Genomic DNA, 56,684 nt, shown 5'->3' with positions numbered 1-56,684 from the left:
AACATATAGTGGAGGGGAACTTTTCCTCGATTCAATAAACACGTAAAAAACAGTCTGATACTGTTACGGTAAATCAAACGTTAGTGCAATCACAATATATATCCACTTCCGCACCTTTGATTCGTTCGTGTTAAATTCTCTCGCTGCTGCTCTATTCCCGTGTTTCTACTGCGTCACTGATCACCTTGAGCTTAAACTCTGCGTCGTAAGCGTGTCTCTTAATAGGAGCCATTTTGGGGTCTTTACACAAAACCCAGCGTGCACCGCGCGCTTCTTCTTCTACGGGGGAAAATGAAGTCGGCGGCTGCTTACCGTAGTTGCGAGACCTGTTGCGGCTCAATATTGGTCCATATATAAGGCGCACTGGATTATAAGGCGCACTCTCGGCTTTTGAGAAAATTGAAGGTTTTTAGGTGCGCCTTATAGTGCGGAAAATACGGTAAAACGACAAGAATTACGACCACCCTATATGCAACTTTATCAGGAAGCTTTTATACGCGCACAAATAACATCACTAATGTTAAACAACCATAATATCCGATCTGGGCGAACGTGGAAGTTGAATAAATGCTCCATTTAAAGCTTTTGATTATCTATCCCAAAATCCAAATGATGGAGTAAAATCCAATCCAATCACACTAAAAACGTTTGGCAGCATTTACTGTATGTATCGTGCAGATTTAGTTGTTTGTAAAGAAGTTTTTTGTGAAATGCCAGTTTTCCATACGATCTACAATGTTCTTGTGAAAGATGACAGGTTATTGTTTGTTACATTTGCTCTGCAAACAGTGTGTCTGAATGAGCATTTCAGTGCTTTACAAGTTTTGTGTAGAAGAGACGGACCTCCTGTTATTTATGTAGAAGAGCTTTACTGTTACAGAGCTTTTGATTTACAGGTGTCATACAGTCATGAAGATGCAAATGTTTATATTGTTCCATACTGTTTCTTGTGAGCAATAAAAATGGCAGTTCAATTACTGATTTCTGGTCTAATCATTTACTCTTACAAACTCAGCTGTGTATTATAGCTGTAAAACAATTGCTTAGTGAGTGAAATAAAGTTAAATTTGGTACTATTTTAGAATTTAATTAAATGTTAATTAAATTTCAAATCTTCCATGAGAGTAAATTTTACTCTATTTAGACTGGGACCAAATGTCTTTTTTAGAGTAAAATCTTTTTTCAAATTGACTAAATTTTACTCTGGAAATTTTCCTGTGTAAGAACATGCAAAAAAAAAAATACACCTGTTCTTTTTCCTATTCTTTTATTTGGATTACTGTGTAACTTTGCCATTAAAATGATCAATACACCAGTCCCTTGTCTGTTCTGATTAGATCTGTTGCTGGCAGAGGGACCGATGGTCATCCCTCTAGTGTCCGTGTTGATCCAAAAGCTCCAGAGTGGAGAATCGACATGTTTACCACTTCAACTAAACACACAGACCGAACTAGACCCCACATCCTGTTTGAAGGTTGTGATTATGATCTTTATTTGAATTTCCAACGAGAAGCTGCACTTAAAGACACAGACTCAGTAAGGAGGAACGAGCACCAACAAAAATCACCAGTAATTTCTCAACAATTATTTGACCAATGCTGCCCTCTGCTGGCAGACACTTGCCATCATATTTTTTAAAAACAGGCTTTATTGCTACGATTAGAACAAAATGCGTTCGTGTTCTCAAACAACGCAATAAACCCAGAAGCAATAAAAATCTAAGTGATTGCACAAGTATCCAGCCCTTCAAGTCTGTATTTAGATGCACTTTTAGCTTCAATCACAGCATGTAGTTATCCAGAATGAATATGTCTCAGTCACATCTGGAGACTGCAATGTAATCCCATTCTGCTGAAGTCCTGCTAAAAGTTTTCTATGGGATTGAGGGCTTTGACAAACCCTTACCCTAACCCCAGAACATCTTTGTTTCGACAAAACTGTTTCAATTTCTATGTAGTTTCACCTGGGTTATTGTCTTGCTGGAAAATAAGAGTTGTACTTGTCTCTATCTTTTCTCCATGTAAATTTTTTTTTGGTCATTTTGTAGAACTCAGACTATATAGCGGTACTCAGGAAACCTCTACTCTACACGCTGAAGTATGTTTGAAACAGATTGGCTTTAATGTTAGGCTAGTTAGCCCACAGAGGAAAAAAAGGCGAGTGTATTGACCTTGTGAAGAAACACTCACAAAGTGAACCATAAAACAAGTAAAAAACTTAGCCATCAGGCTAATTGCTGTTAGCAAATCAAGCTTAAATGAATTCACTCAGAACATTTATGTGCTTTTAATGTTTGCGGTGATTCATTGTGACTCTAAGCTGCAAATGAACAGTTTGTTTCTCGTCACCGAAGCCATATTGAATTTTTCCGTAAGTAGGAAAGAAATAAAAATACATCGTAATTTGGACTTGGAAGACCCCAATGACGGATAAAAACATTGGACTTGGCGTTCCCTTGCCCGGACGCGGGTCACCGGGCCCCCACTCTGGAGCCAGGCCTGGAGGGGGGGCACGATGGCGAGCGTCTGGTGGCCGGGCTTTAACCCATGGAGCCCGGCCGGGCTCAGCCCGAAGAGGAAACATGGGTCCCCCCTCCCATGGGCCCACCACCTGTGAGAGGGGCCAAAGGGGTCGGGTGCAGTGTGGGATGGGTGGCAGCAGAGGGAGGGGACCCTGGCGATCCAATCCTCGGTTGCAGAAGCTGGCTCTTGGGACGTGGAATGTCACCTCTTTGGTGGGGAAGGAGCCGGAGCTAGTGTGTGAGGTCGAGAGTTTCCGGCTAGAAATAGTCGGTCTCACCTCGACGCACGGCTCTGGTTCTGGAACCAGCCTCCTTGAGAGGGGCTGGACATACTTCCACTCTGGAGTTGCCCAAGGTGAGAGGCGTCGGGCAGGAGTGGGCATACTTGTTGCTCCCCATCTCGGCGCCTGTACGTTGGGGTTTACTCCGGTGAACGAGAGGGTAGCCTCCCTCCGCCTACGGGTGGGGGGACGGGTCCTGACTGTAGTTTGTGCTTACGGGCCGAACGACAGTTCAGGTTACCCACCCTTTTTGGAGTCCTTAGAGGGGGTACTGGAGAGTGCTCCTCCTGGGGACTCCCTTGTTCTACTGGGGGACTTCAACGCTCACGTGGGCAATGACAGTGAGACCTGGAGGGGCGTGGTTGGGAGGAACGGCCCCCCGATCTGAACTCGAATGGTGTTCTGTTGTTGGACTTCTGTGCTCGTCATGGATTGTCCATATCGAACACCATGTTCAGGCATAAGGGTGTTCATATGTGCACTTGGCACCAGGACACCCTAGGCCGCAGTTTGATGATCGACTTTGTCGTCGTTTCATCGGATCTGCGGCCGTATGTCTTGGACACTCGGGTGAAGAGAGGTGCGGAGCTGTCCACTGACCACTACCTGGTGGTGAGTTGGCTCCGGTGGTGGGGGCGAAAGCCGGTCAGACCTGGCAGGCCCAAACGTGTTGTGAGGGTCTGCTGGGAACGTCTGGCGGAATCCCCTGTGAGACGGAGCTTTAACTCCCATCTCCGGCAAAACTTTGAACACGTCCCGGGGGAGGTGGGGGACATGGAGTCTGAGTGGACTGTGTTCCGTGCCTCCATTGTCGAGGCGGCCGGTCGGAGCTGTGGCCGCAAGGTTGTCGGTGCCTGTCGCGGCGGCAACCCTCGTACCCGTTGGTGGACGAGGGATGCCGTCAGGCTGAAGAAAGAGTCCTACCGGGCCTTTTTGGCCTGTGGGACTCCGGAAGCAGCTGATGGGTACCGGCAGGCGAAGCGGCATGCGGCTCGGGTGGTTGCTGAGGCAAAAACTCGGGCGTGGGAGGAGTTTGGAGAGGCCATGGAGAAAGACTTCCATATGGCTTCGAAGCGATTCTGGTCCACCATCCGGCGTCTCGGGGGGGGAAGCAGTGCGGCACCAACACTGTTTATAGTGGGGATGGTGTGCTGCTGACCTCTACTCGGGACGTTGTGGGCCGGTGGGCAGAGTACTTCGAAGACCTCCTCAATCCCACCAACATGCCTTCTATTGAAGAAGCTGAGCTGGGGGACTCTGGGTTGGGCTCTCCAATCTCTGGGGACGAGGTCGCCGAGGTGGTAGAGAAGCTCCTCGGTGGCAAGGCTCCGGGGCTGGATGAGATCCGCCCGGAGTTCCTTAAGGCTCTGGATATTGTAGGGTTGTGTTGGCTGACGCGACTCTGCAATATCGCATTGACATCGGGGGCAGTTCCCCTGGACTGGCAGACCGGGGTGGTGGTCCCCCTGTTCAAAAAGGGGGACCGGAGGGTGTGCTCCAATTATAGAGGGGTCACACTCTTAAGCCTCCCTGGCAAGGTCTATTCAGGGGTCCTGGAGAGGAGGGTCCGTCGGATAGTCGAACCTCGGATCCAGGAAGAGCAGTGTGGTTTTCGTCCTGGTCGTGGAACACTGGACCAGCTCTACACCCTCGGCAGGGTCCTGGAGGGTGCATGGGAGTTCGCCCAACCAGTCTACATGTGTTTTGTGGACTTGGAGAAGGCGTTCGACCGTGTCCCTCGGGGAGCCCTGTGGGGGGTTCTCCGGGAGTATGGGGTACCGGGCCCTTTGATACGGGCTGTCAGGTCCCTGTATGACCGGTGTCAGAGTCTGGTCCGCATTGCCGGCAGTAAGTTGGGCTCGTTTCAGGTGAGAGTTGGACTCCACCAGGGCTGCCCTTTGTCACCGATTCTGTTCATTACTTTCATGGACAGAATTTCTAGGCGCAGCCAAGGTGTTGAGGGGATCCGATTTGGTGGCCTTAGGATCTCGTCTCTGCTTTTTGCAGACGATGTGGTCCTACTGGCCTCATCAGGTCATGATCTGCAGCTCTCGCTGGAGCGGTTCGCAGCCGAGTGTGAAGCGGCCGGGATGGGGATCAGTGCCTCCAAATCCGAGGCCATGGTCTTGAGCCGGAAAAGGGTAGAGTGCCTTCTTCGGGTCAAAGGGGGTGTCCTGCCCCAGGTGGAGGAGTTCAAGTATCTCGGGATCTTGTTCACGAATGAGGGAAGAAGGGAGCGGGAGATCGACAGGCGGATTGGCGCAGCGTCTGCTGTCAAGCGGGCGCTGTACCGGTCCATCGTGGTGAAGAGAGAGCTGAGCCAAAAAGCGAAGCTCTCGATTTACCGGTCGATCTACGTTCCTACCCTCATCTATGGTCATGAGCTTTGGGTCATGACCGAAAGAACGAGATCGCGGATACAAGCGGCCGAAATGGGTTTTCTCCGTAGGGTGGCTGGGCTCTCCCTTAGAGATAGGGTGAGAAGCTCAGTCATCCGGGAGGGACTCAGAGTAGAGCCGCTGCTCCTTCACATCGAGAGGAGCCAGTTGAGGTGGCTTGGGCATCTGGTCAGGATGCCTCCTGGATGCCTCCCTGGTACTGTACTGTAACAATCATTTAAACGCTATTGTTGATGTGAAGTTTGTCAAAGTTTGCTCATTTATTCTTTCAGTATATTTTATTTAGTCAACAAGTTATTTTTCTCCTGGCATTTATTGCAGTTTAAGTTATTCTATGCAGCTCTTGACTTTGTAGTTACCATAGCCACCAGTGACCGTCAGCTCACCCCTCAGCCCCTTTGCTGCTGGTAGGTAGTGGGATCAGCTCTGTGTTTCTCTGTTTAATTGTTCTGTTTCTCTGTAGTTAGTATACGTTTATTGCAGAAGTAGCTGGACTGATATAAACCGCCAACTTGACTGTTCAGTATGCTCCCTTTTTTTTTTTTTAAATTAAAATGAACATTTCAGTTGCCAATTGTGTGATAGTCTTTGAATTTTTAATACATTAATCGGGGCATCATTTCTTCTTTTTATATTTTACAAAGAATCAAGAAAGTTATGGACAACCCTGAGCATCCTCTTCACGAGACTGTCACAGAAAAACAGTGTCTTCAGTCAGAGGCTCCTTCAATTTCGCTGTGGAACAGACGGCTACAAGAAATCCCGCCGTCGCCATCTACAATAGCTCCTTAAAGAATCTTGAAAGATTTAAATTAGAAAAGCATTTGTTTTCCATTTGGGATCAATGAAGCATGCTTGCGTATTAATATGTATTGTTGTAACGTCTCTAAGTGTCCACGCGGGGGCAGAATGGCTCCAATTAACCCAACGCAGTCAGGGAAGAGAAACTACGGCGTGTTTTAATGGTCAACCCGGAGAGGGCAAAAAAAAAAAAAAAAAAAAAGTCAATGAATCTTTCACTTAATTTAGCAGGAAGTTTTTTATGCGTGCATATGCATTTGCGCATTTTTGGTTGTATTTTGTGCACCTCGTTGCCCTCTCATGCATGCTGTGGCGTCTAAACATTTACTTAAAAGGTGGTGGTGGTGAGGGGGGTAACTCCCCACTTTGTGTCACATTCAGACTTCGCCTGACGCTCATTTACTCCAACCACCTCCAGCCTGCTGACAACACCGAAAACAAACCCAAAGAGCGCGTCCGCCTAATCGGCTGAAGGCTCGGGGAAGATCTGTCCGATGATTAGCCCTCTCCGACAGACGGGGATTAAAGCTGCTGGCCTCTAATTATTATAAAGCATTCGTCAGCACATTTCTCCACCCATTTCAGGGGCCCGGCAGTAAAGCGGAGGCGGGGAGTGTGGATGTCCTGTTAGGTGCCTGGAGCCGACCAACGTCGGGGGACGCAGGAACTGGGAAATCCTCCCGAGGCAAGTCCCACGACGCAGACACGCCACGCTCCGCTCCGCTCCCTCCCTCCCTCCTTCCCTCCCCACGCTGGCATCCTGTGCTTTTCGGTTCAAGATGGCGGTGCAGGCAGCAGAAAAGGACGGAATAGTGAGTATTCCCAAAGCCACATCAGCGAGAGAAACCGTAGGTGGAAGGAATGGGGGGTGTGGGAGGAGGGATTGCGTTCATTTGTGCTTTCGGTGGGGATTGCTTGGTAATGCGCGTCGTTATCTGGACGTGGAAGGGCTGTAAACGTGGACCAGAGCGCAAAAAAACTAGAGGAGGGTGGGTTTATGAGGGTTGTAGGGAGGGTGGGGGGAAGCCTCCTCTTTCATCCAACTATCATCCCATGCGTGGGGCTAGGGGGAGGAAATGAGGAGATCCAGCCCGGCGTGCCTTCACCCTACGCCGCACGGTGCTCAACACGCAATCAGCTCCCTAAACCTGCCAGATCGTCATTGTTGCGAACCGCGTAGAGCGAGGCCACAACAATTATCAATTATTGATCACACAGGCCCGCATCCTCACGGTGGGTCTCTGACCTCGGTCCTGCTTGCGTATCGGCTCCTGATTTGTGTCCTGTGTATCCTTTCAAGAACATGGACGGGGATCACACGCTGAACGACTCACTGGAGAACCCCGGTCTGATCTCACCCGACAAGGAGGACTTATCCCGTCTTTTGGTAAGAAATCTCTCCCCCCGCACGTCCACATGCCTCTCCCCCCCCGTACCATTGTTTGAGTCGGGCTTTGAAGAGTGTATCATCATACCCCAGTGTTTGATTTATGTATTTGTTTGGGTGGCGGTGGTGGTGGTGGTGGGTGTTGTGCGCAGACGGTGCCTTTCAGCGGGCGCATCCGCGGCGGAATGCGACCGGGGAAGAAGATCATAGTGATGGGCATCGTCGATCTGGAGCCACACAGGTGAGATAAGGGCCTCACGAAGCGGCAGGCTCAGTCCAACCTCTGCATATCTATAATACTCTGAATACAAGTCTGACTGATGTCTAAGATAAAATCCTTTTTTTTTTCTTTTTTTTTTTCTTCACTTTGTCAAACTTGTACATCCACTTCATGAGGGCAGTGGAGCTTTAGATGTGCAGAGACGGGGCGTTTCCTCACCAGGAGGAAGAACAGAAAAGAGGGGGTGTGGGGGAGCTGTAGGGGAAAATATGAGGAATAAGAATCCCCAGTGAGGCAGAATTTGTTTGGGTGTGTCTTTTACCCTTCATGGAGACTTGTGTTGAATTTGAAGGGGGGGGGGAGGAGGAAATCCTCCCCATGACCTCATCTTTCCTGCTGCTGGCAGAGAATTCAGAGTCCAAAGTTCATGTGAAAAATAAGAGCTGCTCCAACAGGCTGTCTTTGTTTCGCTTTTTTCTTCTTTTTATTTTTTGCTGTGTCTTGGAAAGTTTGCAGCAAGGATGAGGTGCTTGAGTATGTATGAGCTGCACAGCTGCAGGGGAGGGAGGACAAACAGAAACTGCAGCATGAGGGATTATGCATAATTAACACACACACTCATGATTTGCTCTTAGAGAGCAACAGCAGAATTATTCATATGTCTCATCCCAGATTAGCTACAGACGTGGACACGTTTGTTGCCCCCAATGGTGAAGATGAGTAAAAAGCCCAGAGACGAGTCCATCTTTTATTGAAGTGGTCTAATTGCATTCAGTGTGAGAAACATATGTTAAGTAATTGTTTAGCATGTTTTCACAGGGAATAAATATGACGTGACACCTAGAGCCATTTCCTTAAATGGGGAGCGTAAGGGAAGACGTTGGATAACCTGGAAAGATTAAAAACAAAATAAGTTGGCACCTTCTTTAGGAGAGGTGCCAATATAATAGTAAATTTTTGGCTCTACTTTCCGACTCCAACATGTTTTATTGTCTCCTCAGCTTCGACGTCAGCCTGACCTGCGGACGGGATTCGGAAAAGGATGACCCGCCGTTCGACGTGGCCCTGAAACTCACCGCTAGCTTCGGCAACCGGCAGTTTCTGCGGCACGCCCGCGTCTCAGGGAAATGGACGGATGAGGAAGCTTCCACCGCCTACTTCCCTTTCATCCCTGACCAGCCTTTTAGGGTAAGAGCTTCTTTGCTGTTAGTATCTCAACATAAGAAGAGGTGGTCCCTGAGATCTGCCAGGTCTTTCCCAAACTTGGAGGTCAGGGGATCGAACACCAGAACCAAAGACCAAGACAGAATTTAGGGAGCTGATGTGCTGACGACACAAAATGACAATTGTTCCTTTTTAGGCTCCTAAAGACTGAAATTGAACAATTTACATCTGACATGCCCTGACTTTTATAAAATAAAATCGGATCTTTTTTTTCAAATCATTGAACGAATCGCACAAAAACATTAGCAGGTAGTTCAAACAACACTCTTCAGTGTGGAAGTGGAAAGAAGACCCTTTCTGTACCAGTGAAGTGTTTAAAAACATGAGGAATCATGAAGGCTGTTGAACGCTTCCTGGAAGGAAGATGAATTTTACATTTAAAAACAACTGAACTGGTTGCTCAGCTGGAGGAGGGGAAGCGCCTGTTATTATGCAAATTATGTAGGAAAGGAATGGAGACGGGTCGACGTCACCCTCCTGGCAAGCCCTTTAGGCAACAGCAGGTAACAGGATGTAGAATCTACTAAAGTGAAGTTGCCAGGTTTCATCTACTTTTAAGGAATCCAGTTGTATTAGTCAGCAAACTGGATAAAGAAATGTTGGTGGTGTTTTGGAAATCTCACCGTTAATTCCACGGTCTCCTCCTGACTCTGCATTTGAGTAGACAGAGACTTATGTTGGCTAAAAACGGTAGAAACATTCAGTGGCATCGGACAAAATTGGTCATTTCTGTTGATTTCCTATCAAAATCAGTGATCAAAAATCGTCTGGAAGACCTTTGATCGGTGCAGCTTTAATACACAAGACCGTCCTCAGTCCTTGCAGCGTTAAAACCGAAACAAACGGCAGAAACCCCGCGCGCCGTCACGTGTGTCTAATGTTAACACAGCCTGCATGTGTGCAGTGGTGTGTTTACAAAAACAGCATCAGCTGCTCACATATAGGATGAAGTCAGTGCCGGGGGGGCGGAGAGAGAGAGAGAGAGAGGGACGCTTCGGGTTGAGCAGCTGTGACTCATCACTGCTAGACACGAGGGCCCGGATGCTCATTCACATTCCGCTCTAATAAATTATGAATCGCGATCAGCCAGAAATAGTTTGAGTTTAAAGTTATCCTGGACGTCCACGTTAATATGCGTTGTGTCTGGGCGCCCTTTCTGCCTCTCGCTGCCGTCTCTGTGATAAGGCGATCGTTGCTTGTGGTGGGTGCGCAGTCAGGAGCTGGGGCCTGGAGATTACAGCTGTTTGTTTGAAACAAAGTGGAGGCATGTGGACAGACACATGATGATCTGTGGTTTTTACAGTGAAAAGGCTTTTCCCCCCCCCTCCCCTGCTGATCTCTTTATGGAAACAGGCCTGTTATTGGCAGGGAAAGCTTCCTGCGGTCTAAGGAGTGGGCGGATGTCTTACCAGTGTGGTTTATGTGTTTATTACTGTATTTGGTCAAAAGTTGAACTTGCCGTGATCGTGAGCATCACTTTGTGTCATGCTTCGGGTCAAACTGAACAAGTGGGGCGAGGGGGAAGCACTAATGGGTCCAAAAACCTGGCCCTGTTTATAACATGAAATTAAAAATTTTACTGAATAAACCAACTGGGGGGAAAAAGTGCAAGAAACGAGGATTGCTTAATTACTTTTCTAATGACAAATGTGTAAAATCTGTTATAAAAATTCCTGTAAAACCATAGTCAAAAGCAGATGCAATATCTCTCTCTGGCTAACACATTAATTATTTTCCGGTGCAATAAGCAGCATATAATGAAGTCGGGTTTTTTTTCTCATTTGTCCCTTTGAAACCACAAACTCTTGAATGGATTTTAACTGAGATTTTATGCTGTAGACAAAGAGAAAGCAGCCCAGCTTTGTGAAATGAAGGGAAAATTGTACATGATTTTTTTTTTATTATTTAAATAGTAATAAATAATAATAAAATCTTAAAAAGGTTAGTGGGTTATATCTCTACCATCTCTGCACATTTAGAGACTAAAAATATTCTCCATTCTTCTGTGCAAAATCCCTGGAGCTCAGTTAGTTAGGGTGGAGTGTATGTGAATGACAAATTTCAAATCTAGCCACACACTCAAAGTCAAATGTGAGTCTGTGCTTTGACTAGACCATTCAGTAACCTTAATATACTTTAATCTAAACCATTCCGTCGTAGCTTTAGGTGCATGTTTAGGATCACTGCTATGCTAATTTCAGCTTTTGTTTCACAAGTTCCACTGGCAGATTTTTTTTCACTTGCAAGACATTTTTCCCCTGTTATAAATAAAATAATCTGCCAGTGAAACCTCACTTTAAAATATATATATATTATGAAATTATTTGCTTAAAACAAGCTTCTATATCTTGTGTACAATGATATTTTCACTAGGATAAAACAAAAATACTTGATGACATTTAATTAATACATTTTTTCTTTTGCTGTGAATTTTATGGTCGCTACATGACAAACTGGAAATGGTTAAGGGATAGATAGACTGGATAAGCTGTTGAAAATGGGGGGCTGGAGGACGGGAGAAAAGTTAATGAAACAAATAAATTTTGTCCCAAGTTACATTTTTATTGCAACCTGCTTTTTGAGTCTGAATCTTTTCAGTTATTTTTCTTCCGGCTGAAAATGTAACTTGCTAAATTAAAACGCGTGTCTTTTTTTTTTTTTTTTGAGGTCTTGTGCCCCTGCTTTCCTTTATTTTATCTGCCTCCTTTCTCTCCTTCCCTCCCTGCAGATCGAGATCCACTGCGAGCACCAGCGCTTCCGGATATTCGTGGACGGACACCAGCTCTTTGACTTTTATCACAAAGTAAAATCCCTGTCCTCAATCGACACAGTACGGATACAAGGAGACCTACAGATCACCAAGCTCGGTTAACGCTCCCTGCTCTTCCCACTCGCAGGAGATCTGTTTTTGCGTGTGTGTGTGTGTGAAGCAAAGACTTGATCACAAATGACCACACACACTAGCGCTTTACATCGTCCCCGGTAAGCCGTCGTGCAGCGCTGCAGCATTCCATGTTGGGGGTGAAATAGCTCTCTGTTTAGGATCTCTCAACTGTTTTTCTTCGGTTGTGAGGATACAACGTGTTTCTGCTAAGTTTTTTTCTGTTTTTGTTTTGAAGTTTATATCCAGTCACTAATTTAAGCACTAAAACCCTCGTAAGTAAAAGCAAACCTCTAAAATTAGAAGATTGTTTGCGAGGAAAATTTGAGTTCAAGATTGGAAAATGTACTGTTTGTTTGGATTATGGCCTCTGCTTTCAAGGATTCTTTAATAGAAATTATACTTCAGATGAAAACAAATAAATCTGCTCATACTGTTCAACAGTCAAAGCAAATTTACCAGTAACTGCTGCACAATGGGTTTTACTCCAGATAAAACTGATGTCAGGAATATCACAGTTTGTTTTTTTTTCCCCTGTATGTTTGGTTTCCATTTGTTTCAAAGCTCAGAGATGTCAATTCAGTTCAAATTTAAAGTCTTATTACTGCAGAACTAAAACTTTCCGGCCTATTTGCTACTTTCCGCCGTTGCACTTTCAACTCTTGTGCTCTCCGTGAGGTTTATCCTAGTTTACGTGATGATGTGCTGCAGCCTCCCCGACCTGAATACCTAAAAACCAGGATTATATCGAGACGGCCCATATTGCTGTGTGCTGCGTTGGCAGGCGGATTTCTAGCGACTCCTGCAGATGAAAAGCAGAAAATCATGTTGAAATGACTTATTTTGTGTAATTGGCTTAACTTCAAGAAAATCCTTCAAACCTGAAAGCAGGGCCACGTCATTGGCTCTACTTTGAATGTACGGTGTGCATGTTTCCATGGTCGTGCAGACGACACAGCGATGTACATAATTCATTTAAAATGTTTAATAGTTTGGTTGTTTTTGCAGTGTGGCTGTCGATGTCACAGTTCAGGAACGTGTGTGTGTGCTTTTTATTTGTGTTTTCTGAATCGTTCCACAGCAGCTCATAGCGAGGCAGAGCTTTATTGTCACCAGCGGCTCCTTCTAAAGTCTTACTAGTAACAATGCGATGCACCAGTCTGTCACTATGACTGTTCCGCTACGTGCAGAAGAACCCTTTTTTTTCCCTCGGTTATGACAATTCTGCACTAATTGTCGTAGTAAAACTGCTGAAAGTCGTACTTCCCGTTGGTGCTGCGATTGCTCCTCGTCCAGTGTTAACATTTTTACAGGGTTGTAAGTTCCTGCTGAAGCTCCATAAGATGAAATGTACTAAAATTTCACAGAGAAAGCAAAGGCTGTGGGTTGCCAAGTTGGGCTATGCTGATTAAAATATAGCATATTTTATCAACCGCCATGTTACTGGGTGGTCAATTAAGTTTGTCGAGTATTACTTTAAAAAAATATTCGGCATTGATGTTGCATCCAGTTTCTCTGAATTCAGAACATGCATCTGGAAATTACATCAAAATTTGTTGAATTGTTAACTGTTATTAGCAAATAATGCAATTATCTCACATCAGTGTGCTTTAACACTAAAGAGACGTGTTCACAAGCCGATATCGCAGACTGCTGTGTTTGTGGTTGGGTTTAATGTAAAGCAAAAACAGTTTCTTGCTGCAATGTTTACTGTATTTATTTGGTGGATACCTCCAGCTTTGTAAAGACATCAAGGGGCGTTCTTGTTATAATGAACCAGCTGAAATGTTTTTTTTGTTTTTTTTTTTTCATAATCTTGCTCTAATGTCATGAAATAGATAATGGTAGCTTTAAATAACCAGTCACAAAGCCCAATTTTTGCTGTGGATAGACTAAAACTGATCGTCTAGAAGAAAAATTGCCACTGATTGGTGACATTGATCTAGACTGAACCAGTCTCGGGCCTTGTACACACGTAGCCAGGTCTTTATAAAAACAAACGTCTCCGTCACATTGTTTAAAAAAAAAAATTGTACACATGAAATCTGTTTCTGAAAAGTTTTCATCCACATTAACTTGCATAAATACGCCTCTGAGTGTTGTTTTAAACATGCCAGACCCACAGAGGGCGGTGTAGTGCTAAGCTATAACCAATGTCAGCCAATCATTTTGATTGATTGGCTGATTGCTCGAGAACAACTTCCTGTTGGGGATTAAACATGGCGCCAGGAGGTATATTTTTGTGGAGAGGTTGAACTGCTCTTAAATCGTATTTTAATGTGACGTTAAAAAACACAAAACGATGTTGATTGGGAATCATTTCAAAGTGAGCATGTGGCTATGTTGGCTCATGAATACCCAGGACTCCAAGTCTCATGTACACACGGAAAGACAAATATGGAGGTTTTTTTAATCAGAGACTTTGGTCTGATTTTATATAAATGCGTGACTTTAGTGATATTAAACAGCTTTTGTGAGGGAGAAAGGCCAAAATGAATAAAAAATGTTGTTTTCCTTGATATCCGGCTACGTGTGGACTAGGCCTAAAATTCAAACAAAACTAGAGAACAATGGTTTGTTTGTTTGGTTTTTTTTCTTGTGAAGGATATTTTCAGGAAAATTTTGTAGAAAGAAATTTGACCTCGGACACCGTCCGGTGTACTCCACGTCGATCACAAAGAGTTCAAAGGTTTTTCTGTCGTCGCTGCTGTGAACCTGGAGTAAGCCATGACATCTGTGCCCTCGGCGGCGCGCTGACTTCATCCGCCATATCGCTTTTTTACACGTTTTCTTTTTCTCCTCATGCCGCATCCATCAAAATCTCTCTGTGTGCACCAACTGTTCGTTCCCTCCCTACTGTAGCAATAAATAACGTTGCTGCTGTGTGAGCGAAGGCTGGTCTGAGGCAGAGCGCCGCTTTGAACCGGGTCTTCCTGAGTTCAGTCCTCGTTCTTCGCTGGCAGGCGTTTCGTTTATTTCGGACACAAACGGAAGACGCGCGCGGTGTGGTATGCGAGTGTGCCGAGAGGTCAGATCAGATCTGTACATGATGTGTAAATGTGCATTGATGGTGTTTGGTATACTTCCTTGTGTTTTTTTTTTTTTTTTTTAAAGTTTCCGAACAGTGACTATTGCTACTGCTGCAACATGTTGATATGGTCTTACGTGACGAGTGAGAGTGACTCGGTGGTAGATGTGTGTTCAGTTCAGTGTCATGTTTTTGGTTCTCGGCTGTTTGCAGAGTTGACTGCTGCAGGAATTATGGGGGAGGGAGATAAACAATTGTGAAATTATAGCTCTGTGTTTATGTCAAGCTTTCTCAGCTGGGACTCTCTGCGCCTGTCATAATTGGTCATTTGCAAGTTCGTTTTTTTGTTTTTTTTTTAGTGGGTTGTACTAGGCACGGGTCTAAATCAGATCCTCACGGTATGACGTTGCCAGAACCAAAGCCTTTTAAGATAAAAACAAATGCATAACATTCTATGGTTGCTTTTATTTAACACCATAAAAGTTCCTACTGCTGCTAAAATAGTGGAGCATATTACAAGTTTAATAACATCTATAATAATTTTTCGTTACACTGATTTCAAAACAAAGACCTGAGCAAAACTGCGACTCCTGAAATCAATGCTGATCTTGGTTGGATGGCTCTTTTTGGGTAGGATTGTCAGTCTTAAAGGAGGCTTATTGTGCAAAATGTGTATTCTGCACTTTTTGTACTTCCGTTCCGAGTTTCTACTGCTTCTAAAAACAGCACAAGTGCTTGGTGGGGGGAAAAAATCCACCCAGATGTTTTTTGGTGTCTGGAAAAATGACCCGTTTCAAAGTCCTCCACAAAGTAACGATGCAAATCAGCAGGAACTGCGCCTCACCTAGTAACCCAAGCCGAACTCCAGCATGTTGGTCAGCTGGTTTTACCGATGTGTGCACTGTACAATGGCTGCTGGAGAGTTTTGTTGTTGACTCACCATTCAGACACCAGTTGCTGCATTCTTGTTGGTTGCGCAGGAGGCTCTACTAATGCTTTTCAAAGATGTACGGTTGTATAATCACGCATTTGTTTTGTTATTTTCACGCTGGAGGGCGTGGCCAGCAGCAGCTCATTTGGATTTAAAGTGACAAGAGGCCCTAAAACGTCTCATTCTGAAAGGAAAATAGGTCAAACTGACCAGACTGAAAAACGTAAGCAAAAAATATAAACATGTTTTTTTGGGGGGGGGGTTTAATAGACCTATCCTAACCTGGTCACATAATAAGTCACCTTTAAGTGTTAATCAACGCTTCTTTGTTTGCTACACCGTCACTGTATAAATGTATTTCTACGCAGTAGAAACAAGAAAACAAATGACTGTGTGCAACAACAGGTGTGAGAGGGGCAGCAGCTCCGTCACAGCCAAACCCAACTGTTGCACCGTCTCGACCATCTCGTTGAAAAGAAAGACGTGAAACTGTTACGAATGGTATTCAGGAAACTTTAGCGGGTTTTTTTTGTATTTGTTTCTTTGTAAAACCTTGACCCCGGTATCCATGCCATGCCTAGGTTGTAACCATGTCTGCAGTACATGGTGCACAGCACATAGCAACCTTGTAGGGTACTCGTATGTTCCTTCTTTGTTCTGTTGCACTTTAACCCCACCTTTGAGAGTCCCGGTTTGGTCCGTGCGCTCAGAAAGCTTCTGTTCTGCACTTGTTGATCTCCTTATGATCCCATGAATCCTCCACAAAGTCATTTAAAGTAAACTCCATTTCCCAGATGACTCTAGGAAATGTTATCTTTTTTTTTTACTCCAGACTGTTCCATTATTTGCTCTACAAACCCATTTAAAATGGAAAAATGTAACCGAAGAACTGAATGTCTCTCTCTTTCTGATTGTAACCGGTTTAAACACAACCCGGCTCCTACTGCCGCCAGAATTTATTCCCAGCTGTGTTCAAGTAAGAAAATCCACATCTTATTTTGAAAGCTTCCAGTTGACACGTGTGCTACCCTATTTTTATTTATTTATTTTTTAAGATGTAGGTACTGGTGGGTGTGGCCTCAGGGCATTCATTTTGTACATTTTATGAATGAGTTATGAGGCATAAATATGTGCGTGGAAGCTCGTAAACGTAACTGTTGCCCCTCCCAACCCCCCAGTTTTTGGTTTGGTCTAGCATGCTGTTCATTTTCTCTTCATCATTCAGTGTTTATTGAGGCTGTTTACAGAAAAGTATGAATAGAAATGTTCTGTTCCAGTCCACGCCTTGATTGCAAGCTAAAGGATTAGGAAGAAGAAATGCCAACTATTTCAATATCTAATTGCTAATATTTATTTATTTTTTTTTTTTTCCCTTCCAGTTGGAACAACTTCCTAAAAGTGCGAGAAACTAAAACGGCTGTTGTGTGAAATACTCCATCCCATTTATTTACAAAGTGTCCTAGTAGAAGTAGGCCGATCTCTTTCTAATGTGTTGTGTGGTTGTACAGGTCATTTTCTAATAATTTATTGTAACCTGCAGGATCAGTGAGCCTGCTCTATGACGCTGTCTAAATAAAGGCATATTGAGAAGTTACAGTTTCCAATTTTGTGCAAACTTTACATTTCTTCCCCGGGGGCGGGGCAACGGGCGGGGCTTACACTTTGCCGTTAACCAACAGCTCTACAGAGTTGGATCGTCTCCGGTTGGTTTAGCTGTCGGATTATTTGTCATGGTGGTTCTTGGAGCCGCTGTCCGAGTGTGTAGTTATAGAAATCGCAACATGGAGCAATCCTGAAAATACGTGAGGGAAAAAAAAAAAAGATTCATCTTATTAGTCGGTCAGCTTTGCTGATGAATAAACTTTAAATATGACTGAAAAATAGACGGGAATCAAAAGGGCAATAGACTGCGTAGGTCCGGTGGTTTTAGCTTTGAGTCTCTTCGCTTACGTACCCAATATCAGAACCAGAAGTAAAGTTCAGCTGTCTTCCTCACATCTGCTTATTTATAAGTTCCATAATGGATTAAAAGATGTCGATGTGATTGACGGTACCTCTGAAAGAGGTGTGCTGGTTTCTGCCAAGTGCTGGATCTGTTCTGTTCTGTAAAACGGAAGTCATTTATTATTCTCTGAAAACCTGACACGGGGGCAAATTTTGGGGGCAAATTTGAAATTTGCCCCCCTCTCCCCCCACCTTTCCACAAGGCATGTTTGACACAAAACAACAACAACAAAAAACACTGAACAGCATCATGATTTACTTTTCATGTGGAAGTATTTGTCAAGGTGGCTGAGAACGTGAAAATGTTGGGAGAGTTTGAACTCAAAAATGCCTGTTGGAAACCTGAAGTAAAAGGCATTTTATTTTATTTTTGTGAAGTTAAGTACACATCCTAAACAACTGAATAATGCGTCTAATCTTTATAAACTATTTGGAGGTGAGTTTTTTGGGGAGGGGTGGGGGGGGGTTAGAGGAAAATTAAAGTTTGGGAATGTTTAAGCCAGAGAGAAGAAACGAGTTCCTCAAACAAAATCCGAGGTCACCTGAAAACACCTGTGGGCTAAAGATGTGCTCACAATCTGATCAATCTGAACTTTTGCTTGGTAGAGAAGTCCAATACTGCCACATCAAGATGTGCGATGCCAAAAAAAATTCTCCATAACATTATGCTGTAGCTCTGCCTTAAACGTGAATGAAATGACTGAACTCGTGTAAAGCGTCTTGCGTGTCCTAATGAAGCGTCATACAAGTCTGTCATTTCTTTTCATTTTAACACTGGTGTCCAAACGTTTTGCCCCGGGTGCCAAAACTGGCAAATTTGACCTCCTGGCCAGCCACAAAGTTTGTTTTGGGGAAGAAGAAAAAAAAAAAAAAGAAGCAAAACTGAGTTTACTTTTGCATTTAAACTCAAATGCAAAAATTAGAAAAAAGCAGCCCACTGTCAGGACTTGTCGTTTACGTCCTCACAGCTGCTGAGTGGCCTACACCAAGCCCTAATCATTTGCATCCCGGTTGCACTGGATAAGCATCTCAAAACAGGGAACATTTCAACCCTGTACGCAAAGGTAAATGTCTTCACCGGCCGGCCACAAGAGCAAGCAAATGAAACGGCTGGCGAGGAGTACGGCAAAGTCCTGGTGACAATTGGAGAACAGCAAAAAAAAAACAAAAAAAAAACAGAGGAAGCATTTTAGTTGTTTTAAGTATTTGAAGGAAATGATAAATGTTGAAGAGGAAAAAAAAAGTCTATGAATAATAAAATCAAAATGGCACCAACTCAAGACTTATCCGCTTGAAACATTATATTTTAGAATAACAAATAAAGTATTTTTCTTTATATAAACGCCCTGACATGCACGCGATGTTTGTGACATTTATCAAACCTGTGGAGGAAGAAAACGCGGCAGTTTCTTCAATGTGTTGTTTTTTTTTTGTTTTTTTGCCAATTTCTTCTGTAAATACTCAACAGAATTTCGAAGTTCTTCATCTTTAGTTTCGTTTATTTATTTGCCTGTGCCTCAGCTTTAATTCTGTAATGGAAGAGAGAGAGAGAGAAAGAAAAGAAGAAGAAAAAAAACCATCATCACAAAAAGCATCCACCATTTTATTTTCTTCCAAGTGACCCTAATAGCTTTCTCCTTTGTACAAGCTCAAAAAATGACAAAAAGAAAGAAAGAAGAAACCAGGTCGACCTATTCCAGTCTAGTCTATTTCTTAAGTAACTCAAAAGACTATTTCTGATTTGTATAAAAACCAAACGGCATCACAGAAAGCCGTCATAGTCCTCCTGAGCAACAAGGGGCGCTACAGAACTACATTTTTTAATATATATATATTTATTTATTTTATAAGCCAGTATGAAAAGACAAAAGATTAATTAAATTACTTTGATTCGGTTAGACGGGGAACTCATTTTCGGTTCAAAGGGACTAGTTTCTTGTTCATTTCCCCTCCCTGCGGCATCCTTCTTGTTTGCTGGCTGTGTGTTTTTTCCCCCCCGGGTGGTTCCGTCATGTCGGGGATGCAGCAGCTCAGGCTGCTGGTCAGCGAGCGGCTAACGGCGGCTGCAGAGGAAATCTTCGGGCTCGTTGAGAGGACAATCACGGAGTACCAGGAGGAGGTGGTCCGCTCCAAGAGAGAAATCATCCAGCTGAGGCAGCAGATCGAGCAGCTGACCGTCTTACAGCCCCGAGTGTCTTTGTTCAAAGGAGGTTGGTAGCGACGCCGTCGAAGCAGCCTTCCAGCTGTTGCTAAGTAACCGAGAGGGGAAAAATAAGTAGAAGAAGAAGAAACGACCACTTTGCGGCCATATGAGCAACATCCGCAGTAATTAAGTTTAAGAAAATGGGCTGTAAAACATAGCTAAACAGTTAAACTGTATCAAGAAGCACATAGAAATTTTACTGAACTTTTACACTTGTAGGTCAGTATCTATCATCTATCTATCTATCTATCTATCTATCTATCTATCTATCTATCTATCTATCTATCTATCTATCTATCTATCTATCTATCTATCTATCTATCTATCTATCTATCTATCTATCTATCTATCTATCTATCTCTTGCAAATAAGCTTTAGAGGGGGCCTATTCTGTAAAATTCACATTTTGCTGGTTTCGTTTTTATACTTCCATCTGGGTCTCTACTGCATCTACAAATAGCCCAAGCGCTTAAAAAAAACATCCAGCTGTATATATACAGCTATATATATATATATATATATATATATATATATATATATATATATATATATATATATATATATATATATATATATATATATATATATATATATAGCTGTATATATACAGCTATATATATATATATATATAAATTGCAATAAATATTTTCGGTGGTCTGGAAAGCTAACTGTTTCAGAATCCTCCTGATTGTTGAGTTTCACTGCTAGTAACCTAGCAGTTACCTAGCAACCCAAGCGGAGCTCCAGCACACTTGGTCAGCTAGTTTTATGTTTTTTACAATGGCTGCTGGAAATCAAGTGTTTTGCTGTTGACGTATCATCCGGAAACCACTTGGTGCATTCTTGTTGGACGTGCAAGAGGCTCCACTTCTGCTTTTCAAAAATGTATAGTTGTATATTTGCGCATCTGCCAGTGTAAATGTTAAAATGCGAGGTTTGGCCAGCAGCAGCAGCTGATTATTTGGATTTAAAGTGACAATAGTCCCTAAAAGAGCTCATTCTGAAAGGAGCTCAAAAAAGGCAGTACTGTGCAGATTCAAATCTTGTCATCTAAGAATGACTTTGTGCAAAAAAAAAAATTAATAAACAAGTTTTGTACAGCCTGTAGACCTCTTCTAACATGTCCAAGGAAGCATTATAGATCACCATTAAGTTGGTGCTAAACATATTTTCCATTAGGCTCATATTTCTATATTAAAATATATTTTTTTATTAGTCCAATATAACATTCAAATCTAAAATGTCATCTTGTCATTAGCTGCTAGCAGGGCTGGGTGACATGGACTTAGAATGTTGGCACAATATTTTACGGTACTATTGTGATAGCAATTAAAATAACAATAAAAACTATTTATCACGACTTTCTAAGATAACTGTATGTCTGTGACTGCAAGGAGCAGCATTCATAGCGCCATGGACACTGTTCTTGAAAAACATACCTATCAGAAATAAGCCTCTTCAAATTTATGAATGTACAGATATTTATTATTGTTCTTGTGAACAAAGCAGTGGAGACAATAGTTAAAGTAACAGTTTAGTAAATGCGTTTTAACATGAACTGAAACTGATTGAGACAATGAAACAAGCTTTGCATCATGATAGGATTTTGTTTTTTATTACGATAGCCGATTTAAACGATGCAGTAAAAGCCAACTCCTAGCTGTAAGTGGAAAATCATCACAATTAACACAAACAAAGGCTTTAAAGCTTACGTCTGTGTGTAGTTAATATGCATAATGTGTTTTACTTTGCGAATTGGTACATATAGTCCCTCATCTGCATGTTTTCTGTCTCCTAGATGTCGAGTCAGTGTCAGAGAACCAAAGCCAGCCCCCAGCAGAGGAACAAAAGGAAGGTGGAGACCATCAGCAGGTTAAAGAGGAGCAGCTGGACGTCTGCATCATCCCAGACGTGGACACCGATTCTTCTGACGACATAAAAGTTTCTCCTTTCGCATCAGAGACGACCCCTCACGTCGACCCCCAGCTGTTACCAAGCGTCAGCTCCATAACCGTGACTCTGAACAGCGGCGACGAGGGAAAATGGATTCGGAATTTTGGCGGGGGCTCGTCGCATTCCGGTCCAAGTCGCGGCCTCGTTTCCCTCGTGCAGCCGGAGCACGTCCTGGACAGCAAGTCCTGCCGTCTCTGCGGCGCGTCCTTCATCAGGGACTGCGACCTGATCAGGCACGTGGACGAGTCCCACGCGGGGCAGAAGGCCTTCAAGTGCTTCGAGTGTCACAAGGAGTTTGCCCGGAAAGACAGCTTGACTTTGCATCTGAGGGTCCACACGGGCGAGAAGCCGCACAGGTGTCCCTTCTGCGGGAAGTTCTTCACCCAGACCTCAAACCTCAGGGTTCACATGAGGAAGCACACGGGCGAGAAGCCATACTTCTGCAGCTCGTGTGGCAAAATGGTGGCGCACTCGTATCACCTGAAAACATGCTCCAGGCGGTCCTCAGTCACGATGGACGTTAGTGGACATTAGAGGTCTTCTAACTGAATCCTGGGTGGTAAAGAAAAACTTACACTGCAAACTTGAGTTTGCACAGAAAAGCCTTGGAATCACGTTGTATTATGGAAGCTCTCTTCTGATCAGATACAGATGCTATAGATGCAGACTATTTATTATTTTTATATATTATTATTTGTGTTATTATTATTGTCATAGACGTCTTTTGGAATCACATGAAACTTTTTTAACCCATGAAGCTTAATGTTTAACTCTTCAAGTTTGATTTGAGTAGTTCTACCCCTGCTTATTGGGATGTACCTGTCAATAAAGAACAACTGTGAGATTTAGTACATATTGAGTCTTTTTTTTTGGGATAGTTTATTATTTGGCCCCTGAACTGTGTTTATTTTATGTCCGATTGTACTGAGCTCTTAAATGCAATCACCTTTTTTCAGGTATAGTAGTTACCTTTAGCACTTTGGAAAATGATGAGTTTAGAGAACAAAAACATGCAGTACTGCAAAAGGACATTAGCATCCTTTTGCTAATGTCTTGGATATTCAGGCTAAGGGCTACAGCTAACTTTAGCAGCAACTTTTCACTAACATTTGGGGTTGCTGGCCAAATGCTACAGCTTTTCCAGGAATTCTTTTTGGTAAAGTTTCATGAATTTAGGCTAAAAGTCACAACTAACTTTTGCAGTAATCCTTCGCTAGCGTTTCGAGGGTGCTGGCTAAACGTTACAGCTAACTTTTGCAGTAACTTTACACTGACATTTAGTTGTCTCAAGGTAACAACTAACTTTTGCGGTAGTATATTGCTAACATTCGGGGGATGTTTAAAAGCTATGGGTTACTTTTGCAGTGTCAGTCTTCAGATTTATATAATATGCTAACTTAAATTATGCTACTGTGATTCAAGGACAGTAGCATAAATTGGAAGAATAAATTGGAAATTAACAAATGTTTGTCAGAAATTTAATTCAATAATGAAAACTCTTATTGTATACAGATTCATTATACACCCCCTGATATACTTCAACCATAATTCCTGCTCATTCTGATTGCTATGGCTTCATGCTTCCATCTGCTGTAAGCTTTACACAAAAGGTGATTTCAGTTTTCAGAAGGGCGTGGCGTGTGATCAGATTGCCAAAAGTACCAATTTCTGCGTCAAAAGTCGTATCACTCATATGACCAGTTCCTTTTAAATTAACCTAAGAAAATAAAATTGGGGCGCCTATAAGATGTAAGCAAGACCGAAATTCACACAAGTAAGATATCACGGACATCTTGAAGTGTCCAAACTTTGAAAGCTCTTGGGATCACAAAAATAAAAAAAGGAAACTTTTGGTGCATTTTTTTTATTTTATCTGATCAACAATGAACTAAACCATTTAAATGTTTTTTTTTAAATAGAACAAAACAGTATGATTTTTGCTGAAAACCGATCTGTAAATCACAGTTTCTGCATTTCTGGGTGGACTGTTTTCTTATTGGAGGAGAAAGATTTACTTATGAGAAACACATAGGTCAATGTTTGCAGTTCTAGTTACTCCAAAAATAAGATGAATGTAAAAACTGTGTTAATAAATGGAAATATATTTTTGCACCTAATATCTTACTTTTTAAAAACACGTTATATTCTTGTAAAAAAAAAAAAAGTTTCCCTAATAGACCATATACAAGTTTTACATTTTGAAATGAATTAAGCTCGTTTCAAACTATTTAAGTACTCCTAAACTACAGGGGGCGCTGTGGATGGATGTATTTTACTTTTACAGGCGAGCAGGGGGAGGAGGGAACAAGTCACGGTGCTGTCATTTAATTAGATTATGGCTGTGCTTTTTGGACTGCAGTGATTGTATCTTTGTTTGACAGTCCGGGCGGCATCCTTCTTGTTTGCTGGCTGTGTGTTTTTTCCCCCCCGGGTGGTTCCGTCATGTCGGGGATGCAGCAGCTCAGGCTGCTGGTCAGCGAGCGGCTAACGGCGGCTGCAGAGGAAATCTTCGGGCTCGTTGAGAGGACAATCACGGAGTACCAGGAGGAGGTGGTCCGCTCCAAGAGAGAAATCATCCAGCTGAGGCAGCAGATCGAGCAGCTGACCGTCTTACAGCCCCGAGTGTCTTTGTTCAAAGGAGGTTGGTAGCGACGCCGTCGTTACTTAGCTGTTGCTAAGTAACTGTGATGTATGTGATGCAGCTAGTGGTAAATGTATCTGTCGATTTATGTTCTTGCTTCACAAGAACTTTGTGGGCATTTGCTAACCATAATTGCCAATAAATACACAAAACTCTTTCTGCAGCATTTCTGCTCTGACGTTTGACATTTATTGTGTGTATTTTGTCTCCAATCAGTGCCAGAGAGTCAAATTCAGCTTCCAGTTGAGCAACAGAAGGTTAAAGAGGAGCAGCTGGATGTCTGCATCAGCCCTGACCCGGATCCTGATTCCTCAGAGGGCGTGAAAGTTTTTCCGTACGAGTCGCAGACTACCCCTCGCGGCGACCCCGAGCTGCTACCAACCGTCAGCTCCATAACCGTGACTCTGAACAGCGACGACGTGCACAACGAGTGGAATGAGAATCCCGGCTCAGATTTGGCTTACTTCGGCCAAAGTCACAGGGACGCTTCCTTTCTGCAGCAGGAACAAATCCTGGATAAGAAGTCCTGCCGTCTCTGCGGCGTGTACTTCATCAGAGACTGCAACCTGATGAGGCACATGGAGGAGGCCCACGCCGGACACAAGGCCTTCAAATGCCTCGAGTGCCACAAGGAGTTCGCCCGGAGGGACAGCCTGGCTTTGCACATGAGGGTCCACACGGGCGAGAAGCCGCACAGATGCCCCTTCTGCGAGAAGACCTTCACCCAGACCTCCAACCTCAGGGTTCACATGAGGAAGCACACGGGCGAGAAGCCGTACTACTGCGACACCTGCGGCAAAATGGTGGCGCACTCGTATCACCTGAAGATATGCTCCAGACAGACCTCATACACGGCAGACATCACCGGGGAGAGGGCGTTTCGCTGCTTCCGGTGTGGCAAAAAGTTCCACACGATTTCAGACCTGAACGTGCACATGAAGATCCACGAGGCGCGAAAATCGCACGCGCTCGTGCAGGTTTTCTCCTAATCTGCCGTTTCGCTCTTTATTATGTCAAGACGTTGTTTAGAATTGTGAATGCAAATGATTTTTTTTTTTTTTCACACATTAAAACAATAAAAATTGGTGTACAGGATCACATACAGAAGCTTGGTGTGTTTTAGGTCCTTTTACTTCCTGCTGTTATGTCTCTGTAATTAAATTGAGAACGATGAACGAAAAACCTCTGCGATGAACGATGAACGAAAAACCTCTGCCGTATCATTGGTTATATTGGCAATTGTTTTAGTTACCCTTTAGATTTAAGTTGAGATTCTGGAAATGAACGTTTTTTTCCAGCTTGTGATGTTGAAAACGTTATATATAAATAAATTGAAGAAAACAAAATTAAATGTATTTTGAAATTACAGGTACAAAATGTCTTGCACAAGTAATGCAGTGTCTTTTTCGACATAGCATAGCTAAAAAAACGGTTTAACCTCTTTATTTCACTTTGATTATGACACTTTCTAATAAAGAAAATATCTTTTTTTCCCTTTCTAAATATTGTTAATATTAGGATATTTTAATCCAACAGAGTGAACAGGATCACGCTGATTAGACATGAGGTTATTCAGTTTTTATGGAATTTTGTTCCATATAGGTGGAAACCGCAAAAATGATGAAACACTGAGTTCCTTTATTTCAATGCTAAAAACCTGTATTTGTTTAACGAATAGCAAATGAAACATCATAAACTATAGTCTGTCTTTCAACATGTCATTACTCATTACTTTACCACTGTAATGTTGCATTATTTTTTTTTTTTGCTTTATAATTGTTTTATTTTGATTCTAAACATGTAAAGCACTTTAAAACGCCTTGAATTACTGAAGATGTGCTATACAAATAAAACTGTCTTACCAAATTTGGCCAGCAGGAGGTAGTATTTCACCGAGGCAACCTGAACGTCACCATAGATTGTCTATTTTAAAGAGGTAGCACGATGCTAGGATCGGAAAATTTCAGTACACTACAAAATTGCCTCTATTTGTTTTGGAAAGTTTGAGTTACCTTTTGCCCCATGTACTGCGCATTTTTTAAATTGGGGATCTATAACCGACAGTCCCAATCCTAGATGTTTCTATTGCTCGTTTCCTGAGTCAGCGAGGATGCACTGACATATGGAGAGCAGTGAGACCTCTTTCTCTGTCCTGCATTCCAGTTTCCACCTCATTCCCGTGCAGAATAACGCTGAGAGATGATGGAGGAAGAGGGTTGCGATTCTGACAGGCAAGCAAAATTAATTGTTGCTGGTAAACTCAAAAGCTGCACCGACTAAAATGTACTAACTTTTAGTTGTAGAGAGATAAGGTTTTATAACATGGCGGCTGATAAGTTACAACAGAAACCGGGTACTGGTGGTAAAGCTAGCTAATCTGCTGCGATGGGAACAACAATAATGAGCTAATGGGGTCAGATTTCTGATTAAAACACAATTAATTGTCAGTGTAAGATTACACTGACTTGCCACTTCTCTCTCTGTTTTTACTTTGCAGTGTTAGTTTTCACTTCGTGTTTGCATGACTTCAACATTTGTCTGTTTTTGTCACCTGTCTGCTCTGTTCACCATGAAGACTGGGGGGGGGGGGGGAGGACAAGGTAGGAACCGCAGAGGTTGTTTTCTCTTTTCTGACAACAAACCCGGAGAGCTGCGCTAACCAGTGGCATTAAAACACCAACGAGGGATGTAGGATGATGTAGGATGCCATTCAAATGACGAAACAGTCGTTAAACGCGTGTTTAGATTAAAGGACGATATAATAAAGCCGTTAATCCGGTACCGCGGAGGAGCTGCTGCTGAACTCTGAGGCGGATTATCTTTCCTGTGTATCGGTTTACTGGCCTCTCTCTCTCTCTGTCTCTCTCTCTGTTTTTTTTTTTTTTTTGTTTGTTTTTTTTCCACGAACGCGACTGACCTAAAGTCATGGACGTTACACATAAATGTAAAACTGACTTTTAGGGAAACTCAGAAAGACAACTTCCGCAAAATATGAACTGTCAGCAGAGTCTCAACAACAAAAATCAGTCTGCGTGTTTACTCCATATGAATCTACACAGACTCATTCAAAAAAAAAAAAAAAAAAAAAATAGAATATTAAACATTTTAAATAGATTCATTATACTCGGACGATTTTTCACTTACAGATGACTTTTAAAATTAGTCATCTGTAAGTGACTTTTTAAAACTGGTTTGGTGTTTTATGTTACAGATTAAAAAAAAAAATCCTATTGTTAAAAACAGAAACGTGGACTTCATGAACAGTATGCTTAATACTTCCTTAAAGTACTTTTAACATGACTCACTGGGACATAAACTCTGTTTTGTTGTACATGACTGTAAATATTTCTCATAAAGAAACTGCTTTACAGATAATTATATTTTATGATAGTATTATCAAACCTCTTGATAACAGTATCGTATTATGAGAGTCTTTGCATATAGTCTGAGTATGTTGGAATGTGAATATGTATTTAGCCCCCTTCTCCCTAAATAAAATAAAATTCAATTCAATACATTTTATTTACATAGGGCTAGTTCACAACAAATGTCATCTCAAGGCAATCTGCAAAAAAAAGCATTAATTTAAATATTACATGCATTCCAATTTATCCTAGTTATCAAACTGTATTCTCAATTGATTAGTCAAAGTAGTTTGAAAAGTTTCTAAGTAAGGAAACCCAGGTTGCATTGAGACATTGACTTGCAGCATTGACTCCTCCTGCATGAGCAATCCCAATCAAGAAGTCCAGTCAATAGAAGGTAAACATACAGCCAGCAGTACAGTGGGATAATCAAAGCAAATTCTTGTGTCTAAACAGACTCAGAATCAGTGAGAAGACTTCAAATTTTCTATTTTCAGAGCCTTCCCACTCGATCTGACTGAGCTTGAGCTTCTTTGCAAAGCATATATCAACCATCAACAGTAAGCAAGATGATTAGTTTATGTCCGGTTGGCCCTGTTTTCTGTCCTGAGGTCACTGTTGAAATCACAAACACTCTGATTTGTCTGGTAGGAGCTGTTTTCTACCCTGTGCTGCACTAATCATGTCCTAAGTGGTTAAACACAACACAGACAATCCATAGATCCTTTGTTCACTAGAAGTACTAGGTTTTCGATTTCTCCCCAGACTTACTGAAACAGTGCCAAAAGAACCAACGACTCTTGATGGCTCTGATGGCTCAAATTAGCATCCATTCTTCAATTGTAAATGTGGTCGTTGACCTTCAGGCCAGAAGGTAGGAGTGTGAATAGTCCATGTTGGGGGTGGGTATCTATGATACCAGCAGGAGATCAGATCTCCTGCTGGTAATGCTGGTAATGCTGGTAGGTAATGCTCTTCAGTCTAGTTTTGAAGCATACATGAAGCGTTTTTGGAGAGATGTGACCTTTTGCAGCTGATGTTGTGCTGCATTATCCAGTCGAAGTCTAAGTCTAAGGAACAATTGTGCAACTGTGAGATGCGTTGAGGCCATTACCAGGGTACTTAAGGGTACTTACAATCCTTCAGGTTATTTGGACTATCTCTAGACTGCATAGGAGTGTTGTCTACGTGGACTAACTCCAGCACTTCTAAACCACTGACCGAGCATCGGTCTTCAAATAAAGTCCAAATCGGATCATTCCATCTTTGTGCTTAAGTTTTGTCACAAGGTGTATTTTTTTAATTTGAGGTTTATTAGTTCTGTGTTTTTTTGTTTCATATTTTATAGTGTTTCAACTTCTTTGAAAAGAGTCCTTTATCATATGTAAAAAAAAATATATTTTTTTAAAGCCATCAAATGAGTGCTAGAAATCCTCAAATGTTTGGATTTCAACTAGGTGTTTTCAAAGTTTTCAAAGGGCTTTGCATTCAAACTGCACAGTTTTGTAATAAAGTTGGGGGTGGGAGGATGTCATGGAGAAACGTTTGATTAAAAACCTAAATTTGGAAACCGTCATTTACTCTTGATACCAGATATTTTTTATACACATAATAAAAAGTCATCTGACCAATTTTACCGCAAGTTAAATCAGAGTAAATTTCTGGTGTTAGGGCTGTTAGAATTACCAAAGTAATTTTTTGTGAGGCATAAAATTTTGTTATATTTTAGTTGACCTTGTCCCTGCTGTAGAATGTCACAGGCAGCGGAGACATCACTAAATGACATATTATAAATGATATATACTAGTGAATAGAAACTGTGTAGTTTATTTGTATTGTTTTTATCTCCAAAGTGTGGTGCTGAAAATTTGTGAAAACTAATTTTTGAGTTTTAAACTGTATGAACTCGGTTTAAAACACTTGCTTACTATGGATTTTGTAGTGTTACAGCTTCTCAGTGTGGTTTTTGTTTGTTGTCGTTATTAAAGTGATAAAACCCAATTAAAAAGGGCTAGATTAACAATCTTGGGGGTCCTGCTTTCTGAAACCACAAGACAAACTTTCTTGTGATTTCAGAACGCTTCTGAAATCACAAAATTTCAGAAACAAGATTTCAGGATGCTTTGTTGAGCATCCTGAACAAAGCTTCAAGACACTTTGTTGTAAAGCAAGAGTTATTTCATCACCAGCACTAAATAGGTTTATAACTAAAGTTTTACCCCAAGCTTAATATAATTTTAAAAAATACTCTTAAAGGATTGTGACTCTACTTTTTTTTGTTTTCCTCACCTGCCTTGCCAGACGCATGAGGCCTTTGGGTCCTGCTAGACAAACGTATGGAGCCTGATGTAATGCCCCCGCCTTCTTACTCCCCCCCTCCGCTGGATGATGACGGTGATGATGGGGTGGGGTCAGAGGAGGATGAATTTGGGGATTTCTCTATAGGGGGCGTTTGCTCCCCGCTCGGTCATGCCGACTTCACAGAGTCAGCTACCCATCAGTCGGATGGTCACCTGGTTGAACAAACGCAACGCACTCCGTCTGAGGAAACTGGGAGCCGCGATCCTGAATCTTCTTTGCACTACTCGAATGGACGGGCAGGAGAAGACCTACAGCCCGGGGCACAGGCCACTTCTGTGGAGGACACGGGGTTTGCTGATTTCGCTATGTTCACAGAGCAGGCAGGACACCCCTGGTGTTGTGGCTTCACGGAGCAGTGGGACGGCAGAGTGGACAAACGCGAATGTGTTTCCGGGCAGGAGGTTGTCATGGAGTCGGAGCCTAGATCCCAGCACGCATGCAAGGCAAATGGAGGTATCTGCGTTGAGGGCGAGCACTGTGAGAAAAGAGATGCAGCACTTGTGCACCCGCCTCAGGACCACAGTCAGCCTCAGGGAGACAAAGGAAATGTTTGTTTAAGATCAGCTGAGGAAGGGCAAAACGTTGGGAAAACTCTGGATCTCTTTGTGGCAGAGCCTGCTTCCGACAGGGTGTCTTGTCATGACAATTGGTCATCAGAGGAACCAAATGTTTCATCCCTTACATCTCAGTGTGGCCAGTCTGATTGGGACCAGACTGATGATGAGGTGGAAGACTGTGGATATTCTGACGCTGTCGTCAGCGGCGCTGTGGAGAACCTCGGCCCGTCTGAGTTGAATGCGCCTCACTGTGATGCCACTCAGGAAACCTCAGCTACCTCCTGCCCAGAGAAACATACATACTTCGCCGACGCTAATGCCTTGCGTCACAGGGAACCTGTTGAGACAGCTGACACGGGAGCAGAGAGTCTGGGAAACCTTCCACCCAGTGACAGCTTTGCGGATTTCTGCTCAGCGCCCACCCAGGACGATGAAGAGAGACCAACGTGGGCGGACTTCACAGACCAAAGCGGACTGACGGAGGGAAGACCGTCGACACAGCGCAGTGAGCCGGTCGATGAACAGGATGGAGTAACAAGAATGACTAGCTGTCAGGTAGAAAACAGATCTCTGAAATAGAATCCCAACTTTGTTACCGTTCATCAGCACCTTTTTTTTTTTCTTTTTGCATCCTAATTGTTCAGGATTCCCTGTCCTGCCATGTCCAGCAGCTCCTCCAGTCCAGCTTCCCAAAGGTCTGTGTCCCAGCTGTTGAAGGTGAGGAGGACCTGCCCAACCTCGGTGCTTTACTTCACATCCAGCAGCCTCCAGAGACGGAGGAGGAGATCCCAGAACTCAGCCGTTCTCTGAGGTAACGACAAATGACTCAGCTGCTGTGTCCAGACTACAGAGTTAGAAAAGACATTTATAATTATAATGACATTTCTGAATGGGTTACAAATCTACAAAATCTGATAAGAGTCTACATTGCTTCTGGCACCTGAAATATAAAAGTTTGAGTTTCTCACGAGTGCTAGTAGCTAGGCCTGCTTGATTATCCAACTATTTTTTTTCCAATTATGACATCTGAGTTTGAAAAGCACTTTATTTCTTCAGGGTGACCTGAATACCTTAAAAGGTCTTAAATTTGTGTGTCTAAAATTAAAGCCTTAAAATGTCTTGAATTCATAAAAAAAAGTTACCTTTTAATACTAACTACGTTAATCAGGTTTGTTGTGACAGGACTGTTTGAAGTAGTTCTTTGGCTTCTGGTAAAAGCTGCTATTCTACTGTTGCAAGCTAGCTAGCTTTTTGCCTCTATTATGGACACAAACCCAGGTTCACGGTTTGTGCTTGATTGTTATGCCATTCCCCAAAGTAATAGTTGTTTTTTTGTCTTAAATTTTATTCAAAGGTGAAAGTAGAATGTGGCAAAAATTATTTAATCCGTAATTTTTGGGGGGCAACTATGATGTTTGTTGCCAGAACCGTCAAAATGCAAGTTTGGTTGCCCATAGAGATACCAATTAGTTAGTATAAAGCATTATACCTTATAGGCTTGTTTGAATCAGATTTGCTTCTCAAATCTGGTCTTCAGGATAGACTTTTGCATGTCATTTGCAAAGTTCTGATTCTCCAAACCGGTTTTGAAATGCTTTCCTAAGTAACATGATAGCCTTTGATGATGACACACCTTTAAAAAAATCTAATTATTTTACTTAAAGTGGCATGAAGCTTTCATTATACCTTTGTGTTGTTTAGATTTGCAGTCTCTGTGGTTTCACACTGCCGTTTTTGGTTAAGCACACATTGGATCTGGACTTGCCAGTCGTGAGCTGGGTGTGTATCCAGTCAGATTGTCTAAGTTACACAAGTAACCATTTTTGCTGGTTTTTTTTGTGTTTCTCTCCCAACTCCTCCCAGGATTCAGCGGCTGATGTTCAGCCTATCTGAGGACATGCACTGCTCACTTGGTCTCCAGTTTAAGTGGGGAGGTTCTCACAGTAACACCTCACTGCTCAGGTGCCTTGGTGTGGACACTAGGAACATTGTAAGTTCATTTCCAGAGGGATATTTTATTTAACTGTGTCCTAACAACCTGAGCCAGCATATGTGAGGGATTGTTTTGTGTTTTTGTCCCCTGAAAGGTTTTTATTGGCACAAAGAAGCAGGCGGTGACTGTGCCAGCGTACGCCTCTTCCCTGGTGAGTCCTCAGACTTTTTATGTGTGATGATGATGATAAACTTGGTTCGCACTAATTATTGTGTTGTTGCTAAATTTAACACGCTAATATTACCTAGTGCCGATTAATCGAATTACCCATTTATACCTAAAAGCCTCTCTCCCGCTGAGGGTTACCTGGTTCGCAGCAGCGTGTTACACGGTCTTGTACTGCGGTCAACCATGCAAACTCGCAAATGCAAGCGAAAAGTTGAGCGAGGAGAGTCAAACTGGTGTGCTCATCGGCGAATTTGGATAAAACCAAGGTAGTATGCATGTATTGCAGCGAGGAGTCGTCCTTCCACTGAAGCACAATTTATAGTTAACATGTTTAAATGACGGTTTTACACAAAATGACTTCCTTTAAACCTGCCTGAATATGAAAACCTATGAAACTGAGAATATTCAGACATGTTTCATTTTAGACAATGAAACTCTTTTTTTTGTTTTTTTTTGTTTGGAAAACGTGCATACAGTGGCGGTTTTTCACATGAGCAGCTGCTTTCTAATGTCCAGGACGGCATTAGAAACCCAAGAACTAAATAAAATATATCTTATCTGTCAGCTGTCCCCTGAAAGAGTTTTCTACTACTTGCATGCATGAGTGGAGTAAGTTTCCCTTAGTTGCTGTCGAGTACCATGACGATACCTTTCATTCTAATCGGCTGGAGTGCGGTAGAACCGGCTTTGCGTTGCGTATTTATATTTCAAGCTTACAAAGTTAAGCATAGTGATTAATCACAGCGCTACAGTGTGATTAACTTAATCTGTTGACCACACTATTTAAAATGTAACTAGGTCTCTTAATATTTCATCAGGGAATGCTGGACCCCACCAAAGACCCTTCGCCGGCTGTGTGCTCTCCAGGACGCACGGCCGTCGCGGCACCCTCAGGGCCCCCGGAAACACAGAAACCCTCGACTAGTTCGGCGCAGGTGGCGTTTGCGAGACCAGCACGACAATAAACGCGTTAAAGCCGAAACACTGATATCAGTTTGTCTGAGCAGGAGCTTCCTTCGAACCAGCCGGACTGGAGCTGTAGAGGCCTTAGCAGCTCCCAGGAGGGTACGTCCCCTTGCCTCACCCCTCACCCCTAGTAGGCTACCAGCCACGCCTGATGGCTGCTGCTATAAAGCCAAAAAGTGTCTCACTTCCTCTGCTTCTGTCGTTTTTTTATTAAAATCTTTTTCCTCTTTCTTCACTCAGCTGGTTAGCGCTGAAATCATGTTGATAAGAAGAAAATCTACTTCTTCTGTTGTCTACTTTACCTCCTGTGACCTTTTGGAGTGTTTATCTCAGTATTTATCAGTCCCATTGTGATGAGGAAAAGATGAATATATTACTATTTAGTGCATATAAACTGCAAAGACACAAAATCTTACCAAGTAAGTTTTGTGTCGTTTCTAGTGGAAATATTTTAGTACACTTGGAGAAGTACAACACAAACTTCCACGTAACCTTTCAGCAAGACATAGGAGCTTGTTTTAAGTCAGTAATTCCTTAATATTTATGAAAAAGTACTAGTTTCATTGGCAGATTATTTCATTTATAACAAGACATTTTCCCCATGTTGGAAGTGAAATAATCTGCCAATAGAACTATCACTTTTTCCAACAATATCAAGGAATTACTGACTCAACACAAGCTCCTATTTCTTGCTGAAAAGTTACTTGTAAGTTAGCTTAGTCTTGTTTCAAGTGTTCTAAAATATTTGCATTAGAAACTACACAAAAATTACTTGGTAATATTTTGTGTCTTTGCAGTGCACCTGCTAACTTAAAACTCAGTTGTTGTTGTTTTTCTGCAAAGGTGTCAATGTCATCTGGTTGTCACCTTTTATTTGACGTAAAAAGGTTTCTACTTCAAAAAAAACAACAAAAAAACATTTCCATATTATTTTTCTTTTTTGCCTCACACGGCCTTGATGGTTCCCTGAGCTTTGGAAAAGCTTTACAGATAAAATATAAACAACACACACATCAGCTCAGGTCATCAGCTCATCTTTGCTCAGGGATATTTTATTAAATCTGCTCAACTTTGATTTGTTCAACTTTTTAGGGGTAAAGAAAAATCTAAAATTGTCATGAAACTGGACATTATTGTAGCATATTTTTAAGCAAAGTTCATGAAAAGAAAATTAAAATCTCCATTGCAAAATACCTTTAGCTCCAGCAAATTTTAACGCATTTGTTTTTTTTTCTCATAGACAATTTTGAATATTATGTCTCCTTTTCCTTCTGCGCTTCTTTGTGTTGACTTTTCATACGACATCCATCACAAACATTAGTTTGTGGTTTCAGCGTTACTAAATGTAAAAATCTTCAGAGGGTATGCACTGTAAATGAAATGTGCCTGTGCTGCAGTACTTAAAATATTAACTACCAGCATAACTAGACTGAATGTTTCCCAACATGCACAGGGAAGCTAACTAATGTAAATACACCTATATTACCTTCAGAAACTCACCTGATCAGCATGTTTTTCCTCCTCAAATGAAAACGACAGCAACTCTGATTCAAATGAGCTCGTCTCACTGATCATTTTTGAAATGTTAACATCCGCATTTTCTGAAATGCTAGCATTCTTTATTAAAATGGAGAATTTTAAATGTTCCCCACACCAAAAAAAAAAGAAAAGAAAAAAGACAATTTCCTCTGACCTGTAGAGGGCGGTATGATCTCAAAAAACAACTTTAATTCGAAAATAAATCAAACCTCATTGCAACAAATGTAAATAAAGCTTTAAAACCTGCATCCTCAATCCAGCTGCAACGTTCTACTGGTTTTGGTCATTTTTCTTTTATTATTTAAGCACCTTAACATTTCTCACAAGCCGGACTCCTCGTTTTGTGGCTTGTAATACAATCATTTTAATAATTTCTGTTGTTTTTCATTGCCGATAAAAAATTGTTTCTGCTCCAAAGATACGGCAGAATTTTTTATTGATGAGTTGTAACTTGTGCCAGCAGTTTTTTTTTTCTACCTTAGACTTTTTTTTAATTATTCCGTTTTATTGCTCAAATTGAGACGTGCTCTGCATAAAAGACTGTTGGGAAAATCCTTGTAAATACTGAAATAAATCAGTTGATCCTCCCTGTTTGGTCTTCTCCTCATACCTTTGACAACTGTTAAAATTTTACAACTTTGCTCTCTGGTTTGAACGCAAAGTTGAGATTTGTTTTTGTATGTTTTTTTTAAAAAAAAAAAAGAAAAGTTTTTAATGGTTGTTTTATGAAGATGACATAGTTCTTTACAAACACAGCCAGAGAGAAACTGCATCTCCTTTAAGTTGCTCTTTCTTTTTGGATAAAAACTAAATAAATTGCATTTAGAGGACGTTTTAAAAACCAAATAGTGAGGTTAAATAGAGACTGAAACCCAGCATCAGTTCTCATTTCCATTCAATTTCTCCTATTGATATCAGTCCGCTCCTCATTCAACCTTGATTATTTTGGGTCTGAGGACGAGAGCAGATCCAGCAGCCGAGCCAGCAGCCCTCCTCCAGGTCAGCACACAGACGTTGGTGAAATTTTCTGTCAACATTGTTGATTTATGCTCCTGTAATTCTCTTGAAGCTTTTGTCCCCTTTTATGTGTTTGCTGCGCACATCTGCGCCTGAAGGTGTCGACCGTGAGCTGTATAAATTAATCATAAGCAAACTGGAAGATGACAATAAAACCAGTCAGATAGAAGATACTCTGAACCGCCTGATGTCGGCAGCAGAGAGCACGAGCATTTCCACCAGGTCTGTCAGCAAAAAATGTTCAGATGCTACACTTTTTTTGTGTGTTTTATTAAGCCTACAAAACCACTTACAGAAGCCAGCTATTAGTGTTTAAATTTGTTTATTTGTGTTTCTGTCGTTGACCAGGAAGCCTTCAGCCCAAGAAGAGCTGAGTGGAGAAGCTGGCAGAATGATTTCTGAACTTCCTGACTTGTCCTTCATGCAGGCCAAAGTTCTGATGTTCCCTGTCTTTCTCACACCCGAAGCTCACAGTTCCCCAAAACTACTTTAGCTACTCAGCAGCCACTGACAATTCACTTGTTTGAAAAGACAAATAACGAACAAAATATACATGTGTACAGTACATGAGCTGATGTAGATTTTAAGAAGTACAATCTGAGATGCCGCCTACTGGCCTAATTTGTTTGGTCACGGATCGTCATGTTTTGATCAAACTACGCCACCTACTGGCTATTTAATGTATCTTATTCAAAATGGAAGGCAATCAAAACTATTAACTGTCTTAAGGTTCAGTCTTTGGATTTTATTGCGGTATTAACCGACATGTATTTACTTTAGGTATTGTATAATGTTGTATTCTTTGAATATTTGGAGTATGCATATGTTTATTTTAAATACAAATGTGTCAGACTAAACATATGTAAACTTAGAAGTAGCAAATTATAGGTTGGCTTTTGCTCACATGTTATAGAGAATGTACTTTATGGATCAACTGAGAAGTCCTGAAGATGGGAAGTTGCATTTATGTACATTTTGGTGACAGTTAAAAAAATTGTAATGTTTTTGTTGTTGTTGTTGTACTTAAATGTTTTGAATTATCATAAAAACTTATATCTGATATCAATTTATTACATATTAATATTTGATATTGATTCAAAAAGGTCTCCAAGCCCTATGTGAAAACAAAATTTCTATCATTTAAATTCACTACCTAGGCCTAAGTACTGACAAAACCTGTAGAATCAAAAAATCGTTTAAGTAGTCTCACAGTGAGAAGTGGGATAAAATATCTCATAAAGCAACACACAAGGTCACAATCTAAAAATATTCAAGAACAGATGAGAAACAAAGTCACAGACTGAGGGACTTCAGTGAATCACAGAAGTTCATATCTTGGCAGAATGATGAGTCACAGGTGATGAGGCAAAGTAATATTGTAAGCTGTCTGAACCAACATCATTTTGCTTAGTAAGAGTCACTTCCATGGCAACATATGACAGTGTGACCTCAAAGAGAAGGAGAAAGCAACAAGTAGCAGTACTTAAAAAACAAAACACAAACTTCTTTTTTTTTGGTAAACGTGAACATAAGTGGCTTCTAAAGTGATACTAATGCAACTCATGTAAAAACATTTAAATATTAGATGGAACAAATGCACGGTTTTATTAATGATTTCTTGGCATTTGCTGGCCTCCATAGTTGCGACTGTGAATCAGAGAATCATCTTGGTAGGACAGCTCAAGCATAAAATATGTCTCGAACTCAAATAACGAAAAATAACACTTTGACATTAAAATAAAAAAACTTAAAAGACTTCTACGCGGTGATGTAATAAGGTTATGAACGCATTTTATGTCGAAAACCTAACAATCTCAGAGGGAGTAACCATTGATTTTAGCGCCTCCGTCACATACCGGATGAGCACCCTTCCCTTCCTCTTCTTGGCCGGGCTGCTGTGTCTTCCTTCCGGCTTGCCGAAGAAAGTTGAGGAGGGTTCAGCGGCAACTGGGCTTTGACACAATGGACAGCCAGGGAAGGAAAGTAGTGGTCTGTGACAATGGAACCGGGGTAGGTTTGTGTTTTCGGCTCGCTGCTTCACCGAGCTGCACCTCGCTTTAGACGGAGCCGAAATGTCGAACAATTTGCTGAAACAGGAAGTGGGGCTGTCAGCGTCTGAAGCTAGCTAGCCTGAACTGGGCGTGTAGCTTCGTTTTCAGCAAAATTTCATTCATCCGAAATCGCCTCGGAAACACCTCTCTGGGTTTCTACAGTGGTCAGGTTTAGAGCTGAAGTCGTCGCTGTGGCTGAAGCTCCCGTGTTGTTTAAAATCGCGACAAACGGGAACTGTTCATCGTAACGAGCGGTAGCTGAGCTAAAGCTGCTAGCTAAGTAGCCTGTCAGGTTAAACAGCTGGCTGTCTGCTAGCAGCGTCGGGGATTTATAGAGATTTACTCGACAAAAGCTCGTGATTTGCAGTTTCATCATTTTTGCTATTCATTTGGTTTGCTTAAAAATTTAAACGAATGATTTTTTTTTGGTATAAATTGCCATCAACAGCTAGGTGGAAGGCTAGCTAGGCCGTGTCAGGTGAATAGAGGAACCTCCTGTATGGTCTTTGCAGCGACTTCGCCCCCAAAACTTATTACCTGGCGGCGGCTAGACTGGGTGAAAAACACACAAATGCAGTCATGTATTAACCGCGTTTCACACTTTTTAAAAACATTGTTAGGTCCATTGCTGTTGACAAGCATTTTAGGAAGTCGCAGGATACAGGAAATGCTAACATACGAGCCTTCGCTTTTGTGGAAAACTACCATCAAACATTAAAACCATAAAATTGTCACAGCGGTCGACCAATGTTGGGTTTTCATTAGCCAATAAATATGTCAATCTTAAGGCGCATTTTTGCCATTTCCTCCTAATTGCTTTATATTTACACACACTAAAATCTTTGTTGTTTTAAAGGCAGAAAATTGTGACAATCCATTTATTACCCTTAGACCTTGATCAGTTTTGTTTTTGATGCATTTAAATTTATTGCTGTACACACCGACACAATCACAATTATATCCACCATTTATCAACAAAGTATGGCGATCATCCCAACTAACTGATAAAGACATTCTTTTTATTACATTCCAGCTGGCATCTTTGGTTGCTTAATTACATGATAGTTATGATTGTGCATTTGTAAACCACTGATGAATTGAAGATGCACCAGTCAGAAGGCCAGAGGTCGAAATCAGCCAATATTTCAACAATACTCTGATCGGTAATTTACAGGTCAAATAAAATCTTTAAAAATCAAGTAGTCTGACTATAAATGCTTTGATACCCAGTAGTAGTTCCTTCATTTTCGTTGCGTTCAAAGCAAAAAAAAATTTAAATCATAGAACCTGCAACAAATTTTCCAACTTTACTTTTAATTTAAAGAGAGAAAAAAAGATAAGGTAGAAGATCAGATAGTGGCATTTGCCAAAAAAAAAAAAAGATGTTCAACTGGTTCAAAAACTAAATCTACATTCTCCATCCCAGCTTGGAAAATGACACAAATGCTTGAATAAAAGTATCATAATCTTTCAAGCATATTGCAATGTATCAAATTTATATAAAAGTTTTACTTTTTGTGTCACCACAGCTGAGCTGATTTTGGTGTATTTTCTACCTCTTCACATGCACAACGCACTCGGCTTTGCCGAAACTCAGGAACGTGCTCACTGCACACACAGGTACCTCTGCCTCATCTGGAGTTGCAGGGACTTCCTTATCTAAACACCGTCAGCAGTCGAGGAGGATGTTGGCTCAGCGCGTTACTGACTAATAAGGCTTTTTTCGGATGTGAACTTTTCAATAGCTTTGTGTGAAGCCAGCAAAGAGGGAGAGAGGAAGAAAAAACCAGCCATATGTCAGAGTTGAATAGAGAAGTCAAGAGGAAGCGAGAAGAGACTAAACCACAGGCGCTTATGTCACAGGCTCATATTCAGAGACACAGAATGTGTCAGATCTGAGTTCAGTGTGAGATGACTGAATTGTTTTTTTTGTTGTTTTTTTTTAAAGCTGCCGATGCAGAGAGTTGTAAATCAACACAAGAAATGACCTTATTTTAAAATCTTAGCTTTTCCCTGAAGCTGGTAAAGGAGGGTTGAACTAATTACTCTACTTAAATATTGTGTTCTTATTTGAGAAGATTAAAGCGTGAACAGTTCTTTTTTTTTTTGTCCATTATTGACTCTATTACACAACTGAAACGAGTGCTTTGTGCACAGAAGCTAAATGTTGCAACAAGAGACCATGAAGATAGTTGTTACTAAATTGTTTTAAATATTTGATCATGGTACTGATGGGGTAAAGTTGCAAATTTAATTTTGAAGGGCAAGATTATGGTTTCAACAATTTTATTTTGTGTCACTGGGTCTTGTTTGGCAGATGAGTTTCATCGTATGAAGAGTTCATGTAAAAAAAATGCCACATTTTTCACTGCCTTTACTAAAGCTGCTTAATGCTAGGAATATATGAAATTGCAGTATTTATCATGAACATTGTGATATAAATTATTTTTCTTATTTTTGATTGAAACAATGACCAACTAGGAACTTGATCTTTAGCATCTTGGTCATGAAGATCACGAAGTGGGGCCATAAAGTACATTGAAAGCTTATCCAACTTACTAAATATAGTGATAGCTCACATGATTTGAGTGGTTGGAACCTAAAATTTTGTGGAATACCAAATATTATACCCAAAAGGTCCTTTGTGATTGTAATAATCCACATATTTATATTGTGATGACTTTGTTTTTAATGATTAAAAAAAACATCTCCCCAAACCAATAATTTTACCGTCGTTTGAAAAGTGTAGGCAGCTTTTAGTTCTTTGAAACGTCCGTCCCTTCCCATTCAATTAACTTTAATTTGCATGAAAATCGCAATTTCAAAACCTTATAGCCTTGGAGGTGCAGTCCACAAATTTCTCTTGGATATTTAATGCAAGAAATCAAAACATTTTAAAGGTTTTGGCTTCATGCGCAAGATGTGTATGTATATGTCTGAAGCGCTTGAATGTGTCTGCTGATCACTTCCTCTTTCCTCTGGTCACTTTCTGCCTCTTGCAGTTTGTCAAGTGCGGCTATGCAGGCTCCAACTTCCCAGAGCACATCTTCCCTGCGCTTGTTGGGAGGCCCATCATCCGCTCCACAGCCAAAGTGGGAAACATTGAGATCAAGGTACGAAGTGGTTTATCTGATCAAAATCTTTTTTTTTCCTTCTTCCTTAATATATCCCTTAAAATTCTAAGTAAAAGAACACAGTTTGTGTGAAAACCCCCACCTGTAAATCAGTTTTAGATATCAGGTGTTGTAAGTTCAGAGGTAATCAGTTTGAAGACAGCAGAGGGTTCGTATTGGCACATGTCTCGACTTTTCTTCCTGTTTGTTTTCCTTCATTCGTCTTTTGTGTTTTTTTTCTACCTGTTTTGCTTTTTCTCCACATTCGTTCTCCCTCGGTGAAGTAGAATTCCCAGAAGATGGTAAGTTCAGGTTGTTGTGGGAGTCCTGTTCTTGCCTGCTGCCGATGGTTTTTAAATGTCATGCTCAAACTAAAAATGAGGAACCTGGTTTCTTTTCTTAAAAAAAAAAAGAAAAAAAAAGTAACGCCTAATTTGTTTGCTGATTTCTTCTTTTGTGTGTGTGTGTGTGTGTTTGGGCCAAGTTAGTGGCAGGGAATAAGGAAGACATCCATCATTTTGTTAATGTACTCCCTTCTGCAGGCTGAGCGCGTTGGCAGAAATGCTTGCGATGAATCAGAGGCCAGCTGTTATTGATGGAGCGCTAAAAGAGATTTTGGACCGTTTCCATTTTTAGAGCCTCTGATTTTGTCGTGCGCCCTGACAGCCAAAACGCCCACCTCAACCCTGCCGCCGCTTTAAGCGGGAGAGAAATTGAAATGTCAGCTTAAGCTCTCGGTTCTCGCCGGCTATGTGTTTGTTGGAACTGTAGGCATTTTAACGCGACGTCCAGTCAGGAGCAGAAGTGTCCTCACTCGAGGACACATGGCAGACAGCTGGGAGTCTGAGATGAGAGGACATCTGGTTTTCTTTTAAGACCACATCGAGGCGATGCCTGCGACTGGTACTTTGCTGATGCCAAAGCACACAGGATGAACCCATAAAATGGCTGCTTTCAGTCGGCTTTTGATGTCTCCAAGCGGAACGTGAGATGCTTGACTGTGTGGCTAACGCCGCGTTCTAACCCGGCAGCTGTGTACATTGCCAAATGACTTTGCATGTGGATGGTTGGATGTGGGGGTCGAGGGGTGGTTTGCTATTGCCGAGGGGAAGTGGTTCCAGGTGTAAATGCATGGAAAAATGATGCCTTGTAGTGCATGCTGGGTAACAGAGTCCCAAGCTGAAAGGCTACAGGAATACATATGTTTGCCAGTAGACAGACGGCACAAGATGTATAAGCTTTAGTCAACAAGGAGGAGACGAATGTAATAAAGTTACTGTATAGGGCTGCAACAGAGATTTATTTTAGTAATCGATTATTCTATTGATTAATCGAATTTTCAGAATTTTCACTTAGTCACTTAAGCTTTTTTAAAACCCTATTAGAAATGCATTAAACAGGTACAAATCAACAATTCAATTCCGTTTTTTTAAATAAGAAAATTCACATTTTACTTCCTAAAATGCAATAACAAAGCATTCCTTTAGTGAACACTTGATCATTTCTAGCAAAGGATGCATCTGCAGTTAAAAAAAAGAAAGTACCGTCAACTAATCTGTTTGTGCTTTTGGATAAATGTGCTTAATATATTTTCTCTCTAGAATTTGAACCAGGTGAAGCTAAAAATGCCACTTGATCAGTTCTGGGTAGAACATATTTACAATGAAGGCGTCATCTTAAATGCAACAATGTTTACCTTTTTGTACAGTTTTGGCTTAATTGTCTCTCTGACTGTGGTGTTTTTTTTAAGCAAATTTTAGTCATTTTTAGAGTCCGTATATGCCGCTGAGCGATTAGTTGATTACTAAATTAGTTGGCGATTATTTCAATAATCTATTAATTGCGATTAATACACTTAATCGCGCTCAGTTTGATTAATCGTTTCAGCCCTATTACTGCATTGGTTTTCAACTTGCTTGAGTGACACCAGGCGATCCAAATAAGGAGCTTCATGAGCTGAATTCCAACAGTATTCGTCTCTGCTGACCTCTTCCTCCAGGACTTGATGGTGGGAGACGAGGCCAGCGAGCTGCGCTCCATGCTGGAGGTGAACTACCCCATGGAGAACGGCATCGTCCGGAACTGGGATGACATGAAGCACCTTTGGGACTACACCTTCGGCCCGGAGAAGCTCAACATCGAGTCTCGCAACTGCAAGATCCTGCTGACCGAACCCCCCATGAACCCCACCAAAAACCGGGAGAAAATCATCGAGGTACAGTGTCTTGTTTTGGAGCGGCTTACTTTGCCCGATTGATTGAGTTAAACAAGCTGTCACGGAGGACGCAATGTATTAAAAGCTTTGCAGAAGTGACGCCGATATAAGTCTTGTAAATCATGTCTTAAAAGCTAATGTTTGCACGTGCCGCTAGCTTTTTCTTATCAAACCGATACATTTGTTCATCCTCCACACAGGTGATGTTTGAGACCTACCAGTTTGCTGGAGTCTACATCGCTATCCAGGCTGTCCTGACTCTGTATGCCCAGGGTAAGAGTTTTCATGCAAGGTTTATACCATCAATCTGTAACTTTTACGACCCAAAGAGCCATTTTTTACTTTCAGTCCAGCTGAATAAAACTGGTTTAGAGCCACAGTTGTTACATGACCTTTTTTAAGAAAAGACAACTCTCATAACTTTTGGTCAATATTTAGCCTGTTTTGAGGTAGTTTGTCGTTTTTATTAAAGATTCACTATTTCAATTCTGTCTTTAGGTTTTGAAATAATAAAAACACATCTACATGTTGCTAATAGATGATGGAAACATTTCCTTATTTGAAATCAATATTTGTGGAAATGTGTTTATTTTTTTAAACCCTAATGATAAGAAATCCATCTTTACAGGTGCCAATATTATTTTTTGAGTCACTTTGTTCTAGAAATTCATTGCAATTATTCACTAAGAAACGCCCTGCTATTTGTTTTGTCCAAAGTTATTAAGAGCTGTTGTAGAAGGCTCCGGAGCCGCAGGTTGGAGTCCCCTGGTTTAATCAAACGGTTACTGTCTGACATGATGCCTTTTCTTCCTTGTTCAACAATATTTCACTCCCATATTTCTGCTGAACTAAATAAATAATGTTTTTTAGAGATACACCCAGAAGTTGACAGGTAGCTGAAATTTGAGGGCTCTTTTAGGGGGAAACTGTTTTCTACGCCACGTCAGACATGTTTGTAGTTCATTCAGGCTGAGAGAGAATGACACGTTCAGCAAATGACTAGAAAACTGACTAAAGTAGAGAAGCAAGCCTGTTTTATCTTTCTAATCTCAGCCTGTAACGGCCGAGTTTTCCTAAAGGCTGACTTTTAGAAACAGCGTTAAGATAAGAATTCATATTTTATTGGAGACTTTAGTTTTAGTAAACCCAGCTGTGCTAATTGCTGTTATAAGACAACTTTAAGAAGATTTTGTCTATTTAACAAAAATCTTCATTCTTGCTTAAAAATTGGATCTTAAACAATGAGTCTTTTAAATGACAAACTGTTAGAAAAGCCTATAGTTGATTTGATTTGTTCCCGTTTTAGACTTCCCCTATGTTCTCTCCTTTCATTTAAGGCATACATGACCAGTGTTGGCTATAAAAGCATCACCTATTATCATTACACAAATGTGATGAACAGTTTTAGAGTTTGATGAGGTCTCCTGCACTCTAATGGGTGGAGTTTCATACAGTGAAAGAGATATTTTCCCACACTCATTCCAATACGTGGTCCTCCTTCAACTTTTTTAATTTTTGAGTCAACTGGCAACAGTTGAGCTGTTTATAATAAATAATTATCTTCCACTCATCAGATTTTCCAGGTTTGCCCGAGGACTAGATGTGTACATTTTAATCGTTGCTTTTCAACCAGTGTAATTGCCGGTCTGGTTATAAATCTTATATTTTTCCAGAGGAGCATATATAAACCAGGTTAGCTTTTAGAGTTGATCAGGCTTTTCCTGGTCAATATATATAAAAGTGTTGGGTTCAATGGAAAATGGAAAGAATGTCAAGATTATTCTAATTTTATCATCAGAGTATACGTCTCCATCCCGCATCTGAATTGAACCAAGTTCAATAGTTAATCCAAGTACATAACACTACAGAAAAATTCTACTAAATTGTAGTACATTAATACATAGTCCTATATATCGGTAGGTATGAATTGATACATTGTAGGTTTAATATGTCCCCTGTCCAAATAGTTCCATATTGTTTCCAAAAAATCTATGATAACGTCATAACTTTCAAATACTTCAATATTGTTGATATTCAGAAAAAAATCTCCAAAATAATAGTAAAACTCACCTGCTAATGAATTTTATTATAAAGTACATTTGAAAAACACACATATGTGAGGAAAAAATAAATAAATCATTGGGTCTCCCAGAAATTTGCCGCCCTGGGCTACTGCCCACATAAGCCCTGTTTGTCCTATTTTTGTCTCCAACCAGTGGATTGGTGCAGCTCTTGGCTTGTAACACGCCACATGTATGCACAATTCATATATGAGAATGTTGTAGAGCAATTTAACTTGTATGTAATGTTTTTGCTGTAAGATTTCAACCTTTTCCTGCATAATCTTAAAATGCTTTTGGAGATTTAGTTCATTTGCATGAATCCTGATAAATAAGATGCTGCTATGATTTAGTACTTTTGTTCCTCCACTCAGGAAGTCTGTTCCCCTTCGTCATAATGCCCTTGTCTGATCAACATTTACTCGGGGAATAAATAATAACCTGCCCTGCTTGCTTGTGTCAGGCCTTCTGACTGGTGTGGTGGTGGACTCGGGCGACGGTGTGACACACATCTGTCCAGTGTACGAGGGTTTCAGTCTGCCCCACCTGACACGACGTCTGGATATCGCAGGCAGGGACATCACCCGCTACCTCATAAAGGTATACGGTCTCTAAGGAAGACGAAAAAAATGGCTCAGCTGCCCAGATTTGATCTAATCCAGCTTCCATCTCCCGATTTTCTTTTCCTGTTTCTTTCTCTGGATTTAGCTGCTGTTGTTGAGAGGCTACGCCTTCAACCATTCCGCAGACTTTGAGACGGTTCGCATGATGAAGGAGAAGCTGTGCTACGTGGGCTACAACATTGAGCAGGAGCAGAAGCTGGCTCTGGAGACCACGGTTTTGGTGGAGTCGTATACGGTACATCTACACTTATTTATGATTTTTGTACAATTGGTATAACTTCCTTTGTGATGTCACTTGATAAGCTCCTGAAATGGAGTTGAAGGTGTGTTTCACAGACCTTATTGCGTAACCAATGGCCTGCATTGGTTATAAAGGGCTAACTTCTGGTTCAGCTGGTTCACTTCTATATATGGAGAAAAGGAAGTGCTGTGTTGAGAAATTGCACCACTTATTTTCTTTATTCAATACAAGAGTTGCATTCCTCATATTCAACCGCTACAAACGTTCTTAAGCAAATTGCTTTAAAATATTTGTGCTTGTACTGCCTGCTCACAATTCTACGTTATTTAATTCTGCTGGAATTTCAGCTCCACTGAATAGATTTGGTTTGAAAGGTTTTTTTTGTTGTTGTTTTGCTTGTGTGAAAGTTATTGCCCAACTCAGTTTTCTATATTCAGTGTCTCTCTATGAATAAGATTTTCCCTATAGGGAACTTTTCTTATACTCAGATTAATTCAGAGAAGTTAAAACTAAGAACAAACATAGTCTGCAGTCACACCATCATAAGTTAATGAAATAATAGTAATCATTGGACGGCTAAAATAAAATGTCTGAAAATGTGGAACTGGGGTCATAAAAAAGGGAACAACAAAGATATGAGAACACACACACAAAAATCTACATAAAACTTAAAATTGGATTTCATTTGATATCTAAAATGGTTAAAAAAAAAGAAAGAGTAAACTGTAGAAAAACTTGTCACTTTAATAGTGGACAACATCTAACTGTCTGTGTGGATCTGCATTTTTAAGACAGATGGGTCGTCCACCTCCAGGTGTCTAGAATAGAACTTGCATACAGATTTTCAGTCACTTGTAAAACAAAAATGACAAACTGGAACATCTGCATTCTCCAGGCCTGAGGTATCTCTGCCAGCGAAAACGCACCCCTTGGGGAGGGGAACATCAACGTCCAGTTTACTTTATTTAATCTAAAATTACTTCTTTACATACCCTACACACGAGCTGAAGCTTCACGTTGCCACATAGCACATCATAATCAAAGAAATCTTCTCAAAGGGTTCCTTATGAAGTACCAAAACTGGTGGGTTATTAAAATATCAGCACTGCCACATGGCCGTAGTTGGCTGCCTAATGGCCGGGTAGTGCTATTTTCTCTGGGTCTCAAACATCTGGGCGTGCAGCTCTCCGCCATCAGCCTTGCTTTTCTTTCCGAAGTTCTTTTTCCCCCTCTGGAAGGGGAACCGCAGAATCTAAACGTCTGTGTTCCTGCACGCCTTTTTGAGCACATGTTGTGTCTCGGCGCTCACTGTGACCGTGTGTGTGTTATGGTTGGTGTAGGCGAGTCGGCGTGCAAGGCACACCGAAACAAGGAGGGCAATGTGACTGTGGCCGAAGGGCTGCTGAACTGTGCGTGACATCATTTCCTGTGCAGCCACTTTGTGGCAGCGGCTGGGCTCCACTTCCTCCCACTGCTCTCTACTCAATGAAGCCTTTTTTTTTTTTTTTTTTTTTTCTAACACTTGAACACGTTGGCTCAACATGGCTTAGAGTCCACAGTTTCTGTGGCTGCTCATTATCTGCACTCATTAGAGAATGTTGATGTCCATATTAGGGAAAACGGTATTTACAAGTTGTGTGGGGAAGGTTCTACTTTGTTCAGAACCATTTTGGTAGTATTGTACCTTTCTTAACCTGGAATAGCACCCCAAGGCGCTCTACCAAACTCTCCTCTTTTCATCTCATTCCCTCCCACACGTTTCCAGCTGCCAGATGGCCGTGTGATCAAGGTGGGAGGAGAGCGCTTTGAGGCCCCTGAGGCTCTGTTCCAGCCCCACCTCATCAACGTGGAGGGCGTCGGAGTAGCCGAACTCCTCTTCAACACCATCCAGGCCGCTGACATAGACACCAGGTGAGACCCAAGAGTCCAATACGCCATAGTAACCTAGATCTCTTGATCTATATTTGAAATATAAAAAAAACAAAAACCTGTCAGGTAAAGTCAGTATCTTCCTTTTTTTTTTAAAACCAATGATGTGGTCACTGAGAGGATATAAATTTGTGTTTGAAGTGAATCTTGAATGTTTTAAGACTTTAAGGCTAAACGCGCCCGAGGACGATGGGTTCTCAAGTCTCATTCACTGTCCTCCATCTTCCCTCTGGTCAGGCCCGAGTTCTACAAACACATCGTGTTGTCGGGAGGATCCACCATGTACCCAGGGCTGCCGTCCCGACTGGAGAGGGAACTGAAACAGCTGTACTTGGAGCGCGTGCTCAAGGGAGACGTGGACAAACTTTCGGTGAGAGACCAACCCTCGCATCTTTCCCCTAAACTGACTGTGTGACCTAAAACTGTCTGGATGTGGCTAACAGCGTGGCAGAAAGAGAGCCCACTGCAATGATTTTATATCACAATCAGTTGAGTTGCAAACACTTAATTTTTTAAAGGAAATGGAACTTTTAGGTTTCAGCTTTTATTCTCTGAATTTAAACATCCAGAGATCAGATTAGTGTTACTCTAGCTTAAAACAAGTGGGAAAATGTTTAGGTGTTTCTTTTAACCACTTAAAAAAAAAAACTCAGACTATTTTATCTCCCTGAAGTTTGCAAAACCGATTAAGATTTTGTATTTTTGATGCAGTGTGCGTAACCAACCACCAGGTGGTGCCAAAAGTGAAAAAGACTTTCATCTTTGTGATTCCTGAGTTTCACTTTACTGTCCTAATCCAGTCCTATATTTTACATTGGACTTCAGCTGCAAATGGCAGCTGTTTGATTTATATCCTTTAATATGAGCAATGAAATGAAGAAAACCATATTGTCACAGTAAAAAAAAAAAACCCAATAACATCTGCCTTGAGTTTTGACAAATCAGAAAACAGAAAGTTTAGTTGGGTCATTAAATGATCTTGAAATGAGGTGAAAGTAACCTTGGATAATCAGTGTCCTGTATTCTTATTTATTTATTCACTTAGTGGTAAGAATTGTATTAGTGGTACCTCTTGTATGCCATACACTATTAAAATATATACTTTTTGTTTTATCGGAGATTTTCTGGAGAAAGTTAGAAATTGTGGTTTTTTTTAAAAAAAGTATTCATTATTTAACTATCAGAACAATAAAAATAAATGACAGCTTTTATCTTTAATTTTTTTACTTTTTATACAGCTTCTTATTGAGATCCAAAATCTCATTTACAAAGGAGACAAACAAAAATTACAAACACAACAAAAACCAATTAAGATATTTGACTGTTAAATAAGAATAAAATAGGAGCTCAAACAATAGCGAATTTTGTAATATTTGTCTTAAAATAAATATTAAAGTAATTTACCTTTTGAGCCAGTCTCAGGAAATAAAAAAATAAAGTTAAAGAAAAATAATTAAAATAAAAACCTTTTTTTTTAAATAGAACATTTTCAGTCTTGCACGTATGAAACGGTAATTAGAAAACTGGAACACAAACTTAACTAAGTCAAGATAAAAATGTTACATTAACAATTTGTGAAGAATAAAGACTGAAATAGCCTCACTGGTCTTTGTACTGAAATTTCCGTCATATTATAGGAGATACAGAAAGAATCTGGATGTTTCTCAGAAAATATAGAAAAATCTTGTTTCCCCCCCCAAAAAAAGCACAACTGTATTTTGAGTTGTTAACTATAGATTCCGTTAAGTTTTGCTCTGACCAAAAGACGACAGCTTTGCTTTTCACCCCATTGAGAGGAAACTGGGGTGTTTCTCCAGTGTTTTGGAGTCTTTTAATCTTTCATAATCTGACTGACATGATCTCAATCTGACCTTCAATGTCAGGAAGCTCCTGACACGTTTTACACACCAACTAGATTTGATGTGCAATAACTCTACAAAGCATCTGTGTTTCAGATCGTTTCGGTTCGCTCGTTCGCGTCGCATTAGGCTTTGAAGCATTTCCCAGGAAATGAACCAACGAGGAGGAAGGAAAACATTATGAACACTTTTCATTGTATAAAAACCGACTCCAGAAAGCGTCATTAGCACTGCAGTCTGCAGGATTTAATATTGAAACTGACGTGCCATGCACCAAATAAAATTTACAAGGTAATAACTTATATAAATATTATGCTTGGAGCTTATGTGTCTCCCCGTAGCCAAATAAAAAAAAATACTTTTGTGGTTTGCTGCTTTAACGTATTTTTTTATTTATTTATTGTTTTGAATATGAAGTGTCACTACTCTTGTGAAGTCAATGCATAAATGTTCAGGAAATGTTCAGGATGTTGCCACATTTTTTTGTAATATATAACTTTTGTGTTTTTTTTATTTTTGTCCTATTTTGTGTTTTAAAAGCTGCTTTAGTTTAGGTAATTTGTGAAATCTTAAATATGAAAATGGAGAAATTTCAAGATACAAAGGTTGCTCCAACCAAACCTGTTTTTTTTTTTTTATGTACAGTACAGACCAAAAGTTTGGACACACCTTTTAATTCAATGAGTTTCCTTTATTTTCATGACTATTGACATTGTAGATTCACACTGAAGGCATCAAAACTATGAATAACACATGTGGAAATATGCACTAAACAAAAAAGTGTAAAACAACTGAAAATAGCCCTTATATTCTAGTTTCTTCAAAGTAGCAACTTTTGCTGTGATTACTGCTTTGCTCACACTCTGCATTTTCTTGATGAGCTTCAAGAGGTCGTCACCTGAAATGGTTTTCACTTCATAGGTCAACCTGCCCTGTCAGGTTAATAAGTGGGATTTTTTGCCTTATAAATAGTCATGAAAATAAAGGAAACTTGTTGAATTAGAAGGTGTGTCCAAACTTTTGGACACACCTGTATATGAAAAGATATCAGTTTTCTGTCTCTTCATCTATCCATCTTTCGATTTATCCAGCTCTCTCTCAATCAGTCAGTTTATGTAGCAGTTTTTTTTCTGCTGTATATTCCCAGAAACCTGAAGATAATTCAGAAAATTTGAGTGTGAAAAAAATATGGAATTTAGGAATGGGAGGGAAAAAGATGTGTAGGAACTCTTGACTAGTGTTTTTACTGCTGGGTTTGTCTTTCAACAGCGCGGTTTAGGAACGGGATTGCGAGAAGATAAACTGAGAGGAACTTGAAGGTCGTACTATAAAAACGTTGTCTGGAAACGCAAACTAGCTTGATTTTAATCATGGTAGCTACTCATTTCGTGGCACAAATCCTGATCCCGGGAACAAAACCGTATCTTCATCCACGGCAGAGGCCGGTTGGGTTTTTCTGATCCCGATCTCCCTCGCCCCGCGGATCAGAGAAACCACGAAGGCCTTCGCTGGGGGAACACGCTGTTGTGTTGTAAACTTATTATAACTCCCCCTGCGTTCCCCCTTGTCGTGCAGAAATTTAAGATCCGGATTGAGGATCCTCCCAGGCGAAAGCACATGGTGTTCCTGGGTGGAGCGGTGCTGGCCGACATCATGAAGGACAAGGACAACTTCTGGCTGACCCGGGAGGAGTACCAGGAGAAAGGAGTCCGCGTGCTGGAAAAACTCGGAGTCACCGTCAGATAAAGCACCGGGACGGACAGAACAGCCGCACACCTGAAAACACAGATTCATAAACACATTTCCTCCATTCGCCCATATAGCAGAGTTTATATCTATTTATCCCTCTCTCTTTTTTATTTTTTTCCTTTTTCCTAGAAGCATTGGCTGCTCTTGAATTTTCCTCAAACACCTGAAAGTATCAAGAGTTCACCTCTCTCTCTCTTCCCTCTCCTCTCCTCCTCCCTCCTTTCCTTTCTTCTCTCCTGTTTGAGGATTTCGCTCCAAACCTGTCTGGGAATCCTCCCACAACCCCGCGAAGCAGCTGAAATGTTTTATATTTACAGTTTTTTCTGTTTTTGTTTTTTTTTTCTTTCACGGTGTAGATGCTCACCTGATAGACGGGTCATTCCACCAGCTTCAGGCCTTTTAGGAGGATTAAAACGATGCAAAGTCTCAAACTCATAACGTCGCATTCACAGCCCATCACAAACAGCCACGGCCGCTTTCAGCATCTGTTATAGGCGAGCGCGAACTGATCACATTTTTTTGGTGTTTTTTTTTTCTTCTTTTTTTTTATATATATATAAATGATATGACGTATGTTTTCTGGGTGAGGGGTTATGGCTCTGCTCTTCTGTGGCTGCATTCTTAAGTTCCACATTACTGGGGTTTTTTTGTTTGCTTTTTTTTCATTATTTTCCTCCTGGTGTTGTGCATTCAGCCATTGGAAATGGATTGCACAGAGTGGCACACATTTTTGCGCTTTTTTTCTTAGGTTTTTTTTTTTTTTTTTTTATGAAAGAAATTAATGGTTGATTCATAAAGGGACGGAAAAAGTAAAAGCCTCTAAGCTTGACGGAGAGTTTGTGACGGTACGTTTGGGGTTAGTTAGTTAGTTAGTTGTGGGAGGGGAATCACGGTTAATAAGAAGTGGGAAGGAGTGAGTATTTGTTAATTTCTACCTTCTCTTTAGATGTAAATTTCGAATGGATATGAGTGGTCACCGCCGCGTCGCAGCATTTTGTCTCTCAGATCCAAATGGTTGGAAAATATCCCACTATCCTAGAAAAAGAAAACGTATTTAAGTTCTCCAGGCTCCAGCGGTTTGACGTGTTACTGGAGGCACTTCTATTTCGGGTATGAAAAATGTGTACCTGTATTATTATTATTTTTTTTTTCTTCCCCTCTTTCCATGAACGTCTTATCCAGTGCCAAGTGCAGTTATTGTTGACTGGATCTCATGTTTTAACGTCTTTCTTTTTTGTCAGTCTTTTGTTTTTATTTTCCTGTCGTTCATAGCATAACTGCCTAACGCTGATTTAAATAAAAGTGATTTATAATGATGGCTGTGTGGGTCTCTTCACAATTTCTATGCCTGTTTGAAGGTGTGGAAGTTTCCCCCTAAAAGATTTTAATTTAAATTTCTTAAATTATCGGATGCCAGACGGGCTGCTTGGAGGGATTCGTTACACTCGCTCACAGACGGGGGAGAGAGAGACGGAGGCTCGTCCACGGAGGACAGGGATGTGTGTGCAGCGACCAGAAGGAGGAAGAGGAAATGGAACAGTGGCGGAGGCAGTGGCGCCATCAGAGGAAGAGACTCTTTCCGTGCCTGAAATAAAGATCTCACCCCAGACTCTTCCGGCCTGGTTCTGTTTTAATCCCCTGACGCGCAGCACTTCCCTCGTAACCTTGAACTGGTACCGACACGTCTGGGGGGGCCCAACCGCGACATCGCCTAAAAACGTTCAAAACTGGCTTCAAACGTTCAAAACAAGACCTGCTGTAGGGTCAAACTCGGCTTGATAAAACCGTTCAGTAGGAATAGGTCAAAGGTCATTTACAAATACCAAGTGATATAATCGCGTAGTTTTAAAAAAAAAAAGCGAATGTCAGCTGGCTAATCATAATCAGTTATAATTTTAAAATGGCGTTACGAATTGTGGTGGTTGTGACTCCTTTAGCATTCAGTGGCTATTTTCTGGTGACTTTGTTTTTAGCCTGGTTATAAACCAGTCCCTTGTTCTACGCTTTTCTTTTTATAGTGAGTCTGGACCCTCGGCTATTGTGAAACGATGGCTTACTGGAGTGAACTCTTAAGTTTTTTTTTTTTTTTTTTTTTTTAAATATTATCTTTTACCCAGTTGCTAACGTCTGGCCATGTAATGCGCCAGTTTGACATTATGAAGCTTGCCGGAAATCACTTGAGCTGTAAACTACCAGCCTCCACTGCTGGTAGTGGAGTTTTAAACTGGTGGATCCTCCACAGCTCCACTAGTTTAAAACGAGGGTGATGTTCCTGATTTTAGTGAGAACGTGAGCAGCAGTGTTCTGGATCTGGTGTAGCCGTTTGATTTATTTATTTCCTTTCTTTAAGCAGACTTGTGAAGACACTGTTGCAGTAAACAGCGCCACTAAAGGTAAACACGTGGACGAGTTTGACTAGATCTCCCTGCGACATTAGTCCTCTACTCTTGGAAATGTTCTTCAGGTGGTAGAAGGCCGACTTTGTAACTGTGTTTATGTGACTCTGAAGGTTTAGGTCTGAATCCATCACTACACCCAGATTTCTGGCCCGATCTCTAGTTTCCAGCTGTAATGAAGCTTGTGTTGATCCTAGATCGCTCCTCTTTAGATCCGAAGATAACTTCAGTTTTGTTTCTGTTCAGCTGGAGAAAGTTGTGGCACATCCACATATTTATCCGTTTAAAGCATTTGTTCAGTGCTTGTATGGGGTTTGCAGTCACCTGGTTGTAATGTAGAGTTGTTTAGCTCATTACATGTAACTGACGGGGTGTCTGGACAGGTACTCCATGTCACCAGCAGCTTGCTAGCTGTAGTTTTTAAATAGCGTTACCTCAACATGAGAGATTGGTGACGTTCCTTTAATTTCCACGCAACGACTTTGCTATTAATCTGAAAGTCCTCCAATCATCTTGTTTGTGTGAAGGGAAATGTTGCATCTGTCTTTCAGGCAGCTGACTTGCAGTGGACAGCAGCAAGTGCACTGCAGGTGAGCTAGACTCCAAGGGGGGAAAAAAAGCGTTCTCTGGAACCTAATTGGAAGGATTTTAAACGGGAGAAAAAAAAAAACTACGTGGAATATTAGTGTCTTTGAAGTAAAAAGTTTTACATGTATCATAAAAGGACTTGATTAAAATGTGAAGCTTACCGAGGAAAAAAAATGGGGAAAAAACCCACTTTTTTTCCATGACAAGGAAGTACTCTCAAATATCAACAGAATAAAAAGTGTATTTCCCTTTTATGCACTGGAATACTTACATGTCTGCAAGTCTGGATCTGACCTGTGCTAAATGCCGACGTTACTGAAAAGGCTTTGTTTCAAGACTCGTAAAAACTGTCTATGCCAAAGTATGTCTTCACCAGCCAAACATCCGCTTTTTGTTCATGTTTTCAAGGACAAATTGGAGTCGAGTACATTTACTCTTCGGTTTTAGAGTTGCGTTTGCTCGAACTCCAATGAGCCAGACTTGATGGAGTAACAATAGGCCAGAATGTTGCAGCTCTCTTCAAGCCGTGCTAAACCCAAATACTCAAGGCATACGAAAAGAAAGAAAGAAAAAGGGGGGAAAAAAACAAATCCAAATCCTTTCCTATCTTTGGAGTCGACTCCACGGTCGCCTCGTTTCTGTAAACTGTGGTGGGAAGTGAGCGCCGGTGCTCGGTGCACCCGGAGAGGGGCCATGTTGACCCCATTACACAGGCAGATATCTTAAATGTTTGCACATGTGGACTGTGATGCTGTTTGCAGCCGTTGAGCTGCTTAGCAGGCCCCCAAAAGCCCTGAGGGACCCTCTCTTTCTCTTCTCTTTGCTCTCCCTCCCCCTTCCTTCTTTCTCCCTCTCTCTCCTGGGCTCCATCATTATCGCCCACATGCTTTTCCAGAGACATCCTGAGTGAAACAGCTCGACGGCTTCGATGGCTATCACATGTTCCTGCTGAGGAGGGAGGCAGCTGTGAGAAGTACATCTTGAGACCTACGTTTGCACCAAGTTTTTCTTTAACGTTGTTTTAGTTAGTTGGGTTTTTTTTTTTTTCGAATCCGGCCAAACTTTGACTACTTTTAATGTGAATCTCTGATCAGTACTGTTAGATCTGCGTTTACCACGTGCACTGGCATTCACATCTCAAAGGGACAACGTGGATTTTAGTCCCATGCTGGGTTCTGAAATCAACTGCCTGAATGTTGAGACTTGATGTCCTCGTCCTGCTGCTGGTGAGGAAATGAAACCTGCTGCAACAGCTGCAGACTAACATTTATCTGCTGTCTTTGAAACCTTTTAACGTTTTTCTAAGTAGGAGATTATGAAAATTATTTGTTAACTTTCGACTCCCAGCATGAGTTCGACTCATGATGGGTTCCTTTGCCCGTCCGTTCCTGTCTCTCTGTCCCTTTCCTGTTGGGTTACT

The 56,684-nt window shown here is 41.3% G+C and overlaps 5 protein-coding genes across 8 annotated transcripts; all 5 read left to right on the top strand.

The window, feature by feature from the left end:
* The first annotated feature begins 6,406 nt into the window (after window positions 1–6,406).
* On the top strand, window positions 6,407–15,688 carry lgalsl (galectin like). Its single transcript, XM_005811369.2, has 5 exons — window positions 6,407–6,814; window positions 7,303–7,389; window positions 7,542–7,630; window positions 8,611–8,797; window positions 11,562–15,688. Exons 1-5 carry the CDS (start codon window positions 6,782–6,784, stop codon window positions 11,703–11,705), a joined length of 540 nt encoding a protein of 179 aa, XP_005811426.1. The 5' UTR covers window positions 6,407–6,781; the 3' UTR covers window positions 11,706–15,688.
* Window positions 15,689–19,249: 3,561 nt separating this feature from the next.
* Window positions 19,250–22,675, top strand: LOC111606498 (zinc finger protein 300-like). Its single transcript, XM_023327010.1, has 2 exons — window positions 19,250–19,887; window positions 21,679–22,675. The coding sequence occupies exons 1-2, from the start codon at window positions 19,689–19,691 to the stop codon at window positions 22,365–22,367; spliced, it is 888 nt and encodes a 295-aa protein (XP_023182778.1). The 5' UTR covers window positions 19,250–19,688; the 3' UTR covers window positions 22,368–22,675.
* A 1,436-nt stretch (window positions 22,676–24,111) lies between these two features.
* On the top strand, window positions 24,112–26,235 carry LOC102231974 (zinc finger protein 2-like). The gene is made up of 2 exons (XM_005811368.3): window positions 24,112–24,474; window positions 24,691–26,235. Exons 1-2 carry the CDS (start codon window positions 24,276–24,278, stop codon window positions 25,461–25,463), a joined length of 972 nt encoding a protein of 323 aa, XP_005811425.1. The 5' UTR covers window positions 24,112–24,275; the 3' UTR covers window positions 25,464–26,235.
* A 225-nt stretch (window positions 26,236–26,460) lies between these two features.
* On the top strand, window positions 26,461–37,417 carry LOC111606493. 4 transcript variants are annotated; one of them, XM_023326994.1, is made up of 10 exons: window positions 26,461–26,705; window positions 30,141–31,312; window positions 31,429–31,568; window positions 32,621–32,747; window positions 32,845–32,901; window positions 33,737–33,853; window positions 33,926–33,983; window positions 36,342–36,422; window positions 36,539–36,662; window positions 36,789–37,417. In XM_023326994.1, the coding sequence occupies exons 2-10, from the start codon at window positions 30,176–30,178 to the stop codon at window positions 36,931–36,933; spliced, it is 1,986 nt and encodes a 661-aa protein (XP_023182762.1). In that variant the 5' UTR covers window positions 26,461–26,705; window positions 30,141–30,175; the 3' UTR covers window positions 36,934–37,417. The 4 variants fall into 4 exon arrangements, with proteins under 4 accessions (XP_023182762.1, XP_023182761.1, XP_023182760.1 ...); XM_023326993.1 differs by having other exon boundaries at window positions 31,426–31,568; XM_023326992.1 differs by having other exon boundaries at window positions 26,464–26,705; window positions 31,402–31,568.
* Window positions 37,418–38,312: 895 nt separating this feature from the next.
* actr2 (ARP2 actin related protein 2 homolog) lies at window positions 38,313–53,596 on the top strand. The gene is made up of 9 exons (XM_005811364.2): window positions 38,313–38,450; window positions 41,494–41,604; window positions 43,604–43,819; window positions 44,020–44,092; window positions 46,343–46,479; window positions 46,588–46,737; window positions 48,509–48,654; window positions 48,910–49,042; window positions 52,107–53,596. Exons 1-9 carry the CDS (start codon window positions 38,403–38,405, stop codon window positions 52,275–52,277), a joined length of 1,185 nt encoding a protein of 394 aa, XP_005811421.1. The 5' UTR covers window positions 38,313–38,402; the 3' UTR covers window positions 52,278–53,596.
* The last annotated feature ends 3,088 nt before the right edge of the window (window positions 53,597–56,684 follow it).

This window comes from Xiphophorus maculatus, chromosome 22 (genome assembly GCF_002775205.1).
Source record: "Xiphophorus maculatus strain JP 163 A chromosome 22, X_maculatus-5.0-male, whole genome shotgun sequence".
Classification (NCBI taxonomy): domain Eukaryota; kingdom Metazoa; phylum Chordata; class Actinopteri; order Cyprinodontiformes; family Poeciliidae; genus Xiphophorus; species Xiphophorus maculatus.
Note: the sequence above shows the minus strand (reverse complement) of the source record. Positions and strands in the feature narration are given on the sequence as shown.

Coding starts and splice junctions, on each gene's coding strand:
- actr2 (XM_005811364.2), top strand. CDS start 38,403: ATGGACAGCCAGGGAAGGAAAGTAGTGGTCTGTGACAATGGAACCGGG. Junction 44,093..46,342: donor CCTGACTCTGTATGCCCAGG/GTAAGAGTTTTC, acceptor TGCTTGTGTCAG/GCCTTCTGACTGGTGTGGTG. Junction 48,655..48,909: donor GCCGCTGACATAGACACCAG/GTGAGACCCAAG, acceptor CCCTCTGGTCAG/GCCCGAGTTCTACAAACACA.
- lgalsl (XM_005811369.2), top strand. CDS start 6,782: ATGGCGGTGCAGGCAGCAGAAAAGGACGGAATA. Junction 6,815..7,302: donor CAGCAGAAAAGGACGGAATA/GTGAGTATTCCC, acceptor TATCCTTTCAAG/AACATGGACGGGGATCACAC. Junction 8,798..11,561: donor TCCCTGACCAGCCTTTTAGG/GTAAGAGCTTCT, acceptor CCCTCCCTGCAG/ATCGAGATCCACTGCGAGCA.
- LOC111606498 (XM_023327010.1), top strand. CDS start 19,689: ATGTCGGGGATGCAGCAGCTCAGGCTGCTGGTCAGCGAGCGGCTAACG. Junction 19,888..21,678: donor AGTGTCTTTGTTCAAAGGAG/GTTGGTAGCGAC, acceptor TCTGTCTCCTAG/ATGTCGAGTCAGTGTCAGAG.
- LOC102231974 (XM_005811368.3), top strand. CDS start 24,276: ATGTCGGGGATGCAGCAGCTCAGGCTGCTGGTCAGCGAGCGGCTAACG. Junction 24,475..24,690: donor AGTGTCTTTGTTCAAAGGAG/GTTGGTAGCGAC, acceptor GTCTCCAATCAG/TGCCAGAGAGTCAAATTCAG.
- LOC111606493 (XM_023326992.1), top strand. CDS start 30,176: ATGGAGCCTGATGTAATGCCCCCGCCTTCTTACTCCCCCCCTCCGCTG. Junction 31,313..31,401: donor CAAGAATGACTAGCTGTCAG/GTAGAAAACAGA, acceptor CTAATTGTTCAG/GATTCCCTGTCCTGCCATGT. Junction 32,748..32,844: donor GTGTGGACACTAGGAACATT/GTAAGTTCATTT, acceptor GTCCCCTGAAAG/GTTTTTATTGGCACAAAGAA.